Consider the following 70,095-nt stretch of genomic DNA (forward strand, 5'->3'; position numbering starts at 1 on the left):
AACAATTGACCCATATAACCTCTTACACCACCACTCCACCACCACCGCCACGATTAACAATGTTAAATTCTATCTAAATTTACAATTAACAGTGTTAATTTTCATTTAAATTCACACCACAATTAACAATGTTAATTTTCATTGTCTTAATTTTTTAGCCAATTATCAATTAAGGAAAGGATAATATATGGAAAAATCTGCGGTACACATCCCTGTATATGAAGGATCTTAAATTTGGACAAAATTTAATACTGCTAATTATAAATTTAGACAGAATTTAACACGGTTTATTATGGCGGTAATGGTAGTGGAGTGATAGTATAGGAGGTTATATGGTCCAACTGTTAATTTACATTGTTAATTTAAAGAGAAATTAACACTGTTAATTTAGATAATTTAGATAAAAATTAACACTGTTAATTGTGGTGGTGGTGGCAGCAGCGGCATGGTAGTGGTGATTGTGGCGGCGATGGTGGTGGCAGTGTGGTGGTGATGGTAGAGTGGTGGTGTAGGAGGTTGTATGGGTCGACTGTTAATTTAAACAAAAATTAACACTGTTAATTGCGGTGGTGGTGGTATAGGAGGTTATATGGGTCGACTGTTAATTTAGACAAAAATTAGCACTGTTAATTGTGGTGGCGGTGGTGTTGGTGGCACGGTGGCGATGTGGTGGCGGTGGCGGTGGCAGTGGCAGGGGTGGTGGTGGCGGTGGCGGCGGTGGGGTGGCGTGGTGGTGGTGGTGGTGATTGGATCGTCTCTCTCCAATCTCTTTTTTTTTTACGAGGGATATTTTTGTCAATAAAATAATGAAGAAAACTTACTGGGCTATAGGCTCTTTGGATAGGACCTAGTAGACTATTCTTCATCTAGACAAGACCGACCAGGAGCAAAACCCTACATCAAAAGCCCAAAACCTCCCCCAAACCCAACATTAAAAGAGATAATGGCCAACTCTTGGGCCAACGCGTTCCTTGCAATCAGCAATCAAATTACTCAACGGATGAACACTTGCTTGAGTTTGGACCTGGATAAGATTAATCACTTCCAAAGCATCAGTGCAAACAACAACATTTGAATAATTGCAATTCTTCGCAAGTTTGAGGCCATCCCTTAGGCCCCAAAGCTCCGCTGCCGACACCGAACAAGACCCAATCTGCCTCTGAAATACCAGAATAAAGGCCCCATTGTGATCTCGAATGAGAGCGTCAGACGCCACATTACCATAAGATGCTGCATTACCGAAGCACGTTCGGTAAACTAACCAGAGGCAACTTCAATTGGTGGAATTTTCTACCGTGAATATATATCAAGAACTGGACATATTTAACTAGTATATTTTCCTGGGCTATAATTATAGTAGTACATTTTCCCATATATACACTAGTTAATTATCAACTTTCTTTGAGATTACTATAGGAAAAAATAATTGATTAAAACTAGTACTTTTTTCTAGTAAACAAACTATGAATGGGCAGATAAATAAAACTATGAATGCTGCATTATAAAATTTTCATAACTAACAAAAGTGCATAAAATATTTTTTGCACATAAAATCACTCCCAAGTACCAGCATAGGACACTGTGTATGATATTGGGCATTCTACTTCCGAAATTCGAAGTTTGGACTTCACATTTGGACTGTACAGTACAGTTTGGATTTTAGATTAAGAACATTAATTTGCTTTAGACATTTAAATATATGAATTTATATATGTATATATATATTACTGATGAAAGGCTTTAATCAAGCTTCCATGATCTAAAATTTTCGGACTTTTTAGGACAGGGCGAGTTCTCGTAGTCCAACGGGACGGGTTATGAATAGAACCGGGCTCTAACCCAATCCCTACCCATAGGAATCGGGCTGGGCCTAGAGCTAAATTTTAACAGGCTCCAGGCCACTTGGCCTAGTTTACGCCCCTTGTCCGAGCTAGTTTTATAGGAGTTGAGTTTTGTTCACCATCTATTTAAGAGGGTGAACATTATCCTCCTTCTTATTAGTTAAAATTGCGTGGATGCCGCCACAAAGTGATGTCATGCTTACTAAAAAGTGTATTGCGTAGTAAGCATGACATCACTTTGTGATGAGATCCACATTATTTTAACTAGAGGTGATAAATGGGTGGGTTGAAAAGAGTCGTGGGTCAAATATGGACGGGTCAGATACGGGATCAAATAGTGAACGGATTGAAACGAATCGGGTCAAATATGGGTCAAGTCAAATCCAAACCTACCCGACCTGACCTGTTTTCTGTTCTCCCCCCCCCCCCCCGCGTTTCCCTCTTCCTTTTTTTCCTTCTCTATTGTCTTCCCCCGACATGGGTTGAAACGCGTTCACTAATAAGCCCCCCCCCCCCCCCCCCCCCTATCCCTGTTTCCCTCTTCCTTCTTTTCCTTCTCTATTGTCTTCCCCCGATATGGGTTGAAACACGTTCACTAATAAGCAAAACTCCGGAGGGTCTTTCGGCTATTTAAGCCAATTTTTAATTTTTTTTATTTGTACGTTCTGCATCAATTTTTTTGTAGATTATTGGTTCTATTCAAAGAGATGAATCAAAAAAGAAAAACAATGAACAAAATAACCCTCCCCTTTTTTCCCTTCCTTCTTTTCCTTCATACTTATAAAGTCTATCAAATTTTGCAAAAAATGGTCCATTTTTTTTTCATTCAAAATTTTCATCCCTGAATTTCGTAACGTGTCACAATGGTACCCTCTGTTGATAGTGCTCCAAATGAGCCGAATTTGAAAATGTTTGAGCTCGGTTTGTTCACCGGGTACATAAATTGGAGCAGAGCTGCGACTACTTTGACATCGACTCATTTATTAAACAAGTCAAAAATTTTGCTTGAGTTCAACTATTTTACTAAACAAACAAATCATCTAGTTTTTCATTCAAAAAACCGAGAGAGAGAGAGAGAACCAGGACCATTTTTTGCAAGATTTGATCGACTTTATAAGTGGATCCGGATCGTAACTGTACGTGGCACTTCCCCTGCTAGGCTGATCCTGATAAAAGTTAGAGAGAGAGATAGAAAAAAAGAAGAAGAAGGAGGAGGAGCATGTGTTTTGTGACTGTCCTTTGTATTGATGACAATTTTATAATTAGCTTGGCCTTTACCTTCCGTGTTTTGTGTTTCCTTCCTTGTTTTATGGAGTAATGGAAAACAACGGGCTGTGGGTGTTTTAGTCCCAAACTTATATTGGGCCCATTTTTAAGCCATCTAAACTCATATAAATATAGGTTAATATGAGTTCAACTCATGTAAACCCATTATATAACATGAGCGGGTTGGATTGAGTTATAAGTGGGCGGATTATGTTCACTTAAATTAGAGGTGGCAAATGGGCGAGTCTGTGCAGGTTTGGACAGGTTGAAATGGATCGCGGGTCAAATATGGGTCAAGTAGTAAACGGGTTTAAAACGGGTCGGGTCGAATATGAGTTAGTTCAAACCCAAACCCGCTCGACTCGACCCGTTTTCCTCTCTCTCTCTCTCCCCGTTTCCCCCTTCCTTCTTTTCATTCTCTACTGTCTTCCTCCGATATGGATTGAAATACATTCACAAATTGACAAAATTCCGCGGGATCTTTCAACTATCTAAGCCAATTTTTAATTTTGAAACTCTGTCGACCAAACCCACTTCAATGTCTAGATACTCGAAATAGTAACATAACTTAACGTGGAGGATTGCCAATTTTTAGGCAGTTGTTTTGAACCTGAAAAAATTGGCCAATTTTTTTTCGTATTTGTTAGTTTTGCTCCAAATTTTTGAGAGTTATTGATTCGTCTCGACGAGAGGAATCAAAAAAGTAAGAATTTTTTACTTTTACCCAAGTATTTTGAGAAAAATAACCATTTTTTAGAAAAAAATGTCACTAAAAAAAGTGGTTATTTCTCAAAATATTTGGGTAAAAGTAATTTTTTCTTATTTTTTTGATTTATCTTGTTGAGACGAATCAATAACCCATAAAAATTTGGCACAAAACTAACAAATGCGAAAAAATCCAAATAAGAACAAAATTCACAAATTTAAGTTAAGTTCAAAAGAACGCAGCCTTAGGTCAAAATGTGGTGGACTGATAGTCAAAGAGAGAAACACAAGAGAGAGATGATTAGCTGATCGATCGAATAATGAAGTTTGGAGTAATCGGGACCTTGGGTATAATCTAGAGGTGTTGTTTGGGAGGGGATGTCATTAGAAATTATTGTTTGAGGTTATAAGGATTAGAAATTTATCAGAATTCGCAGCGAAAGCGTGGTTATAATTTTTATAGGCTATTATCTAGAAGATGAATTTGAGGTTATTAGGACAATGGTAGAACTTTGAATTTATTTTTGACTTATTTCCTTTCAAAAAAAAAAATTCTTTTGCAAATTGTATGATACTTTGATTATATGATTTTGACTACGTATATTTTAATTTCGAGGACGAAATTATTTTAAGGGGGTAGGTTGTAATGACCCGAATCTCGGGCCAAATTTTTCTGAATAAAATTAAACATTTTATTGAAGTATTTTTGTAGATATAATTGATTTTGTTAATTGATAAATTTAAACCTAGACTTTCTAGGAAACCCTAGCCCTACTTCATAATCCTAAAAATCTAGGATAAGATTAGATTGGATTAGGATAAGATTAGATTGGATTTGATTAGATTAGATTAGATTAGATTAGATTAGATTGGATTAGATTATGATAAGATTTTATTGGATTTTATTAGATATTATATAGATTTTGTTGGATATTATTAGATTATATAAGATTTGATTAGATATTATTAGATATAGTTGGATTTTCTTAGATTATATAAGATTTGATTTAGATATTATTGGATTTGATTTAGATATTATTAGATAGTGGTAGATTTCTTTGGATATGATCAAGATACACTAAGATTTTACTAGCCTCCTATAAATAGGCCTCCCTTCCACCTACAACATCACACCACGCCTCACTTCTTGTTTCTTTGATTGAGTTTTTATAGAGAGAAAAAAAAGAAGTGAGAGAGTAGTCGGCAAAAGAAAAAGAAGAGAAAATAGGGGAGGAGCCGAGGTGTTTTACGATAGACCGAATTCAATTGGCGTGGAGTAGTGGTATTCGGTTATGCATATGGTTCACAACATATTTTGAGGTAATCCGGAGAGTATACGATATGCTTCCCACTTCCGGAATCCTTTCTTCACTCTTACCTTTGTACTCCTTTTGATTATCTCGTGATCTGTGTTCAATCTTGTGGATATCATTGAAAAGTGGAATAATTGGTATCGAATATGATATTATTGGCTGAGTACTATAGAACTATTTAGTACAGAGATCGAGTGAACTCATGCACCAATAGCCTATCCAATATCCAGGATGGGTCGAGGATGACTCGGTGAGGAAGGTATTGGGGGAGTGTCACGGGTCATGTACTGAGGAGGACATAGTATGAGGTCCCTTGTGATTGTTGCTTCGACTTGTTGGTTGATTATCGTTTATTGATTCCACTTGAACATGAGCTTTGTTATTCTGTTGTATCGTATACTTCCCGGATAATTTCTTTTTCAGGTATGGAGATGGATTAGTGGAAATTGAATCGGAGCATATAAGGATTAATTTGGAGAGGTATTGGAAGAGTTGATAATTTTGAAGCATCTAGAAGATTATTTAAAAGGTAGCTTAAGTTTATTTTGGTGATATAATTTATTTATGGAGAAAATTAGGGCTTAGAAGTGTTTGAAATACAAAGTATTTTGGAGTTTATTTTTAGAAAATAGCGGGGCGTTACAGCCATGGTGGGGGTTGCCCAAGTCCGAAATCTTGTGGAGCTTATCTCAGAGCCGGCTCTGTGCTAAAGATTCAGACATACATAATATTACACAAACAGTTGCACACACACTCATAACAACCAAGGGATCCACACACAATAGTGCACTGTGAGGGAGGGGTCTATTGATTGTTGTGTGTGCAAAGTGTCGCACACATTTGCATGTCCCTAGCATTGTTGTACTATGAGACTTGGTAGGATACATGACATAAAAATACATAAAAGTGTCCATAAAAAAAAAACCAGATGGCTCTTAATAAATCCGAGCCATTCATTCTCTTTGAGAAAAGCATGAAAGAGACAGAAAACTCAAGGGCATGCTGGGAGCCAAACATAGAGGAACACGATATCAGAGAGGTCACATGGTAAGGAATCCAGACAGGCCTAGTTTTGTGAAAAAAAACGTAACACTCCCCGTCTCCCCCCACCTACTCTCTCTGACAAACACTCCCCCCCCCCCCAACCTATTCTCTCTGAAATTTGGAAAGCAAAATTTGCAATTCCATATGGAAAGAGAGAACTTGTGAGGTTATTAGGTTATTAAAGGTGGCAGAGTAGGTATACATGCACGAAATGGAGGGGAAGAGATAGAGGAGTAAATGTGAAAGAAGTGGAAGGGGAAAGGTTTACTTCATAAGTACCTTTCGCAGCTTAAACACTGTCATTTTCTTGTTGGTGTTTTAGGATGATAAAGTGACGCTTGACAAACTGTGAATGATATTTGGCAATGCAACCTCTTCCTTTGAAAGTCCATTTCAATCAACAAGTAGTACCTTTTGCTGGCGAAATACTCGTCATTCCAGTTACTTCAGAAACATCAATTACAGGACAAAGAGTGTTCAAGTAGCTTACATCTACTTTTGTGATTAATTATTTTATATGTTTAAATTTTTAATCATGTTGTGTCGTGCCCGTGCTTTTTTCGTGCTTGTACTGTGCACGTGTTATGGCGTGACACTCTTAAACGTGTCGTGCCTATGCGGGATGCCTGCTTCGGCGACAACCTTAGCACCATACCTTTAAGATAGAAAATCAAACAACATTAAAAAAGATAAAGCGGCAAGCATATAGTAAAAGAAATTGATTATACATTGCGTAATAAGGAGCTACTTCCTGGGAAGTTCTATCATCATGTTTCCCCTTTCCCAAACAATGGAACACAAAATCCTCTCTCATGTGCCAGCCAAAAGAATGTGCTAAACACCTCCTAAGAGCAAAAAGGATACTTTTAATGTGAATGGGTTTAAATCAAAAGGTATTTGCATTTATTTAACCCATTCATGTTCAATAATTTTCGTCCGCAATCTTTTTTTTGATTTCTGATATTTTTGTGTCGATTGCTGCCAATGCGCGCTTTTGCCCTCTCCACCTTTTGTGCTCGGTCTTGCTTCTCGTTCTCTCCCACGCAGGGGAGCCACGTTTCCAACGAATGCCTTTCTTTTTCTCTTCTTTTGCCTTTTGTAGTTTTTCGGCTGCCGGCTTGCGTCTCCTCTCGAACGAAGCCAATGTGTTCTTTAGGGTCTCTTTTTTACCCTTCTTTTCCTCGGCCGTAAGAGGTCGCTTATGCCGCTCTGTAACAAAAAAAAAATTAGATAGAGAAAAGTGAGACCCCGATACCATGAGGAAAACCCTAATTTTATCAAGAAGAGAGAGAGTGTGACAGATAATTCTATTTTCTCAACTGAATGTCAACAAAAGACGTATATCTCTTTTATAATTCACATCTCCAACCAACTTAACTAATGATCAATTTAAGCACTAAACTAATTACAACATAAAACTAAGGGAAGTGCTACAATACACACCCCTTATTTGGGTGTGTATCATATGCACCTTTATTAAAATACACCAAAATGTTATGAATCCCAAAATGTTATGAATCTATTGCTAAAAAGTTACGAATCATATTGTTGAAAAGTTACGAATTTTTAGTATAAAAGTTACGATACTAAATAAAATGTTATGAATGACCGGTCCTACAAGTAATTTTTTATGAGGTGGCACAATATGAACCACACAATAGGTGCATATGGTACACACCTTAAAGGGGTGTGTATTGAAGACTTTCCCTAAAACTAATTACTGATTACATACAAACTAATGATTCTGTCTAACACTGACCCTTCATTTTGCTTTAGTGATGATAGAGAGAGACTTGATGGGTGTCGTGAGTCGAAATGGCGGTGGAACAGCGACGGAGTAGCGACGGCAATGGAGAGCAGCGACAGCAGAATGGAAGTGGTGGTGTGTTGCTGGAACACCAGCAATGCAGCTTGAGTGGAACTCCTATTGCAGCAAAAAAGAGTTGCACACTAGAGTTGTCTCCCATTCATCTTTACCCCCTCTCACTCTCTCTATTTTGTGTTAGCTCTCACTCTTTCTTTGAAAGTATCCTTTTTGGCCTTAAGGGGTGTTTGGCACATTGTTTTAGCTGATTGGCACATGAGAAATGACTTAGGGAGGTGAAAACTGTGACATTTTGGTGCTCTTTTGGAAAACCTTCTTCGACCAATTTCTCAACAAAATCAAGTTCTTTAAGCAAAATTGCACAAGTGTCTTTTTACAAACCAAAAAAACACTGCTTATCTGTTTACTATATAAAAACAATTGTTTTACTATATTCAACTTAATAAAAATTGTTTTCTTTGCTCACAAATGAAAAATATTTTGATTCACAAGGAGGTGAAGGAATTGAGAATACTCCAATGCTCCTTTGCCTACATTGAAATTTGGTCAATGCCTTTTCTGCAATTCTGCTAAGGAAACACCATATCACTTGCTTCTGTTATATGATGTGGCTAAAAGGGTTTTGAAAGTGTAATTTCTTTTGGGCTTCCTTTTATTCTGGGGTATGGCCGATCTGGACAAGCAGGAATGATCTAGTTTTCAGGAACAAGATATGAGATGTGGAGGAAATTTCTGGCTTGGTTAAAACGAGAATGGCAATTTGGATCAAAGGCAAATACAATATTAGAGAATACTCTTTTGAAGATTTCAAATGGAATCTAGCTCGATAAGAGATTGTCAGTGAACGAGTTCTTCCTCTTTCCACCTCCAAATCTTTGGGGGCTAAGAGGATTAAGGTTATATTCTGTCTGCATTTTGGAAGCTCTGCATTTTGCTCTCTATTATGAGTCTGCACTTGGAATAGATGTTGTTTGGGAAGGTGCAGTCAAACCTTGATTGCTGCTGCTTTTATTGTTGTATTCCTGCTCATGAACCATACGTGGAATGGGTACAAGTTCAAGATCTCTTATCAACCCATTGGTTGGAGGACTAAAAGGCTGCTTTTGGTTGTTTTCTCCTCTTTCCATTTCCAAGTCATGGGGGGCTAAGAGAGTTGGGTTGATTGGAAGATTTAAAAGCTGCTTCTATTTTGAACTTGCTACTGGGCATATTGTTAATAATGTTGTTTTCTGTTTGTATACTGTATGAGAGGGTTCTACAATGCTGCTTAACTATTGGAAGTATGTTGGAGTTTTGCTGTTGGCATTACCGACGCTCTATTGCTGAAGCTGCCAGGTGTGAGTTATTGATTTTCAAAGGTTTTAATCATTCTTGAAGACCTTGGTTGCAAGCTGATGCTGTTATGAGATCTCTCCAGTCTCCTGGGTCTTATTGTGGTTTCATTTAATTTCGTGTTGATGTATCATTTTCTTTTTCTCTTTCTTTTGACTTGCTCTATGTTTCAAGTATCTTCTTGATTTAGAGTTCGGCCGCCTCGATGTACCCTTTGTCGAGTTTTAATAAATTCTTGTTGCTTATAAATAAATAAATAAAACCCTTCAAATCCACCTTCTCTCTCTACAAATTTGTTTCCTCTCACCAACCTTCAAACACCAAATCCACAATATTATTGGTATCGCACTTGAGTCACACTATTATTATTATTATTATATGCATTTGAAATTTTGTCATCTAAGGTATAAAATTCCTTCCGTGAAAAAAAACTTATAAAATTCCATACAATATAATTCTCCAAATACACCGAGCGGTAAAATTTGGAGTGCATTTATTAAAAAGTTAGCCTTGCAACTTAGTCCAAATCACTGGCCAAACCACAAGGAGTAAAGTGTAATTACCCTTTCTACGAATCATGCCAAAATATGGTCGGTTTACCAAACCAATAAATCTCTCTGTAGGGGGCCCAACATTTTTTTTTTGTCATTCGTTGATCTTATTTATTCTATCTTAGGAGATTTGGTAACGAAGATAAGTGCTTACGGATATCCAACTCTGCTTATATGCATAAGGCACAAATTGCACTCCACCCCACTTGCCCCAAACATGTTTCATTAGATCAACAAAAAACATGTTTTAGCAGAGCAACAGGGCAACACTAGACTTTTCCCAACTACTCTTTCACCCTTTCACAATAAAAATGTTGTTCCACAGAGCAAAGCATGCCCAGGCTCCTGCTAATGTTATTATTTTTTAAGTATTTATTTTTCATTTCATGAGACAGATCATTTTTTCACAATATTTCATATTTAATTCAAAAAATAAGTATTTATTTTAGTCGATAAAACACGCCTTAAAAGAATCCATTAATTGAGTTAGTTAACCTTGTACTCTTCCAAATGAGTGCTAATACGAATTGACTACTACTATTTGCTTTTTTCTATTAGGGTAAAAAACTCTAATAGTCCTTGTAGTTAAGTATTCGTGTCAATTTGGTCCCTGTAGTTTTAATTGGCTCGATTTACACTCTGTACTTTCTATTTTGTTTCAATTCGGTCCAATTACTAACTTCCGTTAGCCCGCCGTTAGTCCTTTAAATACCAAAATCATATGGCCCCCTTTTTTGGGATTAAAACAGACCCGTTCGACTAAATAAGCTAACTTTCTTATTTTTTTCGTATTTGTTAGTTTTTCGTCAATTTTTTTTTTTTTGGGGGGGGGGGGGGGGGTATTGCGTCGTCATGACGAGAAAAATCTAAAAAGTAAAAAATTATTATCAAAATTCAATTTTTTTTAAATAAAGACGAAAAAATTGGCTTAGGTTTATTTTTCAACATTCCTAGTCAGGAATCAGTGCATGGGCCAAGTGTAGGAAAATGAATGGAATGACAGGGCACTATTTTTACTATAACCACTTGGGCTGTTAAGTTAGGTTTATTGTAACCTAGTTGAGTGGTTTGTTATGTCTATATATTAGATTATGACATGGTAAATTTGGAAAAGAGTTTATATAATATTCTGACTTTTGGACATGGCTATTTATCATGTTGACTTTTGGATCTATATCATGTTGTGACTTTTGGACATGGTTCTATATGCATTTTTATTACTATGCAAAAAAATAAGGCATCTCAGTATTTGTCCACAAGTTGAACATGTAGACAATATCAGCGATTATGATGCCTCATAGCTGATCATGAAAATGCTGAATTCGACGACAACTTTTTGTAGAAAATTATAACCAAAATTTTTCCCAAGTGCCTCCTTATCAATGGAGAATGGAAGAATGAGTTATGTTTTGGTTCAGAGGTATATTAGGGCAAGAGGGGAATGAGTAACCCTATTCAGCTAAATAAGTCAACTGGCTTAATTTTTTGTTCTTATTCAAATTTTTTTCGTATTTGTTAGTTTTTCATCATTTTTTTAGGAATTATTGCATCGTCATAACAAGAGGAATCTAAAAGGTAAAAAACTACGATCGAAACCTAATTTTTTTTGAATAAAGACAAAAATAAGCCAATAAGCCAATTTTTTCGTCTTTATTCAAAAAAAATTGGATCTCGATCATAATTTTTTACTTTTTAGATTCCTCTCGTCATAACGATACAATAACCCCAAAAAAATTGACGAAAAACTAACAAATACGAAAAAAATTTGAATAAGGATAAAAAAATAAGCAAGTTGACTTATTTAGCCGAACGAGTCTATTTTAACCCCAAAAAAGGGAGCCATATGATTTTGTTATTTAAAGGACTAACGGCAGACTAACGGAAGTTAGTAATTGGACCAAATTGGAACAAAATGAAAAGTACAGAGTGTAAATCGAGCCAATTACAACTACAGGGACCAAATTGACACAAATACTTAACTACAGGGACTATTTCAGTCTTTTCCCCTTTCTATTATCATTGAACTTCTCCTGCTTAAGCTCTTCATGATTAAATTTCAAGTCCTTCCCTTTGCTAACATTATTTTTCCGAACATTACTTCCTTCTCTATAATTTTTCACTCTCTTATTTGAAAATTGCAGAAAGCAGGAAACAGAACATAATTTTCTCTCCGCCCTTTGAATTTTTTTTTTTTTGTTTTCATCAGGCTCTCCACTCTTGGTTTGATTAGCACTTTTCCGGATATCTATGCATCTTTTACATATATCAATGCATTTTTTAACCCATTGTCTACTATGCTGAAATTAGCATTTTCCTTATCATTTCGGGCACTGGAAGTAGCAAAAAGTAGAGGGCAAGGAGGAGTAGCAAACCCAATGAATATTTTTGGAAACATCTTCTGCGAACTTTCCAAGCAGTCGCAAGGCTTTTTACTGCAATATAGAAGTAGAAACTTTCCAACCCGTAAAGATAGAGAGAGCTTCCACTGAATTCGGGGGTCGGATCCGGTCAAGTAGTCTCTGACCAGTTTGGTCAATTTTTTTCATTCGAGCCGTATTTTGGACGGGTTAGATTTGGTCGGAGTGTTTAAAATATTTTTAAATAAAAATTTACACAGACAAATCTGAACTGTCTAAAGCACTTTTAAATGAAAAAATTAACCAAACTGTTCCGGGGGACACTTGACCGGATCCGACCCCACTGAATTCGGCTGAGGTCAATCATTTCACTCTCTCTCTGTGTGTTTACACTCAACTAATCTGCACGCTGTGTATCTATATAACATACATTCCAAGAGGGAACTCTATAAGCATCATCGAAAGAGAGAGAACTTACATTAGAATGGAGAGAGCTATCAATAGACAAAGAGTTCTGCTGGATCATCTTCGTCCCTCTTCTTCTTTATCCCATCAGACCCGTGAATCTTCTCTCTCTGTAAGTCCATCTCTTTATTTTCCCTCCAGGCCTTTGACTGTCACGTTTTTATTTCACTTTCTCTTCGTAATATATTTCCTTTTTTCTTTTTTTTTTCTTGGCTTTGCGATTGTTTTCTTGCGCATTCCTTACCCAGAAAAAGTTCCCAGAAATTTCATCTACAATTTGGCTATGTGAACTAGAAATTTCACAACTTTTGAGGAAGAAAGCTGGGTACCCTCAAGTCATTGTTCCAATTAAACCAAGGATACAAAATATTGGAGTAAATTTTAAAAATACATGACGGCAAAGTTATTGTTTACATGAGCATTTGATAATGTTATTAAGAAGATTGGAAATAGTTGGGTTCAGTAATTTTGTGGAGGTCCTCCTCAAATTGTGTAGAATATCTACATTTGACACCAAGATGATCTCACTTTTTAATGTTTTCAATTTGGGGAAAAAAAATCATTCCCAAGCATACCATGGCGACATAGGATAAATATGTTTTTTTGGTAAATCTGTGGCAGAAATTAACCACATGATTATGTTATATCGAATTGATCTGTTCATATATGCACGGAAATGGAAACAGCACGCAGGCATACTACTTTAGTTGATCAGGAACATGTGGTTCTTTTGTTATTGACCAGGCTTCAGTATGTCTGGCTGGGGATAGTGCTGCTTATCGTCGAACAGCTGCTTTTGGTGATGATGTTGTGATTGTGTCGTAAGTTTGTTTGCAACATAAGTTGTTTTCTACTATTTGGTTCTATAGAAATACTGCTATGTACGTAAGTCCATAACATGTGGAACTGAACTACTATTCTCTTTCCATGTCATTCGTTATCCTTAATGTTTTTAATGTCGTTCTGCATGGATCGCTGCTAATAGTGCATGTAGGACTGCCATTTGCAAATCAAAACGTGGTGGTTTCAAAGATACCCTTCCGGATGATCTACTCGCTTCTGTTCTGAAGGTAGATTGGGGATAATGATTAATGAGTTCTTATGGTATTTCGGTTGGTAGGAGATAGAAAATTGGATTTTATGCACTTAAGGCCTATCCACCTTTCAAGCTTGTCATGAATTTTTTTCGCACTGTAGGCTGTGATAGAGAAGACAAATCTGAACCCTAATGAGGTGGGAGATATAGTTGTTGGTACGGTTTTGGCGCCAGGTTCAGAAAGAGCAATAGAATGCAGGATGGCTGCATTCTACGCTGGTTTTCCCGGTACTTCATCGTCATGGCTTTCCTTTTATTCTTGTTTTTTCTTTTTTCAATATAATGCTTTATATGGTGGCACATTCTTCCTTGTGATTCTGGTGGACCTGTAGGCACCAAATAGAATTGACACAGTTCTGTTGCAATGTCATTGTACGTTGTATTTGGTGATCATATAAATCAGAATTCGCAAGATAATTTAATCAGAAATAACTTGTGCAAAATAGAAAATTCTAGGACATCGTTTATATGTAACAAGTTTCGCTACTTATCTCTCTTGTGGTCTCTGCATCTGAAGTAAATTGTAAATATTTCACACAGAAACTGTGCCCCTCAGAACCGTCAACAGGCAATGTTCATCTGGCCTTCAAGCAGTAGCTGATGTTGCCGCCTACATAAAAGCTGGATTTTACGACATAGGTAAGAGAAAATCTGGTAAACAACTACTGTGAATGTCTCCTCCACGTTTTGCCTTGATGGTTGTTCTTTTCGTGACAGGCATTGGTGCTGGAGTGGAGTCCATGACGGTAAACCAGATCAGAGGGGTCCCCAAAGTTAACCCAAGGGTATGCATAAGCTCGTCTTATCTGAATGTTTTCTGATTTTGAGTGGTTCATAAGGCTGGATGTTATGGTGTTATTCGCAGGTGGACACTTTTGCACAAGCGCGAGATTGCCTTCTTCCTATGGGAATTACTTCTGAAAATGTTGCACAACGTTATGGTCTTACAAGGCAAGAGCAGGACCAGGCTGCTGTGAGTACCAAGCTTCTATTGATGTATCCCATATCTTTAGTGCAGAAGTTTGTCGAAAGCAGTTTTAACTTCAGTTTAATGAAATAGGTTGTATCTCACAAGCGTGCTGCAGCAGCAGCTGCATCTGGAAAATTCAAAGATGAAATTATTCCAGTCTCTACTAAGGTACATTATAACTAGATTCACTAGCGTAATAGATACTTTTTCCCAGTTAATTTCTAACTTTTGAATATTCAAAGATCCTGGACCCCAGAACTCAAGAGGAGAAGCATGTTGTGATATCCGTGGATGATGGAATTCGACCAGACGCAAATCTGACAGATCTGGCAAAATTGAAGCCTGCATTTAAGAAGGATGGTTCCACAACTGCTGGTATTCAATAACGGCATGCTTCTGAAATGAATAATTTCTAGTTCAGGCATTTTCTGGACACAATATGTTTGTATTTTGACCTGAATTACCGCCACCTCATTTTCTAGGGACTTCTAGCCAGGTGAGTGATGGTGCTGGAGCAGTCCTGCTCATGAAGAGAAGTCTCGCTATGCAAAAGGGACTGCCAATTCTTGGGGTGGTCAGGTATAATGCATATTTCTAACTGTGAGGAAGTCTCTAAGTGATAAGAAACCGTTGATTTTGTGGTTTCTGCCTGCTCATAAGCTTTTGGTTTAAACTTTTTTCATTTGATGGTAATAGCCAATAGGAGCCGCTCTCGTATGTCTTGAAATCTTGTTTTATTTGACTTAAACGTTAGGGAAAATAATTGGAAAGCGAGAGGAGCACGACTACTAGTGTCACTAATCTTTCCCTCTTTTGATTGGTTTACGTAAGAAGTAAGAACACTTTGCTAATTAAACAATAGCACCATATGATGCTGAGCTTTAGCTTGATAAGAATGTTGGTTTTTCTTTCCTTTTTCTCTTTGTCAGAAACCTCTTTCGTATCCTCCCTGCATATCTGCATACCTGATTTGTCGGGCATATCTACACATCTGATTTTTCTCAAGAAAGAAAAAATCCGCATTATGTTTTATGTTGAATGTGCTATAATGTGCCGCACATGCAGGAGTTTTGCTGCGGTTGGGGTGGATCCCGCCGTTATGGGCGTTGGCCCCGCTGTTGCAATTCCAGCTGCGGTGAAATCCGCAGGTCTTGAGCTTGATGATATTGACTTGTTTGAAATAAACGAGGTAGTGTATTCTCTTCACCACCAAATTTTCCAGTTCATTATAATCTCAGGAATTTGCGGAGTGTAATGCTACCGTTCCTTCTGCAGGCATTTGCGTCTCAGTTTGTATATTGCTGTAAGAAACTGGATCTTGACCCGGAAAAAGTTAATGTCAATGGTGGTGCGATGGCTCTTGGTCATCCTTTGGGTGCTACAGGTAATTACTGTCAGATCACATTCAAAGCTATGTTTGTTTACAGCATGGCTTTGGGAAATGTCTATCTCATCCGTGCACGTCCTTTAAATAGAGCTGAATATATGTGTGTTGTTTCAAAACAATCTACACTGCCCAAAGCATCATTTGGGTAAGTGCTCAATGCTCAATTGGGCATAATAAAGATTGGCATTTGATATTTTCAGACATGCAGCCAAGATAGGCTCTCTCTCTTTTCTTCATTTTTCTACATTAACTTTTGGGCCTATATCAACCAACTTCTACTACAATTATTTGCATTGTCTTGTGTAATCTTCTGTGAATAGAGCTGCAAATGAAGTAGTGGAATGATGTTTGAACATTTGTTGTATTCCTTATGCTGGGCTCCAAAAAATTAATACGACGATTTCTTAAGAACTATTATGCTGGATTGAGTGGATTCTACCATCAGAAAGATAGACTTTATTTGGGTGGGAATTGCTACAGCTTACCTTCTGTTTCAGGTGCCCGGTGTGTTGCGACTTTACTGCATGAGATGAAGCGCCGGGGAAAGGACTGTCGTTTTGGTATAGTTTCCATGTGCATAGGTATCTTCCTTTTCCTGGCACAATTTTCATTGTTTTCTTTGTCAGCAACAAGATTTGTCCTAAATGTATTCGCATCATGGCCTACAGGTTCAGGCATGGGGGCTGCAGCTGTTTTTGAACGAGGTGACTGTGTCGATGACCTGTGCAATGCTCGAACAGTCAGAGATAACAACCTTTTATCAATGGATGTCCAGTAGATTCGTTCAGCCTAAAGGATGGACATGGACGTCAACATTATCATTCATGATGTTAATAGTTAATAAAGCTATCTGCAAAAGGTGGTGTTCTGAATTTAGGTTTCCGATATAACGAACATATAGATCATGTAAGTTTATGGTCAATTGCCTATATCTTTGTATTGGGAGGTTGATAGAATTGTCGTCAATGCATAAGTGTTCATCCAGCTTGCCTGAAGAGAGTTGCCTTTTTATCAGTTTTCTCCATGTTTCTCATTGGGAAGATGTTCTCAATCCATCAACGGGTACATTCAACCACATGGTCGGATTCTAGATCACGCAAGACGAATTCTGAAGCTACTGAACAAAGTTCAGCGCATTCAACAAATGTCTAACCATTCGATGTGTACTAAATTTTTCCAGAGAAGTCTCAGAAATGTATGAGTTGGTTAAATCGCACAGGAGATCACTATCGTCGGATTTTACAATTTGGTTTGTATCCAAATCCAACAACTGTCCATTAAAACTGGTACTAGATCCTCTCAACATAACGTATGTTGATCTTTTAAAACCTCTTCAGGTGGCTGTAAAATAAGACCGAAGTTTTGAATTTGGCCCCCTCGAATTGAAATCCTAGCTATGAAGAAAATAACCATGCAACAACCATATATAACTTTAAGAACCATACCAAATTCATAGCTTAACAAAATTTTACATGCCATGCAACAACCATAATAAAGAATTTGGTTTCCAAATTCAAAAAAAAGAAAGAAAGAAAAAGTTGAGAAGAACAAACGACACCAGTTTTTTAAACTTTGATCATGACTTTTGTTTTATATTCTGATCATCAAGAAGAATGATTAAACTAAACAGTTTAACGTGAATCAAATGAAATATATAAAAACAACCCAAAAAATACTTGACTTAATTTAAGTCGAACTGTTCCTTAATTTCACGCGTCCGCCAAAATTCTAGTGAACAACACTCCATCGGGCCAACCTAGACAAAACTCCTAATCCCTAATTGTTTGCATCAAAGAGTGAACGCTATTAAATCAAGTATACATGACCAAGATCAAAAAAGTTTTACTGTTTTTTTCCTTGAATAGGAAAGTTTATTTGAAAAAGAGCATTTTAGCCACTGGGGCCATGTGAGTGAGCCCAACATGAGCATATTGTTCCCACTTCAACTACTATAAACACTCTGTAATGAGGCTTCCTTCCCTACCTAAATATCCCCTTGCCCCACATGCTTACCAACCAACCAACCAACCATATAATTCACTAATTTATGAGTAACTTGTGTGTTCGTTATGCGAGTTGGAATGATCAGAATTCACTTTTCCAAACAAAAAAAAAGAAGAAGAAGAAAAACCTAAGTGGGGTGGCGTTCCTCCAAAATCCCTCCCTTAGCTTGACCTTCGGCTTGGTCTGACCTAAGCTTCGTCTTCAGACCTATCCCTACAAACTAGGCAAGGAACCACCGTTAGCGCCTAACCGACCGGTGATGACCGGAGAGGCAATTCAGTGATTAAGTCCTTCATCGAGAAGATGAAATGCAGAGCTCTTAGATAAATAGTAACGACATACCTCTTTAGGGTATGGAGTTTTACTTTATACAGGACCTCTTGGCTTAATCTTCAAGTCACCTTGTGCTGGGCACATCCCTAACCGTTTAGTGCGGCATCATGGATGAGGTAACGAATCCAAAATGGTTATGTTGACGTGGCCTAACGGCTTTTCCGCAATAGATGCGGATCCCAAAATCATTTGGTTCGGGTCTGTCTGAACCCAACCCAGGATGATTCGCTTTGGAACATGCGCTCGGGCAGCGTGATCAGGGGGATGCACCTACATGCATGGTTCGGCCCAAGTGCTTAGCCTATTGAGACTGGTGATCCGCCAAGTCCAAATGAGCCCAGTTAGGCTAACACGTTCAGTAGTGTGGTTTTGAGTTTTGACTTTGTGCTAACGAGCCAGTGCTATTTTTGCCGTGAGACGAATATAGTTGCCCATTGGCGCATCTAATAGCTTGAATAGGAATGTGTTATTTCAGGTTGTATTCTGCCTGCGCTAAAGTTTCTCATCTCATTTAGGAGTGGCATTGAAGACAACCTATATTATTGGGTTAATCATGCATTGCAATAGTACTTATGGCCAACTAATTTGTGAGTGATTTTAATCAATAAAATCTACAGTTCACAAATTATAGGGTTTCTAAACATATGGGCAAAGGGGGCCCAACGGATCTCGATCAAATCTTGGCCGCAAAAGAAACCGATGAACTTCGGATTCGGACCTCAATCGAACAAGTGTATGGTAAAGAGAAGGTGCCACGGTAACAAGGACAATATTATTATCTTCGTAGTTACTAAATGAGTAGTGCTACTTGTATAAATTCAGATACGGATGTATCTATAGTCATAAATTCAGACAGACACATATTTTGAGACATTGAAGTACATGAATACCCTACTACATTGCAATATAAAAATACTCGTAGTGAATGACTTCGAATACATTTGTGTCATACGTCTTGTTTTCGTATATTTGTGTCCAAAGCATTAGCTGTTGACGATATGCAATTTTTTCGCCCCAATGATAAGCTCATCGTGTGTGATAACACCAGATAATCCGGATTAACGAGAGAACCACAAAATGCCAACCTGCCCCCACTCACTGCCTAGTTGTCTTAATCATATTCCTAGATTCAGTTCTTACCCTCTGATCATTTGACTCCTTGTCTTCTTCTCATCAAGAATCTTTGGGAGCATATATAGACAGCACAGATAGATCTCGTGTGCTGTCCTTTTGACCAACAACCTCTCTCTCTCTCTCTCTCTCTCTCTCTCTCTCTAGTCTCTCTCTCTCTAGTGGTGTCTAGGCCAGCTTAATGTTCCTCGACTAATTCCCTTCTCGGTCAGGTTAAAGGTAAGCCATTCACACCAAGATTAAGGAATTAACAAAAAAATAATTTGCTTCTAACTAGACCTCAGAATCGAATCTTAGTCAATTGGTGAGCAAAACCATCAACCAATTGAACTCACCATTGGAACTCCCCTCTCTCTCAATCAGACTCTAGCCAATTATTTGGAAAGCAAAACCACTAGCAAACCGGACTAACCCTTGGGGCTGTTTTCTTTCTCTCTCTCTCAATATTCTAAATACTGCATGTTTTGGAGTGCCCCATAGTATTACCAACAGTAACATGCAGGGTGGTTTTTAATATTGGATATGCCAAATAATGGCATGTGCAATTAACTCAGTAGCTGATGATTCCCTCCCTCCATCGTTGAATTTTCATATATAACAGGCCGTTCAGTTGCTATTCAAGGTTGCACATGACAAGAAACCACCAACAGATCGAGCTGCTAAATGCATGGTAAGAAACAACTTAATTCACTTCTAATTTCACAAACCCATTCATGAAGAACATAATCATGTCCTAATTAACAGTCTATTTCGTTTTTATCTGACCATTCTTGATTGTCTTTGTTTCAGACCAAACAGCTGAATTCAAAGAGAGAGAGAGAAAGGAAGTAGATTTGGTTGCATAAATTTGAACCCAAATCAGTACACTTCCTTTTTTTACAATGAAGATAAAGGAAGAAATTGCTCGAGGACTGGGAATGGGTCACAAAGTAGCTGATTCAGGGAGTAAGGTTATTCCGATCACCACCGACTCGGCGTCACCTTCTTCAGCTGATGAGCAGAAAGACAAGCATAAGGGGGATCACAAATCCAAAAGCATTGCTAAAATGAAGGAGCTTCTAAGAAAGGCTGCTGCTGCTAAATATGAGAAAGGAGGAAAGTATTTGGGCAGAAAGGTAACAATTATCTCCCTTTGCCCAATTCCATACAAAGTCAAAATTTGACATTTAGAATCACAGAACTCTCCCCACCCTTTTGCCAAGTTCGATGCCAGATGTTGGCAATGTCATTCATTCTTGGTGCTTAATTTGGCTGTTGTCACATCATCCAAGTCATTTACTTTGCATCGGAAGAAAAATGAGACGAGTTTACTTCGATTGTCTGGATTCGAGATTGAGTCAAAATTGCACCGAATCGGTGCAACAACATTGGTACCTCTGGCTTTTTGACAACGTACCAAGTTGAAAAACGACTTTGACATTGTCATTTTAACACCAACAGGCCGGTGGACTTCCTAACCAGGATCCATCTCGTAATTCAAATTCCAATGGAAAAGTTTTTTTCTCACTTTTCTTAATTACCGGTAAAATTGATTTCAGGTGATGCAATTCAGGAATTACAGGGCAACCCTTAAAGCAATACCTGATGATGATCAATTCATCTCTGACTCACCCAAAATCAGTTTCAGATGGGATGTGGAGAGCTGCTCCACCACTTCCTCTGCCTTTTCAGCTATTTCTTTGGCTTCTTCCATAAATGATCAGCCCACAAACAACCTGCCTTCTTCGAATTCCACCCCCCTCCATGACCCAGAAAACTTCAGTCCAAGAACAGGGAATTGGATCACTACAGACTCAGAATGTAAGGCCTCTCTCTCTCTCTCTCTCTCTCTCTCTCTCTCTCTCTCGTGCTTATTATTATTTTTTGTTGTATTGGACAGTTGTGGTGCTAGAGCTTTGAGGATTAAGGGTCTGCTACAGAAGGTTTAATGGGTTGAATCAAGTGATTAGTCAATGTTAAGGCAGTTATATATTGTCAACTCAGACTTCGTTCAATCCAAATTCCGGGAAGGATCAAGGGAATTTAATGTAACATTAAGTTCATGATGAGGTTGTAATCAAGGTTCTAACCATTTTTTTGTGACTTATATAAAGCAATATGTATCTCTTTATATGGGAACTTCGATCACTTTCATGCAATGTGCGAATCTGATGGTGAAAGATGAGTGACTAGAAATCCAAACCCGATGGAACGAAGAGTTTTTCACCATATTCGAGAAGCCAAAATCATGCTCACAAAGCAAAAAAAAAAAAAAAAAGAAGTGCAAATTAGAGCGGAGTGCGATTCAACACGACAAATGAAAAAGTCACGAACTCGAATTTATAATTTCCTCGTTGAAGTCTCGTTAGTAGCCGTATACCCATACATTTGGGAGGAAAATTAATGGTAGTGTTGTCACAGACAAATTTGTCGATTTCTCGGTATTTGATTTGAAACTAGTGTTTCTATTATCTTTTGCAGGGGTGAAACAAGTGGCCTGTCCCCTCATTGTATGGGAACTTTATTGGTGGTAGAAAAAGATATTATATATTCTATCAATCAAAGATGTATCCGTTCGACGCACGAGATGGAAAAAAATTTATATTGACGTTTTTTTTTCTATCAACTAGCTGTGTGTCCGTTTGATACACAGGAACGAAAAAAAAATATATATATATATATATAAATTTTTTTGTCTCATGCATCGAACGAGCACACCGTTAATAGTTTAGATAGGAATGTTACAGTTTTTCCAAGTTGTATTCGTCCTGACTTAAAACATCTCCTCGAGAGAGATAGGCCTTCCTAGTTGTTATCTTTTCTTCTTCTAACCACTAACAAAAAGAGAAGTCTAAAAACAACCTACATTGTGTCCATAAAACTTACTATAAAACACAATCTTATTGAAAAACTAGTAATTTGCTCGGCGCAATGCTTTTTAAACATAGTTTAAATGAAGTATCAAACCTTACTTTTTCGAAGTTTTTTGTGTGGATACAACAGTTCTTTTTAACGCTATCTCACATGAAGTGAGTTTCGCATATGCGTATGGTCATACCTCATGCGAGAGGAGCATTACAAGTAATCGTGAATTAGAAAAAAATTCTTTCTCCCAACAAAATCAACTTCTCGGAAATCTTCATTTTAAGAATAGGCTTCAAACCAGTGGCGTAGCCAGGAATTAACGATAGTGGGGCACTTTTTAAACACACTTCAACAAAAAATAAAATCATAATTAGCAACACCAAAATAATAAAAGAATGTTTGTGCTAAAAATAATTTTAAAAAAAAGCTAACACATTTACTAAGGAAGGTAGTAATTTCATAAACTATCAAAATAAATCAATTGTTTGAATTGTCTCAATGGACCAAGTCTAATAGCAGTTAGATACACAATAACTAAAATGCATGTTAATATTTAGCAATCTTGATCCAATCAGAAAAAATGTGCTCTTCTTTTCAAATTTTATGCTTAAACATCTAATTTCGTCACGCGTTGTGAGTTCTATCGACAAAGACAAGATTACTTTCAAAATAGTGAATAATTAATGAAGTATAATGCATATAACCCATGGTTTAGCCACTTACAAATTTGGACATTATGTATTGAGGAGTTTCAAATGGTGAGTGGTGACTCTTTTTATTCATTAAACATCTCACTTTGCAAGTGTAGTGGAATTGTTGTAATATTGGAAACAAAAAGTTGAGAATGAAATATATACAAAATGTATTAAAGTAATTAAACAAAGAATAATTTAAGAAGCCAATTACAAGGAAAAATACAAAATCTGAAAAGAAAAAAAAAAAAAAGAGTATTCAGTGGGGGCGCATGCCCCCGCTCGTCCTCAAGTGGCTCCGCCACTGCTTCAAACATGGTCCATCTAACCAAGTTCATAAAATAGTCTAACACAACAAATGTTACAAAATTTGTTTAATTCCGTTAGTCACGTTCATGGATAACATCATAGATATTAAGAATGTATTTCAATTCGAATTCAATTTTTTTAACGTCCACTCACTCAAAAGTGACACCCCTATCGCACTTATTTCTTTAACTGACCTAAAAAAATAGAAAAGCAAAATAGTTCCAAGATTACATATAACCAAGTAAGGAGTAGAGTTTAAAACTCTGTCTACCCAAAAGACTTCAACAAAAAACCTATAATTTTCAATCCCAGATAGATCATAAAACTCCAAATCATCTAAACCAACAACTCAAGTTGTATTGAACAATAATTTTGTTCTCTTACCTATTAGTTAAAAAGAAAAAGAATATGATGCGAAGAATTATTATTGGCCGCAAAGAATTACTTATGGCCTCGAAGAATTACTCATGGCCGTGAAGACTTACTATTTGCCGCGAAAAATTACTCCTGACTGCAAAAAATTACTTCTGTCCTCAAAAAATTACTCCTCGCCACAAAGAATTACTCTTGGCCATACAGAATTACTGAATTGCACTTGGCTGCATCGAATTGCACTTGGCTGCGTCGAATTGCACTTGGAGTAATTCTTTGTGGTTAGGAGTAATTTTTTGTGAACTTCTAATCTCAATCATATATTGGCTTCAATGGTTGAGATAGAGAATCTTGTTTTGTGTTCCCGAAACGCTTTCCTATATATATATTCTCCAAATTAGTACAGAATCTGAAAAGTTTTGGTATTTTTCTCTTTTTTTAAAAAAAAATTAGAGAGACATTAATGTACAATTGTTAGGAGTAAATAAACGGTAAGAAAAAATAAAAAATAAGGAATCAGAATAAGATTAGGAAACATCAATTTTAGTTTTTATTTCATCATTCTTCCAAATATTCATTTTTTCCAAATACATTTCTAGTCTTATTTCCTGTAAATCTCAACCATAGAAAAAATATGTACAAATCTAAAAGTTCAAAATATAGAGAATTCAAAAACCGCTATTCCATATTATACAGATTTCTAAAATAAAGTCCCACGAAGACCTATTCATAAAATGAACAATTACAATGATAATGTTAGGTTGACCATATTTGATGATCATATTTCCGATTTCAAGCGAGTTTTTTTTGCCCGATATCTTATGAGTTGTTGTTAATACATTGGCAGAACCAATTTCCATCACATTTTTCTTACCAAAAAATACAGGAATGGAAAAAAAAAAAAAAAAATATATATATATATATATATATATATATATACACACACACACACATCTGAATTTTATTATTATTATTATTTTGAAAATGTCAATATATCTGAATTTTATTGAAGGTTGACAAAAATTATGTGTGACAGTGCCAAATCCTCACCGTTCGTGTTTTCACGCTTTACAAAACGCGAGTAGTAACTTTTAGTGCCCCAAAAGCACCCGTACGCCTGTTTTTAGTTCTTTCCCACCTCCTCTGCGAAAAAGGGTTTTAGGGTTTTTCTCTCTCCACGATCTCCCTTTCGTTCCCCCCCCCCCCCCGCTCTCTAAATCCAAAGCCATGGATAGATACCAGAAGGTGGAGAAACCGAGGCCAGAAGAACCCATACACGAGAACGAGATTCGAATCACATCACAGGGTTTGGTTAGGAACTACCTCAGCTATGCCACCGGTCTTCTTCAGGTACCCCCTCTCTGTCTCTCACACACATGCACACACATTATTTCACTCTTTCTTTGGTTCATTGCGATTTATCTTCTTCTATAGTTGATGGGTTTTATCTGTACTAGTATTAAGGTATTCTCCTTGGATTTTTTGGGAGTTTTTTGGGATTTTTGAGTTTTATCTTTATTCAAATTTTTTTCGCGTTTGTTTGTCTTGTGTCAATTTTTTTTAGATTATTGGTTCGTCTTGATACGAGTAGGCAACGAATGGGATTGTGGACTTTGTCTTTGAATATTTTCAAAAATATTTGGGTAGAACGAAAAAAAAAAAAAACTACTTCTCCGATAATCCACAAAAGTTTGACACAAGGCAAACAATGGGTGCTGTATTTTATCCTTTGGCAGAACTAGAGCAATGTGTTGAACTAATAATGGTATGTATCTCAGAGTTGCTTATCTGCCAATAGGTCTGTCTCAGTGGGCCAATTTGCCTAACTATTCGTTACATGTGCTGGTTTGAACTCGAAATCGAAGCTGCAGCTCTAAGTTGGATTGAATGAAGCTATGGTTTCCATATGCTTGGGTGGGAGTCCAATACTGTTTTGTTTTGTATCTATGGTTTTTCGGAACATTATAAATACCCTTTTGCCTTTGGAATGCCATTCTTTGATCTAAGATGCCCTGACAGAACAACCATTTTATGTTCCCTTATACAATCCCTATAATTTTTTGTCACAAGTAAATTTGTTTTGTTGTTTTCCATTCAACTGTTGATATATCTGTTGTACAACACCTCAAGGAGAGAACTTCTATAGTATACTGTACAGTGTATACATATAGAGCTCCTCCAAAGTAACCTTAAAATCTGTACAAGTTTTGGAGGGATTTTTTAAGGGAAAAGGAAAGGTAAGGAATTCTACTTCATCATCTTTCGTTTCCTTATTTTTCCCCTCCACAAATCCAAGACCCAAACACAGCCATATTGTTTTCCTGTCAGTGATATGTTTGAATTTTGTCAGGAATTATTCTGCCATTACTTATGTAGTTATGTGGATGATTTTTTGTGTAGGAGAAACAGGGGAGAGAGATTGTCTTCAAAGCAATGGGACAGGCAATTAGTAAGACAGTAGCCATAACAGAGATTTTGAAGGTTGCTTCATCGAAATTACATTCTTGTTCCTTTCTACTTACCAAAAAGAAGAAAAAGAAGAAACATTCTTGTTGCTTTTTACTTGTTCACTTCTCTGCCTTTTTGTTTTCTTTTTCCTCCCCATTGGCTCACTAGCTCGGTCTTTATCCTGAAACAGAGGAGAATTCCTTGGTTGCATCAAGTTACTGCCATCAGTTCAGTAAGCATAACCGATGTGTGGGAACCCATTGAAGAGGGTCTTCTACCGTAAGTTTCTAGTCTTCTCCACCACTTTGCATGTTAAGATATGAAGCTATACTTCTGCTACTCACTTGGACATGTCTAATACAGTGTGGAGCAGACTCGTAAGGTATCCATGATTTCAATTACCTTGTCAACCAAGGATCTAAACAAGAACTCTCCCGGGTGAGTTTCATTCTTCTAAATCCTAAAGTTACTATTTCAAAGTCTAAGAAATCAGGCTAAATCTTGAATGCTGGGCCTGCTGGCCTAATTTCTTCCTTTGGGTCACTTTTAGAGGTTTTGTAGTTTTTTTGTATTGGACACTTGTTTTGGCTAAATGTGTTGCATTTGGCTGTCAAGTGACTTCCTTTAGTTCGTGGGTCATTGAATCGAATCTGGCCCTGATTTGAGCTGTTTGTATGCAGGTACCAAGCTCCATCCAATGTGGAGCAACCAAAGCCACATCAGAATTATCAGCAGCAGCGACAACCCCTTCGACAACCACGTGCACCGTATAATGCTGTTTATGAAGGTAATGTCAACGACAAAATAGGTTTAATTGTCTTCGAAGCTGTAATTGTTGTTATGTAAAAGGTACTTTCATATCATTTTTAGATTCGTATGGTCGAGGCCGAGGCCGTGGCAGAGGTAGAGGAGGACGGGGTTGGAGCAGGGGTGGTTATGGAAACTACCAAGGTATTGTTCCTGGAATTACATTTCATATTGCAGAAAATACGAACGGGTAATGTTTATTGGTATGGTGATGGCTTCCATGCATATCCATGAATTTGTCTACATTGTTTTCTCATAGAAAATGATGGATATTCAAACTGGAGCCGAGGTGGATATGGAAACTATCAAGGTATTATTCCTGTAATTACATCTGTAATGCATAAAGTAGAATCAAGTTACGCTCTTACGTATGCTAATGACATAAAATGCATTTCCATGATTTTTACCACATTTTCTTACTCACAGAAAATGCTGGATATTCAAATTTGAGCCGAGGTGGATATGGAAACTACCAAGGTATTATCTAGAATAACATTTGTTATCCGGGAAATTTGCTGAAGTTATGCTTTTGTATGTTAATGACTAGGTATGCATTTCCACGATTTTCACCATATTTTCTTACTCACAGAAAATGCTGGATATTCAAACTCAAGCCAAGGTGGATATGGAAACTACCAAGGTATTGGCTTGAAATACGTTTGTAATGTGGAATATTTGGTGGAATTATGCTTGTGTATGTTTTGACTTAGGATGCATTTCCGTGATTTTGACCACATTTTCTTACTCGCAGACAATGCTGGATATTCAAACTCGAGCCGAGGTGGATATCGAAACTACCAAGGTATTATCTAGAATGACATGTAATGTGAATTTTTTTGGTGAAGTTATGTTTTTGTATGTTATTGGTCAGAATGCATTTCTGTGATTTTCACCACATTTTCTTACTAACAGAAAATGCTGGATATTCAAACTCGAGCCGAGGCGGTGGTCGTGGCAGAGGTTGGGGGAACCGTGGTTAGTATGCTTTTCTATGTTTCTACTTCATTCATAAAGTTCTCGTGCAATGTCATCATTTGAAACTTGATAAGCTAGTCCCAAATCTCAATCTAAATATCTGTTGCACTTCTCGGTGATTTGGGTAGCTGGCAGTTCATTTAAGGTTGTGTATTCATGATGTATTGCCCTGCTTACTTATGCAATGCCAAAAGAATCATTGCCGCATGCTCTCTACGGCTGTGGTAATTTTATGTGAATGACTTTTTTTTTTTTTCCTTTCCTTTTAATAGGTGGTGGGTACGAAAGAGGTGATGGAAACGAAAGGAGCAGAGGTGGAGGAGGGGGCAGAGGTGGTGATGGGTATGAAAGGGGCAGAGATGGAGGAGGGGGCAAAGGTGGTGATGGGTATGGAAGGGCCAGAGATGGAGGAGGGGGCAGAGGTGATGGTAGGGGCCGCGGAAGGATGGGCAACCGCCCAAGGGGTGGTGGAAACCACCAGGAATGATTCGAGAATTGGTTTGCTTTGCTCTCTATACCTAAATGTTTGCCATGGCTTAGCGGTTATCATATTCCAAGTCTTTTTCCGAAGTTTGAAACTATGGCTCATGTTATCGTCCAGGGTTCTAAAGCTCATGAATTTTGTTCTTTTTGATTGTGGTTTGAATGTGGCAAAAGCTTGTTTAATTAATTAGCCAAAGCGCAATTAGCCAATTGCTGTCCATTTCACTCTTGCAGTCCAAGTATACCTGTTGTATGTATTCATTTGCCTTAGCCTTAGTTTCGTTGTAAAGCTTCCTCAACATGCCTTTCCATGCCATTTCGAATTGAGATATCACATGCTTATGCATGTGATGCTTGTGATTTCTCACATTTGAAGCATTAGCATACAATTGTTTACAGGAATACAAAAGGCAGTGAACTTGATGCTTATCAATGGACAAAGTCAATTGACATTTTTTCGAAGAGTTGGCCGAGTGAGAGCATGATAATGAGTAGGGTTATGTTTTTGTGAAAGAGAGTTAGGGGTTTACTATGTCGACTTTGCAGGTTTGACTCTTACCGGCAACAAAAAAAAAAACTCTTGTGGTTAGTGGAGGGATGCACCATTGTTAACTGTAGTCTTGGAACTACTCTAGTCAAAGTATGCGTTAGCTGATCTGTACACGCGGTTACTAAAAAAAGTGGTGATTGCGTTAGCTGATCTGTACACGCGGTTACTAAAAAAAGTGGTGATCATTCAGCATCCATTTTACTCAACATCCATTTTGACCATTTAACAGAGAAGATGAACTGTCTCAATCATGTATATTATAGTGGTGATCATTCGGCAACGAATAGCAAAAACGCAGGATGGATGTTCAGTTGTATCTGCCTGGTTTTAAAGGCCAGGTTCATCGCACACTACATTTCTACAGGAACTTGCCCAAAAACTCAGATTACATAGCCACCGATTGGTGGCGATGATATGTGAACCGGTGGTGGTGGTGTACACTTTTTTTTTTTTTTATAACTCAAGTGTTAGGTTTGATTTACCCGTGTGATTTCAATTAAATTTGGGTGACTAATCCCACTATCCGTTGGAATAATGTTGGGGCAAAGACTTAGGATTGGGAGGTTTCGAACTAAAATCTTAAGAGGAGGAAGTGAGGTGGGGCACACACGTGTAGTTAGTAGTCATTGGATGATCCGACCACGGGATGACACGTGTCCAGCACGGCATGTGGCAGGACATTTTGTGGGTCATGCGTTATTAGTAGATAATCCCCACCCAATTAAGTTGCGGGGGGATGGGGAGACGGGGTTGCGTCCAGGTTCATTTCATGGCCATGTTAAGAACTGCTAAAAGATGTATCAAACCCCTACACTATTTTTGTATTCTGAAGGGGGGAGAGAGAGAGAGAGAGAGAGAGAGAGAGAGAAGAGAGAGAGAGAATGGAGTGGAGCAGCTCAGAGAAGAGCTGGGGAAAGAAGGAAAAGGAGGAGCCATACCATGTAATTCACAAGGTTCCTTGCGGTGATGGTCCTTATGTTAAAGCTAAACATGCACAGGTACTCTTTTATTTTCCCAACTCCCATCAGATCTCTCTCCTCTTTTCTCTTCCTCGATCTGTCCCCTCTAGCCTCTAGCTTAATAACTTTTACAAGTTTTAAAAAAAGTGCTAGATTCAGACTATCATGTTCGATGCTAAACTACTTTTTACCGCTTGTACGGACTAAAAAAAATGTACGCAGGACTACCCCAAGCTAGCACTTGCGGATTCAACAAGGGGCTAGGGGTCCTTGTATATATGAACTATATATATTCATCGCATATTTCATGTGTCCTATTAAAAGCATGTTTCTGTAAGTTTCAAAATTCTTCATGTTTAGTAGTACTAGTGTTAGTCCATACCTACGGCACTACGCATCCTGGTTGGAAGGGGATGACAGTTATGTGATTTAGGTGAAAACCATGGGCACTTAACCGAGAAGTGGGAGGATGCACTACAGCCTTTGGATCAAATGAATCTAAGCCATTCTAACAACTTGTTCTCACACCCTTGTATTTTATAATAGAGATATCCCATTAGACTTTTATGCTCAATTTATGTGTTGGATCTTGTGGTTATACGCTATAATTGCGCATTTTTTGGGGGTAGTTAGAGCTTTTGATTTCTTAATTTAAGGGTTTTGTTAATATGTGCCCCTAAGGCACATGTTAAGGCACTTGTTAGAGTTCTATAAATGAAGCCAACTAACCCCACTAGTATAGGAAATAGTGACAGTAATTGTAATATTGGGCAAAGTGAAAAACTTGTTCGATGAGACAAAAATACCCTTTACTTTCTACTGCCCTTTCAACTTTCCTACTAAGCTTTTCAACTCTCACGGGCAATTGCAGAGTGCAACAAGAAGCTATTTTATTGTGTTTGATTTTTATTATTGGACAAATACATAAATATCGTACTTAATTCATTAATTGTATGATGAGTGAGTAAAGATAGCAATTTTTTAACACTTGCCACGGTATCTTTCACTACCAAATTCTAATAACTCCTTCCTCTAATCTCCTCTTGGTAGATTTTTTTTGAACTGAGTTTCTTCAAGAATGGTTCTCCTTTTTTTATTCGGTGTATTTGAGTCCCTTCAATGATCCTCCACTTTATCGACGTGCCTTTTATCAAGGTGAGTTCACGCTTATTTTGGGTATTTTCGTTATTCTTTTTGAATTTTCATTGAATTCGCGTTTTATTTTTTAGATTAATCATCCGTCTCGAGATGAGTCTGAAAAGTAAAAAATTATGACAAAAAAAGTTAACTAAAAAAGACAAAAAATTGTGTTTTTTGCTTACAATGTTGTCCTATATGAAAATTTTCAACTTCTGTCCAAACGTTGAGAACAATGATTTAATTCAAAAATGACGATGAAAATCTGAACAAAAATGACAAAAAATAATTTTTAATAAAAAATTACGAAAAATAAGTTTTCATCGAGCAAAGTAATTGAATGTATCTCTTGTATCTTGATAAGAAGTGAAAAATGAAAAAAAAACCAATTGTTCCCACCCACAGGTGTTCGATCGGGCTATTGTTGTCTAATGAATTATAGAGGGAAAAAAACATTTAAAGAAAAAAAACTGAAGGGAGGGCAGTAGAAAGTAAAGGATATTTTTGTCTCATTAAACAAGTTTTTCACTTTGCCCAATATTACAATTACTGTCACTATTTTCTATACTAGTGGGGTTAGTTGGCTTCATTTATAAAGCCCTAACTAGTGCTTTAACATGTGCCTTAGGGGCACATATTAACAAAACCCTTTGTTTAAACAAACTATACTTGTGTTGCTATTGGAATGGTCTTTCAATACATCTATTTAGGACTACTTCTGAATTTTATTTTATTTTTTGTGAAAATCATGGTGTTTGATTGTGCAAAATATTTTCGAAAGTTACCACCAATGGGTTTCGCTAAATTGAATTTCTTATTCGCTTCAGTATATATGGCGTGTGTAGTTGCACGGATGCCTGAGTTATAAAAAAATATGGTGTGTTTTAGCTAGTGCAGAAAGATTTGGAAGGAGCAATAGTATGGTTCTGGAAGGCAATAAATGCTGGGGATAGAGTAGATAGTGCCCTCAAGGATATGGCAGTGGTGATGAAGCAAATGGATAGAACTGAAGAAGCCATTGAAGCTATCAAATCTTTCAGGGGTCGTTGCTCCAAACAATCCCAAGAATCACTTGATAATGTCCTCATTGACTTGTACAAGGTATGTATATGAAAAACTTGATTCGATCCCTAGAGTATTTTATCCAAAGCTCGTAAAGCCACCGCTTTAGACCTCCAAATGATTGAATCTCTATGGATGGTTTTGCATGTTTTGGTAGAAATGCGGGAAAGCGGATGAACAAATAGTGCTGATAAAGCAGAAGCTGAGGTTGATATACCAAGGAGAGGCTTTCAATGGGAAACCAACAAAAACTGCGCGTTCTCATGGCAAGAAGTTTCAGGTTTCTGTCAGGCAGGAAACTTCCAAGCTACTGGTTGGTACCTATCATTGCAACTTCAATCTTCCAACTTCTTTTCTCAAAATCGTACTACTAGTTGTCGGATTTTAAAAAAAAATGTGTTTTGTTGTTCTATTATTGATATCTTATCAGTATTATTTTTTTCCTGTGCGACAAACTTGAAGAGCCTAACAAAATAAACCAACTCAGATCATTGTTGGGCTTGTGCCTCCCAGTCACCTCATTTCACCCATCTAACGGTGCGTACTAGTAGGCTATTGTGATCGGAAATTGTTAGATCCTAACAACGTTAGCCCAAAATACTCCGAACCACATATGGTATCACAAAAATCTCGATAGAGGACTTCTAAGGCAATGACCCAGCGGCAAGAAACGCACCGCTAGGTGGCAGGGGGTTTCAGTGGTGGTGGCGGTAGATGGCGAAGGGATGGTGTGGCTGTAATTAGGATAGGGTTTTGGGTGGTTTGGGCTGCGTTTGTGTGCTGATTGTTTTATTGGGAAAATGACGTCTCAGGACGTGTTTTGATAATTAATACCCTCCAAAGACAAGCTAAGAACATTTGTTAATGCTGAAAATGTCATTGGCGGGTATTAATTATCAAAACAAGTCCTTGGCCGTCATTTTCCCTTGTTTTATCCTGGTATTTTAGACCCTTAGGGTGTTCGGGCTTCTGCCTTTAGGTGGATTTTGGCCCAATTGGTGTCCTTATTTTGGCTTTTTGCCTAAACGTAGGGATTGGGTTTCGAATTGGGCAGATGAATATTCTTGAGCATGATGTCTTTTTTCTTGTTCCTATTAGTCTTGTAACAATTTCAAGATTGCGGCAGGGAAATTTGCATTTGCATGCTTAAACGTAGGGTGTGTTCCCATTTGCATGCTTAAGTGACCGAATTCATGTCATCACTGTGGCAGGGAAATTTGGGTTGGGCCTATATGCAAAAGACGAATTACATTGCCGCCGAGGTAGTATACAAGAAAGCCCAGATGATTGATCCCGACACGACGAAGGCCTGCAACTTGGCCGTCTGCCTGATCAAGCAGGCCCGAGACGACGAGGCCCATTTGGTTCTTGAGGAGGTGTTACGGGGAAGGCTTCCAGGTTCTTGTAATACCAAGTCCAGAGCTCGGGCTCAAGAATTGCTATTGGACTTGAAGCCACGGCAGCCTCCGCCTCCGCCACCGTTGTCGTCTGAAGTGATGGGCCGTAACTTGGATCCGTCGTCGTCTGAAGTGATGGGCCTTAACTTGGATCAAGATTTCGTTGACGGGCTTGAGAGATTGATGCATGCATGGGCCCCTTCGAGATCAAAAAGACTTCCCATCTTTGAAGAGATATCGTCATTTAGAGATCAGCTGGCTTGTTAATTTCAAATTTTTATCTGTCCATATTTTTCTTTATTCGAATTTGTCGAGTTAGTAGTGTTAGACGGTCAAAATAAATGGTATTTGTAAGCAAATGTAAATATATATGTACATGGAGTTGAGGACGTGGATTTTAGTTTTTCTTTCGTTACATATTTGCTTTTGATTGGTTTCTTGCCCTAAGAGCAGCTAGGTGAATGGAGCTAAGCACACCTACATTTCTACTCTAAATGATTATTGATAAAACGAGAATTTATCAAAATAGTAGTAACTCTTTACGTCATTATTCTCGTGTAATTCACTAACTCTTTGGGGGTGTTGGTCGGTGTCTTTATCATTTTCGCACATAATTCAATGTACATTGATGTCATCATTTGTGTACGGATGTTTTCTTTTGGGTTGGATAAACCTCATTTTTTTTAATAAAACTATGCGTACACCATTTGGTGTACACCACGTTTTGGAGGACCCATCTCGGAATCTCATATAAATGATCGGAGCTGCTTAATATGTTTAAAATGTTGTTTTCAGGATCCCATTTGGGAAATTAGCTCAACCGTATATCGGTAAGGGTTTGATCTATTCTTTGCTCAATTTGCTGGTAGGAAATTGAGCGAAAAATCAATCAAGCTCTTACCGATATCCGGTTAGGCTGATTTTTTATTATAATCCATAAAAAAAAATATTTTAAACATATTGAGCTCATCCGATCATTTGTGTGGAATCCCAATCCCGATATGTGTCTCTCACAATACAGTGTGCATATAGTGTACGAGAAAAACTTCTTTACAGAAGTGAATCGCTGCCGTCCAAAAATGTTTTGGACGGTCTAGATTTTAATGAAACTTTTCTGGAGAAAAATTAATTGTGACCGGTCATAATTCAAAATGAATCTCAGCCATTAATTGCGCAAATGGGTGACTGAGATTGCGCAGCTCTGTAAACAACCTGTTCACGGAACGACCGTGAAAAAGTCTATCTCGTAGTGTACACCAACTCACCAAGTGCTCTACGGCTTGTACCCATAGCAGGACTCTCTTATTTTTTATTTCGACTTTTTGACTTTTTTGGTTCCCAAAGTATTTTTGCTGTACAATTTTGGTTCCCAATATTTCAATTGCTAACATTGCATCCCTAGAGTATCAGTTTTGTGTTTAAATGGTCCATACGGCTCACGCCGTTACTTCCCTTTGTCAAAACCAAGGGCAAGCTTGGTATTTCACCTCTCCCATCACGCCAAACCCCCTCTTTCCCTTATAACGGTGTCGTTTGGTTGGAAATATAGATTTTTCTCTTCCATGGTTCTCTTAGGGTTCTCATTGAAAGTCTTAAAGTCAAAAAAATAATTATGACTCTTTAGAATAAAAATGATCAAAAAATTAAAATCTTCGCACAGGTTTAAATAAATTGAAAATTTGAACACTTAAGATCTTCTAACCAAACGACACCGTTTTGAGAGAGAGAGGGGGTTTGGCTTGATGGAAGAGGTGAAATACCAAGCTTGCCCTTGGTTTTGACGGAGGGAAGGAACGACGTGAACCACAAGGACTATTTAAACACAAAATTGATACTTTAGGGATGCAATATTAACAATTGAAATATTAGGGACCAAAATGGCACGGCAAAAATACGTTGGGGACCAAAAAAGAGTCAAAAAGCAAATGTTTTTCCCAAAACGAAGATGGGTTGGTGAGCACTGAGCATCCAAGCCGCCACGGCCCCATGCCTCCGTCATTTCACAGAATCCACGAAACAAATCAGGAAAAACTCTTCCGCTCCTTTGTCCCTTGACCAAACCTTCCCCTTTTCACAATTTTCCCTTTCGGTTTCAATTTTCAAAACAAACTAGGATCCTGAAATAGCTGCACACGACACGACCCATTGCGATTTTACCAGTCCTCATCTCGACTACCAAACGCACAAAGAGTCGTCTGAGATGGAAGTTGAAAAAGAGCCGCTGATAATCACAGACAAGAACGAGATGAGGCAGTGGTCAAGGACGATGAGAGCCCAAGGCAAGACCATAGGCTTGGTCCCCACCATGGGTTACCTCCACGAGGGCCACATCTCACTCATCAGAGAATCCCACACCCACACCCACCTCACGGTTGTCTCAATCTACGTCAACCCAGGTCAGTTCTCTCCCTCTGAAGACCTCTCCACGTACCCATCTGATTTCAAGGGCGATATCGACAAGCTCAAGTCTATTCCTGGTGGGGTTGATGTTGTTTTCCACCCCTACAATTTGTATGACTATGGTGGGGGTGGGGTGGAGAGAGAAGTGAGGAGAGAGAAAGAGGTGGGAGGAGGAGGAGGAGGAGGGGGAGGGGGAGGGGTGGTGGTGTCCTGTGTGGAGGAGAGGGGAGTGGGGCATGAGACATGGGTTAGGGTTGAGAGGTTGGAAAAGGGTATGTGTGGGAAGAGCAGGCCTGTGTTCTTTAGAGGGGTGGCTACTGTTGTGGCTAAGCTGTTTAATGTTGTTGAGCCTGATGTTGCTGTTTTTGGGAAGAAGGATTACCAGCAGTGGCAGATTATAAGGCGAATGGTGAGTTTTTCTTTTTTCTTTTTTTATTGAAAAGGTGTAATTTTTTTCAGTTTGTTAGATTATTGATTTGCTTGATTCTCTGCTAATTCCATCTGTTTACTTATTCTTGGATTGGTAACCGTAATGTCCATGAATTCTCGAATTGGCAATCCTAATGCCCATCCATAAGCATTGAGATTTCACTCAACATACCAAATTACCAATTTCAATTGCTTTGAACCATGTTCTATTTGGGTTATCTGTTAGATACAAAGCATATCTGGAATTGATCATACCCGAGTTTCACAGTGATGACAGATGAGTCCTGGGGGGGGGGGGGGGGGTGAAGGCTGATGAAACCTAGAAAATGTTTGTCATTTGCTTTATTTTGGTGGGATTGTAAATGTAGTTATTATCACTGTACTAAGATTGATTACATGTGAAGTACACAGCGGAGGATGGTTCACCATTCTTCTTCTTTTTTGCTTTTAAGATAAGATTGTTCTTCCTTTCTCCATTTTCCTGTGTGGTTTATTATTTGAGCCACCCTAACTTAAGCCTATAGATGCTGAACATAGCTTACCGGTTTGACTGGAAGCCTTACTACAATACAAACTCAGAACCTCATATCATGTCCTTCGAGAAACCAACTGAAATCCCAAAAATTCAGGGTAAAAGAAAGAACATGGTGGTTCGGGGTTTACTTAAACTGTACTTAAAAAGATGGAAACTTAACCATCTGTAAAACAATTGGTGCCATCTTTTATTTTTCATTTTAGTTGAGTTTGATGTTGATTGGTACAGTTGAAATGCTAATGTTTGGTTACAAACAATAAGATGATGACCTTTTCTTCAACGAAGAAGGCAATGTTCACCTTGTGATTCTCTTTCAGGTTCGGGATCTTGATTTTTCCATTGAAGTTATCGGTTCTGAGATAGTACGAGATGATGATGGCCTTGCAATGAGCTCCCGCAATGTGCACCTCTCACCTGAAGAAAGGGAAAAGGTTCTTCCAATGCTACTCCACATAGATCATACTTTTTTTTTCTATCGGAACACATATAGTACTTAAATGTTTTGCCCATCGAAGCCAATTGATGTGTTATACAAATGGTCTATAGTTTATCCTTTTTTATTGGTTGTCGATGAGGATCTCAAATTTTTTACTTTGATCCTCAAACCTTAATGCTTATTAGCTTTTTTCTCATATCTACTTCTCTGAAGTAGCTTGTTCAAATATTGATCACTTTAATCTACATTTGTTCTTGCCAAACTTTTTTTTTTGGTGGCAAACTCCTTTAGAAAAACTTGTTGAGGTGAATGTTTTTTGCAATATCCTGCAGGCCTTGTCAATAAATCGATCACTGTCAGAAGCTAAATTGGCTGCAGAAAAGGGCCAAGTTAATTGCAGAGAGTTGAAGGATTCAGTCATCCAAGCAGTACGTGAAGCTGGTGGACGAATTGATTATGCAGAGGTGAGATGTAAGACTTGTCTTTTTCTTTTGTGAAGGTATTGACCTGATTTCCATATACGAACTTTGAAGTTGTATATTTTATTTCCAAACACACACCTGTGCATAATTTCCAAATGCTTAACGCAACCTGGTTTACAGTCAACATAGTAAGAATCTGTCATATTCTTGTTCCAATCGCGAAATCTTTGCCATCATGCTTGCATTCAAGTCATTCATCTTATACCTGAAAATAGGAACATGATTTGGTCAATGTCCTCACTTCGAAGTTCTTTGGGACCAATCCATTAATTTTCAAAATTTCTTGCTAACATTGTTGTGCAACTATGAATTGACAAACATTTCATCGTGTGTTTGTCCCCGGGTTATCAAAGGTGTATATGCCTTTCCGATCCGATACATAATTGTTGGCTGTAGCCTCTGTTATGGCCATAATAATAGATGTATGAATACACCATCTAATCGGATTTGCATTTATGAAGAGTTTTCTCGTATATTTTGGTTCCAATAACTAGGCTTTAGTTGATGAAGTTTGTTAAAAAGTTGATGTGTATTGTGGTTTTTAATGTGTTTCTCTTGCAAACAGATTGTCGACCAAGAGAGTTTGGAAGCAGTGGAAGTGATTAAAGGTCCTGTAGTGTTTTGCGTTGCTGCCTGGTTTGGAAAGGTCAGGCTAATTGACAACAAGGAAATCTATCTGAGGTGCTAATTGACAACAAGTAAACACTGCTTTTTTGCTTCTGTTGTATAAGTGGGAGGTAGTCAACAATTTGGGTTATAAAAGAGTTCCTTCCAACAAGAGCTGAATATTTTGCGGTCGATACAAGCAGCTATTGAAATTCGTCTCAAAAAATTTCCTTTTGTTCTTCTGGTTCCCACAGCCCAAAATCTTCAGAACTTGTCCCGAGACTGACTGCGGTGACGTCAAAATGGCCGTGAAACAGTTATTCAGGAAACCCAGTTCCTGTGGGATAAAAATGGGAGAAGTTGGAGTGTTTTCTTGAAAGCTAAATTGGCATGAGATAGGAAACCCAACTTCAAATTAAATTAGATGAACAAGAAATAAAGAAGGAAAATTATTGTGCTCTCTCTGATGGGTAAATTGGGTTAGAATGTAAAACAATAATGATATTCTTTTGGACATCATGCTTGAATGTGCAAGATAACAAAGCATGAGAGATACGTTAATTTCAGGAGACATCCGATAAAATCGGAACAATAAAAAGATATGTAAATGAATATTACTCCTATTAATAGTTTGCCGGCTAATCTCTCTCTTATTATTAAAAATGCAAGACAATCGGCTGCGAACGAATTGAATTGGGAACTAAGCCGCGAGCGAATTGGATTGAGAACTAAGCCATGAGCGAACTGGATTGGGAACCGATCCACAGACAATCCTAGTAAATATAATGCGGTCTCGTCACAACAACAAAAAAAAGAGGGTAAAATATAGTTTATCCCCTCTAACTATGCCTTGCGTACACTTTGCCCCTCTAACATTTTTTTTGGCAATTAACCCCCTCTAACTAACTGAAATGCTGATTCCGTTTGGAAATGGATAGAAAAGGTCACATGCTCTCTTTTCTTAAATTTTTAGATGTAATTGCCCTTATATGTGGTCTACATCTATATATACATACATATATCATCAACAATGGTCATCTTCTCTCTCTATATATACTTTTGTAGCGTGCTCTCTCTCTCCCACTTCCTCATGCAATTCGGTCCAAATGTGTGGTGAGGAATCAAACACTGTGCTGCCATTGTGGAGTAATAGCACTGTTGGACGGGAAACACAACAATTTTTTTTTTACCATTTATTTGATTCCATGGTTCTTTTAGGGCTCTCATTAAAAGCTCTAGAGCCAAATATTAAATATGAACCTTTAGAATAAAATAATTAAAAAAATAAGATTTTCGCATTAGTTTAAACGAATTGAAAATTAGAGCACTTAATTTTTTTAAGACTATTTATATATTAAAAAATATAGTTAAAAAATTAAATGCTCAAATTTTTAATTTGTTTCAACCGGTACAAAGATCTTATTTTTCTAATTATTTTATCTTAAAGTGTTATATTTAATATTTGGCTTTAGAGCTTTCAATAAGAGCCTTGAGAGAACAACAAAACCAAATAAATAATAAAATTTTTTGTTGTTGTGTTTCCTTTGGACGTCGTGAGCGGGTCGAATAGACGACTCGGACAAGCAGAGTGAGACAGAAGATCCGTTGCCGTTCCATTTGGCCCCACTCTCGATGGATCGCTTTTTGTCAAAGGGTTGGGTTTCCATTTCATCAGTTTCGATGTTTTTCAATATAGGGCAAAAGTCTAATTCCATCCTCTCTGTTACAGTAGACAGACAAATCAACATTTCATTTAGTTAGAGGGGGTTAAGTGCCAAAAAAAAAGGTTATAGGGGGCAAAGTGCACGCGACGCATAGTTAGAGGGGGTTAACTATATTTTACCCTAAAAAAAAGGGCGCCGCTATTCACAGCCCTTTATTTTCTCCCATAGCCCACTACATTTCGGTAAATGGTTGTTGAAAATCATAAATAGCATTTCGGTAAATTGCTGTTGAAAACAAGATTATATTTCGGTAACTATATGTCGAAAATATGTTCAACTTTCGGTAAACAACTGCCGAACATGCATTTTCGGTAAACATCTGTTGAAAAAAATATTATATTTCGGTAATTGGATGCTGAAAATATATCTCAATTTCGGTAACTAACTGTCGAGTATAATTGAAAATTTTTAACGGGCTATGGGAGTAAATAGATGGCTGTGAATAGCAGCGCCCAAAAAAAGAAAAGGAAAAGAAAAAATGTGTTTTTGTTTTCGTTTGTTGGCCGTCACGCTCTTGTGTACAGGGAAAGCGACGAGAGGCGATACAGTATTGGACGGGGACGGGAACGGGGAAAACCAGGTTCGCACATACCCAATCCTCATCGTCGCCACACTCTCGCCTCATCTCAAAACCCTAACCCTAATCTTCTCTCCCACCGTCTCCTTCGCGCACGTCCAGGGGTTTCCATCTTCTTCGAACTACATTGCCGCTCCAGATGGTAAGCGTAATCCGACTAGCTCTCAGTTGACTCCTTTTTTTTTTCTTTCTCAATTTGAATCATGTTACTTAAGCCAATCAATGTACTAGAAACAAGACGAATTAAGGTTTCGAAATATTTCTCTGTCTTAGGTATGTACACCCGTGCTTAATTCGTCTTTTTAGCCCAACGAATCAGGTGTAATGTGTTCATTCACTTGAATAGATTTCGGAGTGATTGTAAATGTTGTTTGCTTGCACTTGGTTACGTGATGCAACCAAATCACAACTTAGACTATTTTTTTTGGCTAAGCCAAAAGGGTGGAGGAGGAGGCGACCGGACTTAGCAACCCTCCCCTGGGCGTGACCATAGCGACTGCAGACCCGCAGCGGACCCTGGAAGGCACCAAAGAGCCATAGCAACTACTGCCCCACCAAGGGCCAGGAGGACCAAGTTCGAGAGGGTGTCGGACCCGTGACCTCCTGACCACCCAAACCCTGCGGAAGTGAGTCATGAGCCACTAGGCTACCACCCCCGGTGGTGATCACAATATAGACTGATTAAGAGAGAGAAAATTCCTAAAAGGGAATAGAAAGGATCTGAGCTCTAATATCTCTTCTTTAAAATGAGAGATTTGCACTCCAATTTATAGACTCAAGGACCATACTAACACTTAGAGGAGACTAGAATTAGACAAAAACCATCGATCCTACTGCGTCATGAAGACATCTGGGTTTTTGTTTTCGGTAAGAAATTGTTTTTTATGAGAGACATCTGGTGTTTTTCTTCATCAATTTAGAGCATGAATTGAGAATCACGTAAGAAAATTGTTATGCTGGTTAGAGTTGAGTTCTTTTCTGCACCTTCTCTTAGGAGGTAGTGAATTAAGACTTTGGTGTTTACAAATTGATTGTTTTATTTGATAATTGTTGTTTGATGCAGCAGTCAATTCGGTGGCTTGGTTGGGCGTTTTTGTATGCAACATATGCAGGGAAGAGAGAGTGTTGATCAGCGGGCCATAGACTTTGCAAATGGCATGCTATACAGCTATACCATTGCATACCAAGCTGCATCTGCGTGGAAATTTAGTTTCAAACGGATGCTTTCTGCCGCACTTGGTGAACGTAAGAATACAAAGGTTTGTGTTCTCGCTTAGTCGCTTCAATCTCATTGTCTAATGTCTATGTGATTTGAGTTGTTGGATTAAGCACTGGGTTGTCCACATGCCGCTATAAGTTAATTCTTTCAACACAGGGTTGGTTATTTGCACAATGCTTGTAACTGTTTAGACATAGAGTTGCTTATTGATTCATTTGATATGCATATATTTCTTAGCCAAGAGAAAATATGAGAAAATAAGGAATGAAGTAAATAGGCCTCTTTGCGAGCTATTTTGTTGGTTGCGTTGATATTTTGAGACAGATAATTCATAATTGGCAATCCTTCCATAAAAAGCTCTGGAATGTTTTTTAACTCTGACCCTCTTATTTTGTATCCTGGTTTTAGGAGTTCCTGTCAAAGTTTGAGAGTTGTACGGTTCTCTTCAGGGGATGCTTGCAAGTTCAGTTCTTTGTGCATGGTGTTTCCAAAAGTAAATCCTTGCGCCAAGGATGGTTCCATGAGGTGTTATTGCTTGGGAACTTGGATAAATACTAATGGTGCCACATTCTCTGAATGGGTTCCTGTGGTCGATCAAGTGCTTTTAATGGCCAGTATATTCCTTACTTATATGGCTGGAGTAATACCTGCTCGGAAGTTGCTTTCAAGTTCTCGAAAGAGAATTTCGCTTGACGATACACTATCTGGAGATGCTTTGCTTTCTGGTAGGTAAGAGTATTCATATTGCATGTTTATAACTGAGATTCTGAAAGATCAGTCATTTGGGCCTTGAGATGTATCTCTTAGCTTGGCTGATGATAGTTGATAAGAAAGCTAAATTTGTGTTTGAGTCGTTATTTTGGTTGCTTAAGAAATTGTTTGCAGAGCTGCTGAGAATGACAATGAAGAGGCCAACTTAAGCCTTCCCTGGGAGATCGTGGAAGAGAAACTTATGGATGCTCTCAATGCTGTTGAGCAGAGGCGTAAAATGGGAACTGGATTTAAATTTGAACAAGACCTTTCAAAGCGACCTTCAAGTTTGTATGCTGTTGACGAGGGTCCTAGGTTTCGGTTGCTGTGGGCTTCTTTTCAGTGGCTGAAGAAAGAGGCAGGCACAGTCTATACTCTCCTCAAATTTCAATTACATTTTGTATGGCTACAAGTCTAAAGAAGATGAATATTCTGCTTAAAAAAAAATCCACTAGTTGAGTAATTTTGTGGGAAACCTTTTCTACGTCCAAGTCACATTTTGCATGTGCAGTTCTACATGATAGATTTGGGGGAATCCTGGTATACTTTGCCGAAAGGGCTCTATTGCATGAATGAATCCTTGAATAAGGTCCGCAGATGGTGATTGGTGCTTTAGTGTTAAGCTATTAGGCCGGGTTTTCTAGATTTCAAGGAAATCCACTTTTCTGGTTGACAGCTGTTTTTTGCCCTTCTAGCCTGGTTTGTTTAAGAGTTAATGATCTGTGTGAAGCTGTATAGAGGTTGTGCAGGTGAGCAAATTAATTTTGTATACTGGTTATGTTTTGGGTATAATACATGGATCATGTGGGTGTCTGCAAACCATTCTTCATCTGTTTGTTTTGTAAGTTGAAATTTGGTTTAGGTGTTTCTGAGTTCAAATTCATTGAAAGCTTCAAAAGCTGTTTTAGATGCTAGAGAGTAGGTTGAAATTATTTAGGCTTTTCCAAGATTTGGTATTGGATACTAAGCTTGTGTGTGTGTAGCTGTGGCTAGGATGTAGATGAGAAGTATGGAACTTAATGTTTATTTCAATCATTCAATGACAAAAATTCTACTGTAGCATAGCGTTACTGGATAAGGTTTATATCTCCTGAACTTGATGATGCAGATTAATGCCTTGACTATCTACCGTTGACTTATAGTTTGTGAAGGTTCTATAGTTACCTTGGCTCTACATGGTTTTGCAGGTGGATAATGTGTCTGCAATGTCTGCTTCTGTGAGCAGGAATGATTGGTCAACAGTTCTCTCTGAAGTTCTCCAGAAGTCCTGTCAACCTGTATGCGTAGCTTGGCTGGAACAAGAACTTTGCTTGAAAAGCAGTATACCTGATAAGGTACCTTCGTGCAGTTAGCCGGTGGATAGTATCCCAAGTTATACATTGTGATCTTTCTAACTCTTATGCTAATGAATCAGGAACTTCTTTCTACAATTGTGGAAAAGTTAACGGGAGAGGCAACTATTTTACAAAATGTTATAAATTCAGGCAAGGAGGATCTTTATTCTGAATTAGCACAATTTCTCATATTTGGTTCTCTCAGGTAAATTTGGCTATGGTTCTCATTCCAACTTCTCTTTGTTGTGGTGGTTGTGTTTGTTCATGCATATATGGAAAAAGGACAGAGGGTTTTAAATTCCTACCTGGCTTTTAGCCTTTCATTTGCAATAAGTTCAGAATTCCAATCCAATTTTTGCATTTAGACATTTAGACCTTTATGGATGGAGGAAATGCTGTCATTTTGATGCTACATCGCTGGAAATCTGCCAATAGGTTCAACATTCCAAATTCTTGGATGAGCTCCATGTAGTCACTTGGAGCAACAATCAGCTAAAACGGAAGTTTGTGTTTAAGTGGCACGGCTCCCATGAGATGAATGAAGCCTATAGGATTGATAACACGTCGGTGAGACTTGAGAGTTTAGAAGGAGCCTAAAGGAATGATAACACATCAGTGGAAGGATCATGCCAATTTCTAGTTTTTGGTTACATGTTTGAAGAAAGATGTATTTAGATCAAGAAGTACTTACAGAAACAATTGCATCTAGGTCTAGAATAGGCGAGGGTCCTGATGCTTGGCTTACATTTTGCTTTTTATGTAAAGCTGCACACTTGTGTTGAAGCCTTATATTGTAGTTGGTACATTTTGCTGTGGATTGTACTCAATCTCTTATCTTTTCATGAACATATTTTGTGGTGCGCCTAACATACTTTTTTCCTGTGGCAGGGAGGGTTGCTGTTATGATTGTAACTTGTTTACCCAGTATGGGGTTGACATATTAGAAGATTTGGTTATTACATTGGCAGATGCAATTGCAAGCTTGTATTCGGAGCTTATCTCTGTCGATGGTAACATGTCAAATGAAATTAATTCTATTGGCTTGATGATGTGTACTTTGTCCACTCGAGAACTTCAGAAATTACGCAATGAGGTATGCTGACTGCATTATGCTTAGCATTATCATTATTTTTCCTTTTTTTAATTATTTTATTGAAACAACCAGTTATAGGGACTCTTCACTTTGTAACCATACTCAAAGGTTGCTATAAACATCTACATAACCATACACTTACCTTTGTCACTTTGTGGGATAGTATTGTCACTTTGTTGGATAGAATTCATGTTTTGTGCAACTCTTCTTCCAGCTAAGGTTTAGACTTTACAAATTTCATTTTGTCGTAAAATGGCCTTTTTCCCCCGAGAGGTTAGATATGTTATTTATGTTCTTGAACACAAGTTCCTTTACATGGTACTCTAGTCTTTCATTCTAAGACAATGATATTAGGAATCCAAATAGATCCCAAGGACCCCTACCTTTTCTGATTAGAATGGGGCAATTTCTTGTACTTCAGTTTGCTACCTATTTGTCGAGTCCCCATCCCATTGACTGGCTATTGGCCTACGAGACACTTGCCTCTTGCTCCGGCTGCCTGCAAAGCTAGCATGGCACCCTTGGGTCTTTTGTTGACTAGACCTTCTCTTTTTTTAGTAATATATACGCACATTGATCCAGTCTGAGGACATGCTCTAAAGCAACTTCTTCGGCTAGCATTCTTTCTGCCCACCCAGGTTCTAGAAGATTCTAGAGCTACTGTGCTCCTGTTTCTTCAGGTTGACCTCGTGATGGAACTTGGAATGCTATAGGTAAAATTGTCAGATGACACTTTTCTTTTTAACACCAGTGGAGCTTGTGTGGAACTTGGAATGCTATAGGTAAAATTGTCAGATGACACTTTTCTTTTTAACACCAGTGGAGCTTGTGGTGTTAGCGTTTGGCATTCTCTTTCATGTTCTACGATAAATTGTTAGTGTATTTTGTTCGGGGATGTTGGAATGGCAAAATTTCTCAAGTTGGGCCACTGTGAAATTATGCTTTCGTAAACAGGTGGCGTTGAACCAGTGGTTGCATCAGAACATGGAGGCAGTTGTGTCGATGTATGAAGATCGTTTTGACTTACGCACACTTCAGAGCCAACTAATTGAGGGACCAAGCAAAACGAATACAGATAATTTTAGTTGGTGGAAGAGGCTTACTCTGAGGAAATCTGAGTCTGTGGCATTTCCATTGCATTACGTTGTGATCAACGACATCTCCATAACGGTTAAGCGGACCAAAGAATTAAGGGCTTTGACTGGGTGGTATGTTCTCTCTCTTTGCTATTTTGTATTTTACTTGCATGCGTAAATTCATAACCACATACTAGCTGCTACTTAACTGAAAATTGATGGATGTGGATTGATTTTGGACATCATTGAAGCGGAATGGTATTTTTCTTCGTCCCACCATTGTAATTGTCCCCATCCAAAATCTTACCACACTTGTTGGTCGTTTTAGATTTGGCACTAACTTGACTACATAGGCTTATAGGCTCCTGATATCAGTTGTCATTCTTCAAGTTTTGTCTTCTCCATGTTGTTGAGTGCAGGTGATTGGTTATCAATTGTTGCATATCTTGTTAATGTCACGTTCTGTATTGCAGGAGGTACTACTACAGCCTCTTTCTTGAGTTAGCAGATATAACAATGCCAGTGATTAGAACTGTTTTTAAAAAAGTCAGTGATGCCATTTCATTCTTTCTGGTCTGCTTAATTGGACGGTCACTAGGACTTATCTACACTGGGATAAGGCAGTCACTGCGGTGGAAATGATATATGCAAAGGTGCTCTTTTTCAGTTTCTTTTCCCTTTTCACATTCCGTCTTTTTCTTGGTTGTTTGGTAATGACCTTGATATAGGACAGGCTTGTAAAAAACTCTTAGTAAATTCTTCTTTGTTTGCCTGCCTCTTTAAACATCTTCAAATCCACTGGTTATTTCTGATGATTGGTCAATTTTGGGAGTTAACCCTGGAATTCTTGCACTATTGTAGTCTTGTAGATAAAATGGATGTTGTTCTTGATTCGGCGGTAGCTTGCTAGACATGTCTTTTCTAGATAACCTTAAACAAGGTGGAGAGAAGATAAATGTAAAATCAATACGTTTCTTTATTCAAGTAATGGATCCTTTTCTTTGTGCAGGATGAAAAGTACTAAAAGAAATGCTAGAGAAAACTAAATTATTTACTCATAGAACTGCGAAACTTTGATGCCATAAAACTTCTTAAATGACTCGGCAAAAGTACTAACATTAGACTACTCTACAAAAGATAAGTAAAGGAAGATTATGACCCAAGGTCACTTGCTTGTATATAATACTTGGTCAATAGGATCATAAGAATATACGAATACAGTTAGTAAATAGATCATTCATACATTCAAACGCCTTCAGGAAAGAAAACTGATACTATTGTTTTTTGATTCCTCCAACCCCAATTTTGAGTGCAACTCTCTCTCTCTCTCTCTCTCTCTCTGGTCCAATCATCCTGACCTTTACATATACTATATATTGTATGTTCTCTTCTAATTTATCTCTAGGCATTCGTGAGAATCGTGACATAAATGGGTTATAAACTTGTACCCATAGGCATGATCAGTGTGCATGTATTTATAAAATGTATATATGTTGGCGCTTGTTTGGTTTGCATGTGAGAGTTACTCCCAAATTTTCCTGAAGAAATAATTGAAACAAAACACGAGGAAAGTGACGGGCACATAAATATATAGGTACTACTTTTCAAAAGATAACAAAAGCAAAAGTGCATTTGTGATGATAATCTTTGTGCCCTACCATCTTTAACAATCTCTTTTGCTAAGAAACTTCTTATTAATATTATGCACTAATGATCTCTTCATTGTGTCCACGCCTTTCTGTAAAGCTAGGTCACCCACTTTGAACAATCACTTTTTAGTCATCCTACTTATAAGGAGAGAATAACCCTATTTGATAAACTTGGGGTGGGGTGGTTCATTTTCTCTTTGTTAATCATATGCCATTTCCTTAGGGTCTCTACCTAGATCTAATTGTGTCCTCTTTATTAGCTGGATTACACATGATAGATAGGACTACAAATTTCAGGAGAAGTCATTTGTAGGGTTTTGAGTTCAACAAACGGTGGTAGGCATTGCGTATTTGTTGGACAACTTGTCCTACAAAACATGAATGCGAAAACTTGGGTGCATGTATTATTGCTAATACCTCACTATAGTCTGGTGGGATTACCCATTCAATAGGATTATGTCTCCCCTCACAATTAGTCTGGCTAATCAATGAGGCGTTAAAAGCATAAGCCCACGATCTGCCCTTACCACAATCTGTAGATAACGGTTAAATATTAGGTTTTTTCCCCCTGAAAGTATAAAACTGTGTATTGGTTGTTGCATGGGCAAAAGCTCAGGTTGCTAAAAATGGAAATGCGAATTTCGATTTGAAAGCAGTCACTTTCTAGACATTAAGGAACTTTGATTTGAATTTAGATCAACAGGTCCTGAACAATGTCACATGTGTATTTGACTAAATTAAGTGATCAAGCAATGTTCTTATGTTGCTTATTAAAACTATAAACATATAACAAGCATGGGTTGAGCAAACTACTTATTTGCTTTGGGAACCATAATTTGACTGGCAGGGCTATGTGCAATAATTTATTAATGAGCACAATAATAGAGTAGAAGACATGCATGAATATAGGATGATGAGGTGATATCACTACTAAAGGAAGTCCCAAATTCACAGTTGAAGAATAGTATGCCTACTCCATAACATGTGGTGATGCTTTCTACATGCTATCATTTTGCAATTATCAATGAAGGATTTTAGTGCGTGTGAGTTTGTGTGTGGGCCATCATTATGTCTTGGGCCACTTTGTTTAGACTTCATTGCATGTTTTTGCATGGTGAAAGGAACATCATTTGAAACCAGTTAGGCAGATGGGACTGTAGTGATTTAATACTGAAAATGAACCTTGATGTGTTAGGGCTATAATTTTAGGCAGAAAATGTAGGGAAAAAGGAAGGAAAGAAGATCTCTCTTTTTATGGATTCTTCTTGGACATTTATGGATTCATGTGTCACACACTTGGACCACTTACCCCCATCCCCCTTCTATAACTTATATTATGCTAATAATGACAATAGTTGGGGGGAATTGTTTTCTACCATTATGAAGGATAGTATATGATATAGAACCTATACGGTCGTATGGGATTGTTTTTTATGCACATATTCATATATATGTAAATATGCATGGACAGTGGGACCATGTAGAGCAGGGTGCACCACAGTATGTAGTGCGCAATCCTAGCATAGGTGGCATGTTTTTTTTTTTTTTTTTCTTGTCTCTGTTATATGAGTTGATTTTTGGGTAATAGTCCAGGAAATGTGAACCAATGGCATCAGCCTCAAAATGTAAATGACTAGATATATTATTGTGGTTATCAACAACGCCCCCTTGACTTTGATTTTGGCTCAAAATGTGCCAGCAAATGGGATATAGTAGCAGTTGAAAAGGGCATTCAGCTAATTCTTATACCCAAGAGTGAGTTCAGTCCAGCTAGTTTAACGAATGGGCACCTTTGGCCTATTTGATTTGATGGAGAGATAAACTGGTGGCACTTTCCATTGTGCAAGCAAGATTGCTTGGTTCAGCCCACTTTTTTGTAGGTTACATATTCACTTATGCAGCTTTCTTGATTGCCTCTACGTCGGGTAAAGTCGCAAATTCCCCCCTAGCCCATGTTGATCATATATCCTTGCATATTTCTACCTACCCTCGAACCGGATTCAATTCGAGGGGATTAGGATGCCACTGATTGAGATGCCATTTGTTTTGTTAAGACAAGTTGTGTGGATAGGTCTTTTGAGCAATATGTCGTTTGCTTAAAAATTAGGTTAAAGTATGTTTGAAGAAGTGTGAATGGGAAAAGAATATGAATCAGATGGTTTACGATAACCAACTAATGGCTTTTCTAAAAGTGATTCTTTTTGCCCAAAACTGCTTTGAATTTGAAACACCCCTTCCACCATGAAGTTGGAATTGGATTTCTTATCTGTTTGACAAGAAAGGACGACAAAGATGTTTCCAATTCATTGTTTGGCATAGCGCGTAGGATAATTGTATCCATAATAATTTATGGCTGACCAGGTGATTTTTTTAGGTCACATCTTGCAAATGAATCTAGCCAAGTCCACTTTTTAAATGTTCAAGTTTTTAGCAAATTCGAGCTCGAGCTCAATAAAAAATTGAGGAGTACCCACCACACCACCCACCCACACCTTCGGAAATACAGTAAAAATGCATCAAAATGAGACTCAAAAATCAACGTTTTAATCTCATTAAGTTGTCTTTTGCCCCATCAATCAAAAGTTCACAAATTATCAAAAAAAAAAAAAAAATAAAAAGTTCACGACATCCAAAACGAATCTAAATTTGTGGCACTTAAGTCGAGGAAAATTAAAAAATTTACTTAAACACACAGTTATACTATCTCATAAATCTTCATTTTTAACGCTATATGTACATTCACAGTTTTTTTCGAAAATCACACACTGCAACACCATTGTGTGGAATCACAAAACATTGCAAGTATGTATAAGTGTTGAAGTTCGTGAGAAAAACCCTCACATATATGTGTATGCATGTACGCATTTGCGCATATATTCATATCTAAAGTAAGAATTCATTAGGGTCGGTCTTGGATTTGCGTGACAAGGACAAATCGTGTTCTAATAATTTAGGGAAATGAGATGAGGTTGGTGGAGTTTGAACTCTCACCCAGTGCAAAAAGTATAGGACACTTATCACTTAGCTGTCACTCCATTTGCAATTCTGGCCTTATCAAAATCTATTTATATATAATTCAAGTAAGACATCATGATTGAGTGCTTACCTTAGTTTTGTTGACATTTTAGGCCACAACAGTATGGTCTTGGTTTTGCTGCTTGCTGGGCTAGCTACCTCTTACCTAACTGCCTAATAAATTTCACTAACAAATAAAGCATGTCTTGTCTTTAGATGTCCAAACAAATCATTCCTGATTTTTCGCTTCTTATATAACAAACCTTAATTTAATTAACCATTTTCAAGGTCCACTCCTTTGACTTTAATCACCAACTGTCCTGGAATCATTCAAACAATTGCACATGAGAGATTTTTATTTTTTTTTCTTATTCAATTTATTGTGTAGGCTATTATAGAGACTTGAGGGGTTTGGTTTGATGTTTTTTTTTTTTTTTTTTCTGCTTCTTATCTTTTTTTAAGGTGACACCACAGATGATTCACGGTGATGAAAGCACACAGTTGTAATAACCACAGCAAATATCTTTCATTTTTCCTAAATGGAAGGCTGAATTACTGTCTCACATTCACTTTTTCTTTGCTTGGATTAGTGATTAAAAACCTACTAGCACTTTTTACTTTTTCTTTGTTTGGATTAGTAATGAAAAACCAAATAGTACTACATTATTGACCTTGATAAGATGGTTCACCCTTTAGCACTGCCTGCTCAATTTTGGCCCGGGTGGAAACTTCTGCAACTGAATTCTGCTCCAGTTTGGTCTGGGCGGGATTCAGGACTGCCCGGGCAATTTTCACTGCAACCTCGGATCTGTCTTCACATCTCAACAATTATCAAACCAATACATATAGGTGAAAATAAACACAATTGTGGAGTAATTTTTTGATAATTCCATTCATCGTAGTTGTATAATATATATAGTACAAACATTAACAAGGAAAGAATACAAGATTACATAGAAATATTCTACACTTATGGCATAAAATAAAATTACACAATTAAGGATATTGACCAAATCAAATATTGACCAAATCATATCCTTAATTCTAGCACTCCCCCTCAAGTTGGAGCATGTATATCGCACATGCCTAACTTGTCTAAAGAGTGACTAAAAACACTGCTGGCAACAGCTTTGGTAAGGACATCGGCTAGTTGGTCTGCAGACTTCACAAACGGGAAAGCAATGATTCCGGCTTCAAGTTTTTCTTTAATGAAGTGCCTATCAATTTCCACATGCTTTGTCCGATCGTGTTGGACTAGATTATGAGCAATCTCATAGCAGAAGTGTTGTCACAATACAGCTTCATTGTCTCCTGAGAGTGAATACCCAAATCCTTAAGCAAGTTCCTCAACCATAGTAACTCACATACTCCAAAAGCCATGCCTCTATATTCAGCTTATGCACTTGACCTTGCTACCACCTGTTGTTTTTTACTCCTCCAAGTCACAAGGTTGCCCCCTACAAAAGTAAAGTATCCTGATGTAGATTTTCTGTCGTCAGATGAACCAGCCCAATCTGCATCAGTGTAACATTCTACCTTCAAGTGATTATTTTTGCTGAACAATAACCCTTTACCCGGAGCAGACTTTAAATATCGCAATATGCGTTCCACAACATCCATGTGAAGTTTACGAGGATCATGCATAAACTGGCTTACTACGCATACTGAATAAGCAATATCTGGCCTAGTATGGGACAAGTAAATTAATTTTTCCACAAGTCTCTGGTATCTTGCTTTATCAGTAGAAGTTGCATGTAAACAATTAAACAACTTGTGATTTTGTTCAATAGGGGTATTTGCATGCTTACATCCAAGCATACCTGTTTCAGTTAACAAGTCAAGAATGTATTTTCGTTGAGACAAGAAAATACCATTCTTTAAGCGGGCTACCTCGATTCCGAGAAAGTATTTTAAATCTCCAAGTTGTTTCATTTCAAACTCTAAAGCCAAGTGTCGTTGTAAGCTTTCAATTTCTTCTTGATCATCTCCTGTCACCACCATGTCATCAACATATATAATCAAAGCAGTAATTTTACCCATTCGATGCTTTAAAAACAACGTATGGTCTGAGTTGCTTTGTTTATATCTGAAGCTCTTCATAGACTTGGTAAATCTACCGAACCAAGCTCTAGGAGACTGTTTTAACCCATACAATGCCTTTTTAAGTTTGCATACCATTGTAATATCTGAGTATTTTTCCACACCTGGAGGGGGATCCATATACACTTCCTCTGTAAGATCTCCATGTAAAAAAGCATTTTTTACATCAAACTGAAGAAGTGGCCAATCTCGGTTCATCGCCAAAGACAGGAGTACTCTAACTGTATTAAGTTTGGCAACAGGTGCAAAAGTTTCCTGATAGTCAACCCCATAAGATTGCGTATATCCTTTCGCAACCAATCGAGCTTTATACCTCTCAATTGTCCCATCTGCTTTATGCTTGACCGCAAAGGCCCATCTACATTCCACGGTCTTTTTTCCTTTCGGTAGAGTCACAAGCTCCCAAGTATCATTTTTCTCAAGCGCTGCCATTTCTTCTGCCATGGCTTGAGTCCATCTATCATCTGCTAGAGCCTCCTGCATTTTACTAGAAATAGGAACAGATGATAACTGTAGCACATAAGACGCATATGACTTGGATAGTTTTTGACAAGACACATAATTACTAATGGGGTATCTAACGTTGGATTTAGGATCAGGCTCATATTTAACAGGTGGTACACCACGATTAGAATGAGGCGGAAGACGATATTGAGACACTTGAGATTCAGAAAAAAGATCATCACTACCAGTGGAGTTAGGGTTAGTGGATACCTCTGCAGGAATCTCAGAAGAAGACTGGCTCAGTGGTTGTGTTGAATTGTTGGGAGGCATTGTACTATCATGAAGAGCATTATCTTCAGTATGAGACGTCTCTGGTTCAACAACCGATAACTCTTCCCTTTCATCTGAAAATTCACCCTGTCCTGAAGAATCTCCGGACGAAGAAATATTTTCTGAGGTAAAAAATGCTTCCAGTTCTGCATAATTTATCACTTCGTCTGAATTCTCCCCTGGAAATGGTAAATTAGGAATTGGCGTCCTGTAAAAAAGTTCGGTCTCGTGGAAGGTAATATCCATGAAAATATAAAGCCTTCGAGTTTTTGGATCAAAACACTTGTAGCCTTTTCTATTGTTCCCATATCCCACAAAAAACACACTTCAAAGCACGAGATTCAAGCTTAGTCCGTTGGCGCGGATGCAAATGAACATAAACTACACACCCAAAAATTCGTGGAGCCAGAAGTACTACCGGTGAGAGAGTGCAATGGTCAGAAAGAGCATCCAATGGTCTTCGAAAATTAAGAACACTGGATGGTGTACGGTTCATTAAATAGACCGCCGAATTCAAAGTTTCACCCCACAAGTAAATAGGAACATGACCCCCAATTAAAAGAGACCGAGTAATTTTCAATAAATGTCGATTTTTTCGCTCTATGACACCATTTTGTTGAGGAGAATCTGTGCAAGATGTTTGGTGAATAATCCCTTCAGAGTGCATAAATTTCATCAATTCTTTCTTTTCGTACTCACCACCATTATCAGAACGAAAGACTTTTATTGAAACACCAAACTGAGTAGTTATCATTTGATGGAACATGCGAAAAATTGAACAAACATCACTCTTGTGTTTCATTTGATAAACCCAAGTCATGCGAGTGCAATCATCAACAAAAGTTATAAACCACCTCATCCCATTAAGAGTAGAAATTGGGGCCGGTCCCCAAACATCTGAATGAACTAATGAAAAAGGTAAATCTATTTTATGATCACTCAAATGAAAAGTAGTACGATGGCTTTTTGCTTTCACACAAGTTTCGCAAACAAAATCTGAAAGATTACATCCATGAAACAAGGATGGAAATAATCTCCTAAGATAGCCAAAGGAAAGATGTCCCAATCTCCTATGCCATAACCAAATTTCCTCTTTTTTTTTATTCATCGAATCTCCATTTACCACAAGAGCGTGCCCTTTTTTATCGGATTGTTGGAATCCATCTTCAAGATAGTACAATCCGCTCATTTGTCTACCACTGCCAATCTTCTCCCGAGTATGGATGTTCTGAAAGACACAGTGAGTAGGAAAAAATAGAGCAACACAATCATGAGATTTGGCTAATTGATTCACAGAGAGAATATTACAATTTAACGACGGCACAAATAAGACATCATGGATTTTTAACGTGGAAAATAATGGAACTGTACCAACTCCAATAACCGGAGATGATACATCATTAGCAGTGGTGATAGTGGCTTTGGAACATTTAGGAGATAAATGACTAAACTTATAACGATCACAAGTCATATGGTCTGTTGCGCCAGAGTCAATTATCCAATTACTATTTCCAGTAAAAGACATACCAGACTTAGCAGTGAATGCAAGGGCTGTGGCTAGATTTGCTTTTGGATCAGAGTTCGCCTCCTTATGAGATGCCTTCTTACCCTTTGGATGCCATTCTGGATACCCATGAAGTTGGAAACACGTGTCCACCGTATGACCAGTACCATTACAATGAGTACACTTTTGATCTTTCTTTGAGATGGTCATCTTCCGAGCAGCCATTACAGTCCCTTCTCCAATATTTTCTCCAAGCATAGCATCTTGGCGATTAGCTTCCGAACACACTATAGCATAAGCTGCCTGTATATCAGGAAGTGGTTTTGTAGACAGTATACGACCTCGAACCCCATCTAAATGAGGATCAAGACCAGCCAAAAACTTATACACCCGTTCGGAATTAACCTTTGTGGTGTATATAGCAATATCATTAGCACACTCCATAATACATGCATCAATATCATCAAGTTCCTGCCATATTTTCTGTAGTTTGCCAAAGTAAGAAATAACAGAACCTTCATTCTGACGGACAGAAAATACCTCGCAATGAAGTTGATAGACTTTTGATGCATCTTGATCAACCGAATACGTATTTTTAACTGCCTCCCATATCTCCTTTGCCATAGACAATCGAAGAAAGAGAGACCGAATATCCTTTGTCATCGCATCAAGAAGCCAAGATTTGACCAAACAGTTTTCATCCTCCCATTCTTCATACTCTTCAGACTTTTTATTTGATGGAGCAGCCTTAGTACCCGAAATATAACCCCAACGTTTTCTCCCACGGATTTTATTTCGGGCATTCAAAGACCACTCCATATAATTGGTACCGTCAAGCCGTTTCGGAGTGATGAGAGAGGATGTTTCCTGCATATGGAGACCAGACACAATAGTCAAAGATTCATTCTTCTTTGGTGATTTAGCACCACTTACTTCAGCCATGACGGCACTAGAAGAAAATTTTGCAGCGGAATAATATGAACAGAAACACCAACAATTGTGAATACAGGACCTACTTCAATTCCTAGAGTTTAAGAAAAGGAGATTGAAGGTGGCTCTGATATCATGAAAATAAACACAATTGTGGAGTAATTTTCTGATAATTCCATTCATCGTAGTTGTACAATATATATAGTACAAACATTAACAAGGAAAGAATACAAGATTATATGAAAATATTCTACACTTATGGCATAAAATAAGATTACACAATTAAGGATATTGACCAAATCAAATATTGACCAAATCATATCCTTAATTCTAGCAATAGGTAGGGATGGAGCCAGGATTTTGTAAACGCGAGGGCCGGACTATGAACAACAGGATATTGAAATTTCAAGATTTGAAAATCTAATAGTTTGTTTGGTTTAGATTTTGAGGGAGGTTTTTTGGATAATCAGTGGAAAGAGATAGAAAGAGAAATGATATTAATTATTGAAGAAAAAACTTATGGGAGACCATGAGCAAAGAGAGAAATTGAGTTTTGAGACCCAAAACGAACAAATTCTTAAGCATTTAAATGTCTAAATAACGGATGATGATATGATGTCCCCGGTCATTTTGGGGACACCGTAACTTTTGGCATAACAAAACCATTATAAGCATAACCAAAACCCAATACAAACATAACAAAACTCAAATAAGGCATAATCAAGGAATATCCAAAAAACCAACCAAAGTATAACCAAACTCAACCAAGGCATAACAAACAAGTTATACCTAAGTTATACATTGCTATGGTTCTGTTATGCTTGTAATGAATTTTGGTTATACTCATAATGATTTTGTTATGCCAAAAGTTACGGTGTTCGCAAAATGACCGGGGACACCGAAGTCATTTCCCTAAATAACACCCAATACAAAATATAATTCTTAACAAATAAAAAAATAATTAATACTAATACTAAAATTTGAAAGAAAAAAAGCCCCAAAACAACGCAGGAGCTGTGGCGCCAAAAAAACCCCTGAAACAACGCAGGGGCTGTGGCTCCCATAAGCCCACGAGTAGCTCCGTCATTGCATATAGGTACATGCATGTATTCATATTGATATATACACATGTGTAGTGACAGACAAAATACTAGTGCCCTACCAAGGGATTATCTCGATCTCTTTCTCTTGGATAATCTCCTCTCGTAAGTTAAGCCTTTTTTCCTATGTACAAGTTACTCAATGATGGGAAACATTAGTGCCCTACCAAGGGAAGTCTTTTGGGCAGCAGGAAAAAAAGAAAAGAAAGAAGTTTGCAAGCATGATGATGAGCCACTCATTGGGCGTAGTTTCCGGAAATACCCTTGACGTACATACCATATATGTTTCTTCTCACGAACATGTCCAGTTCGAGTAGTGCTGTAGTAGTATACCCCAAGGCTAGCAGCTAGCTGTACGTGCTGTGGGGACCCATGAGTCACCCATAATGGAGACAAGTCTTTGGCCTTTCACCATGAGAGAGAGAGAGAGAGAGAGAGAGAGAGAGAGAGAAGCAGTTGTAGTACTGCTGTGCTGGGTGTGAGATGATATGGAGAATACGATGCTTTGCGTTGCTTTCAGTGTGACTAGCTTTTTCTGTATCTTCATTTTTCAGAAAACCTGCAGCATATGTATGCAAAGCATGTAGTGTTATGTGGTAGACCCACACTCTTTCTCAAGCGCTTGGTCTCACTCGATCGTCTTCAACAGTCTTCTTTTAAGCAAATTGATCTGTTCAAGAGCCACGAGTCTTACTCATGAAAATCTCAATTTTGGCAAACCGGCGCAAAGCAGCACAAAATTACGGTTTCTACATTCGGGTATCATTTGGTGTATATATAGCACCTAATGTAACCAATTTCTACAGTATACGGCTCATGTATTGATTGATATCTTCCGTAATGGGTTCGTGGTTATTTTTCTTGAATTCTAGTTAATTAACTTAAGGGCCCCTAGAAACAAAAACGGTAGGAAGCCGCGTGCACAATGGTTACGCGGCACAATGATTTTATTAAGAAGAAAAAAAACCCTCTCCTTGGAATGGCTTAAACTTACCATTAACAAATTGGTATATTGAATCACAATACCGCCAAACATTATTGAATCTTGGTCAAGGGTGACCAATATTGCAAGACCACTTTTTAAACTTTTATTTGAGAGAAAAGCTTTAGTGAAACAATACCTTGAGAGGGGTTATGTTAGCTAACCACGCGCCGCTTTGAAATGGACTCTCCTATGGTCATAAAGTACTAAAGCATAAACAAAGAAAACAAAATCTGTATTTTCTCTTCTTTTATTTTTTTACCCCCCCATAGTTAGGGTTCACTAAGTCAAAGAAAGATTTCTTGGGCAACCGTCCAACCAAGAAAAAGATACCATCCCCTCCTTCCACATTCCCCCTTTCTTTCTTTTTTCTTTCTTTCTTTTTTACCCTCCCCCCCCCCCCCGCCCCCCCCCCCCCCCCCCCCCCGGTTCCACTGGCTTTTCCTTTCAAGATTCTCTATTTCATAAATATTGTGAAGGTATATAACTCCTATTACTAAATGGGTGACTTTGAATTGGCAATATGACTTTAATGTCCTTTCTACTAAGTGTATGTTTTGATTTGAAATTAATGAAATGAGCAAAAGAAAATGTCATTCTGTACTATTAAAAGGAACCCCAAATCACAAGATGGTGTATAATTCGCGTCGTACAGAGGTAGAAACTAAAGAAGTTGCTATATAATAGACAACCAAAATAAATAAGGCCAATTTTGAAAACAAAATGTCAAAAATGCAAAAGTAGACCGACCGGCAGCACCAAGTCAATAGATACACTTCTAGCTAATTGTAGACAGCTTAGCATCAATTCTTACTGAAAGTAAAGATTAGTGATTTCTTCTCCTAAATGAGAGTTCTTTATCTACTTATTTGTTCCTTATTCCGATATTTATCAGTTAGATTTAATGTGATTGTGGACTTATATTCAATTTGATGTGATAGATACGTGTATTATCTCACCACTTGTAATCAAACACAACTATGATAAACTATGATTGTGAAGGCATCTTGGTCCTTTTGAAATAAAACTTGGAGTTTGCATTCTTCTTGAATCGGGTAATACTTTCTCTTTTTTAATGCAAACGGTAGGAGAATTAATATTATTATCAAAATTTTCACTTATAGAATACTACATTATTCACATGCGTGCGCAACAACTAAATCAAGACCAATACATGACAACTCAAGGAATTATACTTTTTTGAAAAGACTCAATTAAGGAATTATACTGGAAAAAAAGTAAATTAACAACGAAAAACTCTTGTACTATAAGGTGGCAACAATGCTAGCCCTACATTTTTTTCTTTGTTAAATATCAAGACCATGGATAATGCTTGATAATTTATTAACTACATGGGGTATTCGAGTAAATTAGTCCACCAACTCTGGCACCACTGATATATATATACCTTCATTTTTATTTATTTGGTTCTAAAAATTCTTTGGTTCTCAACAAATGTGTATGGAATTTCAAAACCTCCTTTCCATCCTCCACTTCTCCTAAACCTTCCCCTTCCCTTCCCTCCTCTCTCTCTCTCTCTCTCTCTCTCTCTCTCTCTCTCTCTCTCTCTCTCTCCATAGCTAGCAAGAGGGTGGGTGCAACTGGTTGATGGATATTGATCTCCTCTGGACTCTTGGGGGGTGCTACTGGTTTCTAATTATTATTCCAGCTGCTGCAGATTGCATGGCCACACTTAGATCATCATCATCTTCCACATCAGTTTCTGAAATTAACATCTCCACAACAAAATCCCACTCTCTCCTCTTCTTTCTCTCTCTTCTCTTCCTCTTCCTCGTCCTCGTTCACTCCGCAGACCCCTCAACTCCCCCGACCACCTTCCCAACCGCATCGACCACAGCCACGATGAATTTGCTCCCAAAAAACACTCCAAATTCACATTCCTCTTCTTCTTCATCAGCGAAATCGACACGAAGACAGTTTGAAGCGGGAGCCCATGAAGTTCCAAGCGGCCCAAACCCAATATCAAACAGGTAAGTAAGTAAATATAGAGGGTACCATGGGCTGCGCTAGGGTTTGTTCCAGTCGGAGAAGATGAAGAAGATAAGAGTTTGTAACGGCGTTTTTCATATGAAATTAATATTTTTCAACTTTTTGTGATAGTAGCCATTAATACTGCCTTTGTCCTTCTGTGAGAAGTTTGTTACTCTACTTTTGTTATTCTCTCATTAATTTTCTCTTGTTTTCTTTTTCCGCCCCACTTTAAGTTGATGTATAGAAAAAAACAATGAGAGAGAGAGAGAGAGAGAGAGAGAGAGAGAGAGAGAGAGAGAGAGAGAGAGATGAAAACCCTATTTCATATTTATTTGTATGTACCAGACTATATATTTCTTCATATGTAGGTTTTGATGGTGTTGGTGGTATTGTTATGGCTGTGTGAGATTTGTTTGGTTTTTATATTTATATACGATTTTTCAGATGTTTTCATGCTATTGCTTAAAATAATTCCAATGGTTCAATAAGATTCGAATATCGATCAAGAGTTGTTGTGAATTATTGGTTTTTTGAAAAAGGTCTTCCTAATGAAATTAAGGTAGAATCATCCACCATAATCTGAATCGAGACGATCTTGATCGGTCTTTCTTTCTTTTTTCATAGAGGCATTGCAGAGAGTGGGGGTTGCATTACTTTGTTTCATTTATGTAGGGTCTAATTTGTTTTAATTTCAAAACTGATTAAATTGGGCCATCTCGAAACTGCATCATTCTTCACAAAATTTCGATATACATGTTTTTGGCTGGTGTAACCCTACTTTTGTTTGGAATTAGTTGAGGAAAACAACATGAGTTATTAATTGGAGAGGGGGTTGTTAGGGAAATATGAAATTTTAGCAAAATGTACGTCAGACGAGATATCTGAGTTGGGGTGAAAGACATCAAACGCTTGTACTATTCTCATTTTGCATCAGTTCGACAATTAGTTCAACTTTGTCCAAGATCTTTGTCAAAAAGAAAATGTTGTATTTGGTTTTGTTCTGTATCTGTTTAATTTGGTTTCAGATCTGCGCATGAAACCATGAAAGAGTGAGGGCATTTTTTCAGTCTTTAATTTTCCCAGCTGAGAGAAATTATTTGAGAGAGAGAAGAGAGAGGGAGGGGGGTTTTGTTTGGATTTTGCTTTTTGTCTTTGTGCTCACACAACATTCAATAAAGCTGGTACAAAAGTAGCAGTGATCATATATATCATGAGTAGTGGACAAGCAGTAGTACTACTCCTTATGATTTGATAATAATAACAGGCTTGTTGCTCTTATAGTCTATAAATAGATGATTAATTGAGTAATCCATTATTGCCAATCAACCAAATATACAAGGGATACAAGCCGGGTTTTTTTTTTTTTGATACTTTTTCCATGGAGTGATGCCATATACTCATGTTGTTTGTGCACAATATATATGTCCCCTGCACTCGCCCAAAGGGTTTGGGCTTGATCGAGAGAGGTCACAGACTCACATGTCCAAGTCGTGCTATCAATCGACTCCCCTCGACCTTGCCCTCCGATTCTCTCTCATACATGCATGTTGGTTGCTTGCGAGCTCGGTGGGGTACAAGAGTTACTTTATATGGCTTGATCTTTGGTCCCTTAGAGAATCGTAGCGAGTCTAGAATTGAATTCTTATGGTACCTCACGCCTAATTAAGTTGCATAACTGTTACGCCTGATCCTCCATTAATTTTCTGCTTGGGAGGGAAAAATACACAGTGTTAACACTGTGTTTGTGGAGTACTTAGCCTACATATATATTATTTGACTTGTTGGTATTTGATCTTGCCAATTAATCATGTGATCGATCGGACGGTGAGGAGGATCTGTGATCATCTACTTCATACTCAATTATTGATCATATATATATATATATATATGTTGGTCAATGGTAAGTAAACTGTACATGCGCGAATTACTCACTAGATTTTGGGTTGATTGTGTGGGGTACGTGCTATTGCATTGGATACCTAGCTACGTGTGTGTGTGTGTACTACTCCCTAGATTTTGAGTCATCTCAGAGAGAGAGAGAGAGAGAGAGAGAGAGAGAGAGAGAGAGAGAGTATCATCCTTCTCTAGTGAAAATTGATTATATTTGATCCACTTAAGTTATCATCATCTAATTACTACTAAAGTAAGACATAACTAAAGGGCCCCTTAACTAAATTCAGTAAATTACTACCTTTGCATCGTGAGAGATGTTCACTTAGTTAAGATGATAATTTGTTTAAATTTCTATGAATCGACAGAATAGTACATGCTCTTAAATTTGTCTGGGGGCAGGCAATAATATTCAACACCAACGTTATGTTTGGAATAGTCCTACTCTTCTTTTGAGGTCCGCTACGAAGGAGAGGAGTGATGTGAAAGAAGCGATGAGCTTAGTATTCTGGAAGAGAGATCCATTCACCAAGCTATTGAAAAATTGGAGAGGAGGTTGAATAGATCAACAAGAAAGATTACAAAGAAAAAATCTCTCTCTGAATTTGGATTAAAGGAGGCCAAGATGTTAAAGAAATATAAGAAGATTCTCGCTTCTTCTCTTTCTTTCCATGACATATGCAATAGAAACTCCCTCTTAATTAAGCAAGCTCGTAAGTTTATGGATATAGGCGCTACTCTTGGCATTAAGTATTATGACGAGGAGAGAGAGAACATTAAAAAATATATTGAGTTAGAGGAAGATGAAATGTCAGATAAGGAGGCATTGTTGATGGCGCCTTTGATGATTCGGAGGAAGGTGCCTCCATCTCAATGGAGTTTTAATTTTGTTCGTCTATTCTTTTTGGGTATTCAGCTATTGTCTTTGCTGCTTTTTGATGTTAGCTTGTTGTTTGTGTTCTGTTGCAGTTGCTGGAGTTTTATTTTCAATTGCTTTTTCACTTGTTTTGCTGAGGTTGTTTTGTTGTTATTTTTCCGGTGCTCTGTCTTCCTTTTTGTTGTAGAGGCTGGGTGGCTGTTTTCAGGTTATAGTCTTTTTTCGGTTTCATCTATGTATGTGGTGGTTGTTGTTTTTTCTTTGTTGTGGCCGTGTCTGTAAGTGTCCCCTTTGTTTGGTGACTTTTTATTATTATTTAGGTGGCTGTTTAGGGGTGTTTTTTAAGGTTTGGGCTTGGCCTATTTTTGTCGGTCTCTTGCCAATGTTTTGGATCTCGGGTTAGGGGTGTGCAAAAAACCCGAGCCTCGACCCAACCCGACCTGAAGGGTTTCGGGCGGGGCCGAACATGTGGTTCGGTCGGGTACGGGTCCATTTTTTGGAAAAAAAATCAGTTTTCGGTTCGGGGCTCGGGGTGCTGTTTTTCTTACCCGACCCGACCAAAAGACGACAAATTCATATAGATTACTTCGGTTTTAGTCGGACCCGACCTGACCCAAAAAATCGGTTACGCGGACGGTTATTCCCCCTCCTTCGGTTCGAGTTTGGGGCCCAAAAATTCGAAAACCGACCAGTCGGGGTCGAGGCCGAACCCGACCCGTGCACACCCCTATCTCGGGTAGCTTTAGGTTAATAATTTTTTCCTTCAGATACCCTTGTCCTTTTAATATTTGTATCTTTATAAAGATCAATAAAATTCCTTTGCTGAGAAAAAAATAAAATGTTCTATTTGGAATATTACTGTATGTGTACTTTAATAGTCGGTCGAACGTTCAATGGTACATAGAATTCTGAGAGATTTAGTGATAGATCTACTATAGACATTTCATAAGTCCACAAGTCTACCTAATAGTTTTGTAAAGTCATAAGTCCACACATCCTAAACCCTAGGCTACTCTATAAAAATGCTTACAAACCCTAAACCCTATGAAAATGTATAAACCACTAAAATCCTATAATATGAAAGTGCGCCATAAAATTCTATAAAAGTGTCTAAACCCTAGGGTATCTTACGTTAGGGTAATCTACCCTATCCTATAATAAAAAAATGCATTCTAAAATCTTATGAAAGTGCCTAAACCATAAAGTACCCTACCCTACTCTAGGGTGCCCTAAAATGGACTTGAAATCTTACAAAATTAATAAGTGGACTTGTAGGTTTATGAAATTCACATAATGGACCTAAGACTAATTTTCTATAGAATTCCTGGAGTAAATCCTAAATTAGGTTTTCATAAAAGAAACCATCCATCTTTGGAGTCTCTTTTTGGTAAGTTCATATTGGCCTAAGCTAATTTTCAATTTTGTTGTTGTAGTACTATCTTTTTTAGTTTCTTTTAATTTTCACTAAACTTGATTTAAATTTTTTGGATCAATGAGACAAATATAGACTAAAGTCGAAAAATATTTACTAAAGACAAAAAAAAATTTTAAAAAAGTCTTTAGCATCATCTCATATTAACTTCTACTTTTTTCAATTTTGGTCTATATATATTTCTATACCGTTCTGATTTTCTTCATCGAAACGAAAAAATGATGTAAAATTATGACAAAAAAGGTTTTAAGAAAAGGTAATGAAAATTTAATACGGACTATCTTTAATAACAATTAATTTCGTTCAAAGCACTCTAAATAAAATTTCAAGTATTATGTATCCGTAATTCCTTCCATATAGCGGGCCGCAACAAGGTAGCCCATGAAACTGATTCCATGTAAAGTTGGACCATGGGCTTTGTTGCGGAAGCAACTATTTGTAAGAAGAAAGATGGTTTGGAGTGTAGGAATGGAGTTGGCTGTGTGACTACATAAAAGATGGGGGAGGTCAAAACCGATAATGATTTTTGCACTTCCTTTTTTTATAAATGCACTTTAATTCTATTAGACAAAAATTTTAGGAGAGTGATTTTGCCACTTTCCAAATTGTTAACGCCACTCCCCAGAGGAAGGCCAAAATCAATTCGTATTGATTTTGCCACTCCTCAAAAGTTACTAACAATTTGGGGAGTGGCAAAATCAACCCATATTGATTTTGGCCATTAACAATTTGGGGAGTGCCATTAACAATTTGGGAAGTGATTGACAAAATCAATCTCCAATTTTTATAACCATGACATGAAACTATGTTGTTGTGAACCGGAGTAGTAAAAAAGATAGACAACTTTTTTCAAGAATAGTGGAAATAGACATCTTTGTAGTGAGCAACCTTTTTTTTCCGCACAAAATGGAAGTGGACGTATGATTTTACGTCGATATTATGTCACCTATGCAAGGTAGTTTGTCCCGTCACATAATATTTTTTGTCCCGTCATGCAATAATATCCCTCTCTGTAAGAGATTCCACCACACCTACGTCGGGACCGAAATTAAGATTCCGTCACGTATAAACATAAAATTGTGTCAGGAGTATGCTTACCCCCTAATATAAAAAACTATGAAGACTTGAGCCTTGAACTTATCCGATACTAAGTCCGAGTTTTTCACCACTCAACCAACCCCGTGGAGGGAGTACCAACTAGTGCGCTCTCTTTGGATTACGGGCTTATATATAGTATATATTACAACAGTTTCGACAAGTTCAGGGCAATTAGTTAGGATACATTTCTGGGTTTGGCCATCAGAGTCCAACGACTAACCTATTTTTCTAGGGTTTTGCCTCAACTCTTCTGATCAGGTGAAATCTTCACTCAGAAATTGGTTCATAAGATCCGTTCTTTTCATTCTTTAACAAAATATATATTAAAACCTTGCACCAATCGATGTCCGGTTATTTGGAGTTTCTGAATCTCACTTTTGGATTTCAAAATCTAGTTCCTGTCTATATATATTTGAAGTTATGTTTGAAGTAGCTGCGGAAACACGAAAAAAGAAGTGCCACCAAACACACCCTGCTAAGATCGGTTCAGTTCGATCGGGGATTTCAGGTATATATGACAGACCGAAGCGATCGATTCGGTCAAGAAATGATGGAAACCGACTCCGGTCAAAATATTCAGTGGCCCGAAATCGGTTCAGAGTGGTGGTGGTTTTTTCGGGTTGAGCTTCAAGATGTCTAAAGTATCAAAGTATACTACTCCTAAAATATCAAACCTTAGTTTAGTTCGGGAGTGTTTTCACGTAATCTAAGAATGAACCGAAAATTAAAATTTTTACTCCTCAAAAACCATTAACCGACCGGGACCAAACCTAGACCGACCGAATCCTGAACTTTACGGTTGGTTCAGTTTTCTCAGTAATATTTCCACCAATCATGCTAGGACCACCGTACGGGTGGCCACCGCACGCCACGTGAGGCACACTCCGAATCCCACAAAAATACAAAAAAATATTCGTAGTCCAAGACTTTCTGTATTTTCACCATCTACTAGTGCTGCAAATGTCGTAAGCATGATTGTAGACTTGTAGTTTCTCTCTTGTGATAAATAAATATAAAGCGTCAAAGTGTGTTACATTGCTTTTTCTTGAGAAATACTTGGAATCTTTTGAGTAACGAACACTTTCTTGATTTTCTTCTTCTTTAGTGGGGAGGCTAGGCTAGGTACCCTTTAATTGCGCCATGTTAATTAGTATGTGAAACACTTTAACTTAACTTTGTTACCCAACAAAACATAATTAATTACTCTTTGTGTTAGGTTAATTTTGGCTGTATTTGACTTAACAAATCCTTCTACGAAAGTTAAGGAAATCAATGCCTTTCTTTTCAGTTCAGATGCTTGTGATCGAGTCCATTGTAGTTTTAGTCTCATATCCCTGACCAAAAGGAACACGATCACATTCAAGAAATTGCTTTCTTTTGCTTTTTTTTTTCTTCCCTCACCAACCACCATTCCACTAATGACTTCCATTCTACAATAAAAAATCAGAACTTGAGCGAAGGGTAGGACCTTGAATTTCCTTCAAGGTTTCAGGTTCGAATCTCAAAGCACTAACCCACTAGGCTTATTTTCATTCCTCGCCCACTTGGGATTACAACTCGAGGGTTTAGATCCGATAATTTTCTTACATAATACGAATAAAATTGAGAACCTAGCTCTCATCCAAGCCATGAGGAAATTTTCATTCAATTGGAGTATATATATTGAAAAGTTTCAGTTTTGGACAAAGGCACTCCATGTGCCCGAGGTAAAGCTTAGAATGAAGCTGTGGACAAAGTCTGATCATAAAGGTAAAGAGAAAAAGGAAAAAGAAGAAGACAGCACGCCTCTTTATTTGTTGGAGCACGCACTAGAGAGACAAAGAAAAGAAATGTCAGTTAGTAGCAGGTAAGTGATGATCAGTATGGTGGATGGTGTTAGACGTACGTGGGTCAAGGTTTGAACCCTGGATCGGATTTGGTCAGCCAGTAGTCTTCAAGCGCCAATTAGTGGGTACTCTCGGAGTATCACGTGACATTGTCGGGTGATACTTTCTATAAATAAAAGATCGCCGTCACATAATATGTATGATTCCTTATCTCTCAACCACCAAACAAAAGTGAATGATGGCCTGGTTAGTTCTGGAGGTGGCGTCCAGTGGTGTGGGTGGTGGCTGTCTGTTTGCTGGTGGTTGCGGCGGGTGGGCAGTGTAGAATTGAAATTGTATAGAAGATTAGGGTTAGTCTTCTTTTTTTTTTTCTCGGCAAACGAAACAATTTATAAAACTCGAATGGGGTACATCGAGGAAAAAACAAAATTTACAACCACATCCAACCGACAGTTGGATGTCAACCTAAAAACTATGTTACAATTTTAATTTTCGGATACCATCTAAGAAGAACTTGAACTCCTCAATGGTGTAGACCTTGATGTCAAACTTCGCCTTCATTCACATTGCAACTCTAGTTTTGACTAGATCCCCCACCTTCCAAGCTTGTTTCGAAAAGTTATTGAAGATATTGTCATTCCTTACCAACCATAGAGACCATAGTGTTGCATAGAAACAAGCTTCCCATACATGTTTTTCCAGGTTGTAAAATCCATTATTAAACCACCAGTTAGCTAAATCGGGTACCGATCTTGGACAAACCCAGTTGATATTCCACCAATCTAAAATTATCGACCATACACTCCACAAGAAGTGACAATGGAGAAACAAGTGCTGAAGGATTTCAAGGCTCAAAGAGCATAGGGGGCACAAAGCTAATTGAATCTCATTGATCAGGTTTCTACTAAGAAGGATTTTGTGATGGTATTGTTTGATCTGGGCATTTTAGGTCCACAGATGTTTTGGGTTTCGTCCCTTAAGGTGTGTATGGGTTTTGCTCCCATTTGGGAGCATTTTTCAACTTTTGGTTAGAATTTTCTTCCTATTTCTTTCTTAATAAAATGTTACTTCTTTTGATAAAAAAAAAAAAAAACTAAAGTGAACGATAATGTTCATGTCGTAAATGATTTATTGGGGTACCCCAGGTGGGTACACTGGGAAAGCCAACCACCACGGCTCACCCTCAGCTCATAAGAGACTCTATAAAAGCAACCACCACCTCATTCCATGTATACCCTGTCAACTACTTAGCTAGCTGCTTCTTTTAACACCTTTGTATCATGGCATTGAAGTCTTATCACCAGGGAAGATGCAGTGCAGTGGCTTTAGCCGCTGCTCTCCTTGTATCCCTGATCTTGGTCGAAACAGTTCACGCTGCTACTTACACCGTCGGTGACTCTTCCGGTTGGGATTTTAGCATGGGAAACTGGGTGAAGGGGAAGAAATTCAAAGCAGGGGATGTACTTGGTAAGATAACAAGCACTTCCATTATCTATTGTCCCATTTCTGTATTATATAAATATGGTTTCCATTTTGATTTTATGTTTGTTTTCGTGTAGTTTTCAACTATGATCCCTCTGTTCACAACGTGGCGGTGGTTGATGCAAAAGGGTACAAGAGCTGCACAGCAACTTCAACCTCCACAGCTTACAACAGTGGGAAAGACAAGGTCAAGTTGTCCAAAGGCCGCCAGTTCTTCATCTGCACCATTCCGGGCCATTGCGACGGCGGCTTGAAGATTGCAGTCAATGCTTCCTAGATACCAAAACTCTCTCTCTATCTCTCTCTCATCCTTGATCTGCATGATTTGTACTGCTTTGGTTATCTTGTGTTCTGTACTCTCTATGTCGATGTTGGAATAAGCAATGATCGATGCCGGTGATGAGAGGGAAATTGTTGTTTTAGTGTGCAGTGACGTTTATTTGCCCTTAGGCACAACATAGATAACAGAGAACTCTCTCTTCTAGTTAACAAAAACCGTTGCCTTAGGAAGGACGTTGTATGCATGTTCGTGTGTGCTTGCGCGCGTACAAGCAGCAGTGGCGGACTCAGGATTTACTTAGAATGGGGGCATGATTATGTAAAAAAATAAATAAAAATCTGTCAATGAGTAAAAAACAAGTAATTGAATGAAAGATTAATTTTTCCATACTATCAAAAGATACATCAGTAGCCCTAATCGATTACAAAAAAAGAATGAATACAAAGTCCAACTTTTTATGTAGTCACAATTCAACAATTAAGATAAACAATTATATTCGATATAGTTTATAAATTTCCTTTTTTTTTTTGGGTAGGTTCTAAATCAAAACTATATTCATGTAAAACTGTTGAGTTCAAATGTTCAATACAGTAGCAGCAGAAGGAAAAAAATCTCTGGGTGAGTGGGGGTTGTGGGGCACGTCAGTGGCGACTCCAGGAATTTATAAGTACAGGTTTATTTACAAATTAAAATTAAAATTAAAAATTAAGGTGTTTCCTTTTAGTTGAAGAGTGGAAGTTCAAATTGATATGAATTTTCCAAGCACAATTATTTAACACGACTACTAAAATGATGAATTTTGCATTGTGACTATCTTCTTTTCAAGAATGTGCCCATATTTTTTGAAC

At 37.9% G+C, this 70,095-nt stretch overlaps 7 protein-coding genes across 12 annotated transcripts; all 7 read left to right on the forward strand.

Moving 5' to 3' along the window:
- The first annotated feature begins 457 nt into the window (after positions 1 to 457).
- On the forward strand, positions 458 to 17,147 carry LOC131314168 (3-ketoacyl CoA thiolase 1, peroxisomal-like). 3 transcript variants are annotated; one of them, XM_058342659.1, is made up of 14 exons: positions 12,621 to 12,811; positions 13,444 to 13,520; positions 13,685 to 13,769; positions 13,897 to 14,023; positions 14,336 to 14,434; positions 14,513 to 14,579; positions 14,657 to 14,768; positions 14,856 to 14,933; positions 15,008 to 15,140; positions 15,248 to 15,344; positions 15,831 to 15,954; positions 16,041 to 16,149; positions 16,650 to 16,733; positions 16,821 to 17,147. In XM_058342659.1, the coding sequence occupies exons 1-14, from the start codon at positions 12,719 to 12,721 to the stop codon at positions 16,928 to 16,930; spliced, it is 1,395 nt and encodes a 464-aa protein (XP_058198642.1). In that variant the 5' UTR covers positions 12,621 to 12,718; the 3' UTR covers positions 16,931 to 17,147. The 3 variants fall into 3 exon arrangements, with proteins under 3 accessions (XP_058198644.1, XP_058198642.1, XP_058198643.1); XM_058342660.1 differs by having other exon boundaries at positions 12,623 to 12,811; positions 14,513 to 14,580; positions 14,661 to 14,768; XM_058342661.1 differs by lacking the exons at positions 12,621 to 12,811; positions 13,444 to 13,520 and adding an exon at positions 458 to 465.
- A 2,958-nt stretch (positions 17,148 to 20,105) lies between these two features.
- LOC131314173 (uncharacterized) lies at positions 20,106 to 21,730 on the forward strand. Its single transcript, XM_058342665.1, has 4 exons — positions 20,106 to 20,290; positions 20,410 to 20,735; positions 21,159 to 21,420; positions 21,500 to 21,730. The coding sequence occupies exons 2-4, from the start codon at positions 20,502 to 20,504 to the stop codon at positions 21,517 to 21,519; spliced, it is 516 nt and encodes a 171-aa protein (XP_058198648.1). The 5' UTR covers positions 20,106 to 20,290; positions 20,410 to 20,501; the 3' UTR covers positions 21,520 to 21,730.
- An 8,237-nt stretch (positions 21,731 to 29,967) lies between these two features.
- Positions 29,968 to 34,072, forward strand: LOC131314172 (protein SULFUR DEFICIENCY-INDUCED 1-like). Its single transcript, XM_058342664.1, has 4 exons — positions 29,968 to 30,098; positions 32,085 to 32,297; positions 32,416 to 32,571; positions 33,470 to 34,072. Exons 1-4 carry the CDS (start codon positions 29,982 to 29,984, stop codon positions 33,920 to 33,922), a joined length of 939 nt encoding a protein of 312 aa, XP_058198647.1. The 5' UTR covers positions 29,968 to 29,981; the 3' UTR covers positions 33,923 to 34,072.
- Positions 34,073 to 35,656: 1,584 nt separating this feature from the next.
- On the forward strand, positions 35,657 to 39,003 carry LOC131313197 (pantoate--beta-alanine ligase). Its single transcript, XM_058341371.1, has 4 exons — positions 35,657 to 36,464; positions 37,337 to 37,450; positions 37,788 to 37,919; positions 38,503 to 39,003. Exons 1-4 carry the CDS (start codon positions 35,856 to 35,858, stop codon positions 38,623 to 38,625), a joined length of 978 nt encoding a protein of 325 aa, XP_058197354.1. The 5' UTR covers positions 35,657 to 35,855; the 3' UTR covers positions 38,626 to 39,003.
- A 1,748-nt stretch (positions 39,004 to 40,751) lies between these two features.
- On the forward strand, positions 40,752 to 47,162 carry LOC131313735 (uncharacterized). Of its 4 annotated transcripts, none has more exons than XM_058342216.1 (9): positions 40,752 to 40,986; positions 41,908 to 42,103; positions 42,472 to 42,788; positions 42,936 to 43,171; positions 44,001 to 44,147; positions 44,228 to 44,352; positions 45,036 to 45,240; positions 46,195 to 46,448; positions 46,790 to 47,162. In XM_058342216.1, exons 2-9 carry the CDS (start codon positions 41,997 to 41,999, stop codon positions 46,956 to 46,958), a joined length of 1,560 nt encoding a protein of 519 aa, XP_058198199.1. In that variant the 5' UTR covers positions 40,752 to 40,986; positions 41,908 to 41,996; the 3' UTR covers positions 46,959 to 47,162. The 4 variants fall into 4 exon arrangements, with proteins under 4 accessions (XP_058198199.1, XP_058198198.1, XP_058198201.1 ...); XM_058342215.1 differs by having other exon boundaries at positions 41,911 to 42,103; XM_058342218.1 differs by having other exon boundaries at positions 40,753 to 40,986; positions 42,472 to 42,792; positions 42,949 to 43,171.
- A 12,816-nt stretch (positions 47,163 to 59,978) lies between these two features.
- On the forward strand, positions 59,979 to 61,415 carry LOC131313801 (CLAVATA3/ESR (CLE)-related protein TDIF). Its single transcript, XM_058342309.1, has 2 exons — positions 59,979 to 60,361; positions 61,388 to 61,415. Exons 1-2 carry the CDS (start codon positions 59,979 to 59,981, stop codon positions 61,413 to 61,415), a joined length of 411 nt encoding a protein of 136 aa, XP_058198292.1.
- Positions 61,416 to 68,641: 7,226 nt separating this feature from the next.
- LOC131313705 (basic blue protein-like) lies at positions 68,642 to 69,378 on the forward strand. Its single transcript, XM_058342154.1, has 2 exons — positions 68,642 to 68,952; positions 69,045 to 69,378. The coding sequence occupies exons 1-2, from the start codon at positions 68,766 to 68,768 to the stop codon at positions 69,242 to 69,244; spliced, it is 387 nt and encodes a 128-aa protein (XP_058198137.1). The 5' UTR covers positions 68,642 to 68,765; the 3' UTR covers positions 69,245 to 69,378.
- The last annotated feature ends 717 nt before the right edge of the window (positions 69,379 to 70,095 follow it).

Source organism: Rhododendron vialii, chromosome 13a (assembly GCF_030253575.1).
Source record: "Rhododendron vialii isolate Sample 1 chromosome 13a, ASM3025357v1".
Lineage (NCBI taxonomy): Eukaryota > Viridiplantae > Streptophyta > Magnoliopsida > Ericales > Ericaceae > Rhododendron > Rhododendron vialii.

Coding starts and splice junctions, on each gene's coding strand:
- LOC131314168 (XM_058342659.1), top strand. CDS start 12,719: ATGGAGAGAGCTATCAATAGACAAAGAGTTCTGCTGGATCATCTTCGT. Junction 14,580..14,656: donor GTCCCCAAAGTTAACCCAAG/GGTATGCATAAG, acceptor ATGGTGTTATTC/GCAGGTGGACACTTTTGCAC. Junction 14,769..14,855: donor AAGAGCAGGACCAGGCTGCT/GTGAGTACCAAG, acceptor TTAATGAAATAG/GTTGTATCTCACAAGCGTGC.
- LOC131314173 (XM_058342665.1), top strand. CDS start 20,502: ATGAAGATAAAGGAAGAAATTGCTCGAGGACTGGGAATGGGTCACAAA. Junction 20,736..21,158: donor GAAAGTATTTGGGCAGAAAG/GTAACAATTATC, acceptor AATTGATTTCAG/GTGATGCAATTCAGGAATTA. Junction 21,421..21,499: donor GATCACTACAGACTCAGAAT/GTAAGGCCTCTC, acceptor TGTATTGGACAG/TTGTGGTGCTAGAGCTTTGA.
- LOC131314172 (XM_058342664.1), top strand. CDS start 29,982: ATGGAGTGGAGCAGCTCAGAGAAGAGCTGGGGAAAGAAGGAAAAGGAG. Junction 30,099..32,084: donor TTAAAGCTAAACATGCACAG/GTACTCTTTTAT, acceptor GGTGTGTTTTAG/CTAGTGCAGAAAGATTTGGA. Junction 32,572..33,469: donor AGGAAACTTCCAAGCTACTG/GTTGGTACCTAT, acceptor TCACTGTGGCAG/GGAAATTTGGGTTGGGCCTA.
- LOC131313197 (XM_058341371.1), top strand. CDS start 35,856: ATGGAAGTTGAAAAAGAGCCGCTGATAATCACAGACAAGAACGAGATG. Junction 37,451..37,787: donor CACCTGAAGAAAGGGAAAAG/GTTCTTCCAATG, acceptor AATATCCTGCAG/GCCTTGTCAATAAATCGATC. Junction 37,920..38,502: donor GACGAATTGATTATGCAGAG/GTGAGATGTAAG, acceptor TCTTGCAAACAG/ATTGTCGACCAAGAGAGTTT.
- LOC131313735 (XM_058342216.1), top strand. CDS start 41,997: ATGGCATGCTATACAGCTATACCATTGCATACCAAGCTGCATCTGCGT. Junction 43,172..44,000: donor TTCAGTGGCTGAAGAAAGAG/GCAGGCACAGTC, acceptor ATGGTTTTGCAG/GTGGATAATGTGTCTGCAAT. Junction 44,353..45,035: donor CTCATATTTGGTTCTCTCAG/GTAAATTTGGCT, acceptor TTCCTGTGGCAG/GGAGGGTTGCTGTTATGATT.
- LOC131313801 (XM_058342309.1), top strand. CDS start 59,979: ATGGATATTGATCTCCTCTGGACTCTTGGGGGGTGCTACTGGTTTCTA. Junction 60,362..61,387: donor CCAAACCCAATATCAAACAG/GTAAGTAAGTAA, acceptor ATTTGGTTTCAG/ATCTGCGCATGAAACCATGA.
- LOC131313705 (XM_058342154.1), top strand. CDS start 68,766: ATGGCATTGAAGTCTTATCACCAGGGAAGATGCAGTGCAGTGGCTTTA. Junction 68,953..69,044: donor CAAAGCAGGGGATGTACTTG/GTAAGATAACAA, acceptor GTTTTCGTGTAG/TTTTCAACTATGATCCCTCT.